Here is a 65,523-nt window from a genome sequence, read left to right on the forward strand (position 1 = left end):
TCTACAAGACCTAGTTCCAGGACAGACTCCAAAACCACAGAGAAACCCTGTCTCGAAAAACCAAAAAAAAAACAAAAACAAAAACAAAAACAAAAAACAAAAGTTGTATGTATTTATTTATTTATTACTGTGTATACCGGGGTGTGTAGGTACACGCGTGTACCACAGTGCAAACGTAGAGGCCAGAGGACAACTCTGTGGTCTCTTCTTCCATCTTTATGTGGGTTCTGGGGACGGAACGCTGGCTTGCTCAGCCAGTGTTTTGCCCACTGAGCCATCTTGCTGTGATTTTAAAGATGTGTGACACCACACTGGACTGTGACTTGTAAAAACTTTTTGAAGACAGGCTCTCTTTATGTAGCCTTGGTCAGCCTGGAACTTGCCATGTAGACCAGAGCATCCTCAGCCCCACAAAACCAGCCTGCTGTGATTAAAGACATATGCCACCATGCTTGCTTGGTTCCTGATTTTTTTTTTGGTTTGGTTTGGGTTTTTGTTATTGTTTTCATTTTTTATTTCCGAGACAGGGTTTCTCTGTGTAGCTCTACTGTCCTGGGACTCACTCTGTAGACCAGGCTGTCCTCAAACTCAGAAATCCGCCTGCCTCTGCCTCCCAAATGCTAGGATTAAGGATGTGTGCCACCACCAACCAGCCTGAATTTTATTTTTAAAGATTTAATGTTTGTTTGGGTTTTTTTTTGTTTTTTTTAATATTTATTTATTTATTATGTATACAATATTCTTTCTACATGTATGCCTGCAGGCCAGAAGAGGGCACCAGACCTCATTACAGATGGTTGTGAGCCACCATGTAGTTGCTGGGAATTGAACTCAGGACCTTTGGAAGAGCAGGCAATGCTCTTAACCGCTGAGCCATCTCTCCAGCCCTGTTTGTTTGTTTTTTAAGACAGGGTTTCTCTGTGCAACAGCCCTGGCTATCCTGGAACTTGCTTAGTAGACCAGACTGGCCTTGAACTCACAGAGATCCACCTGCCTCTACCTCTAGAGTGCTGGGTGTGTGTCACCAGGACGATTTATTTTGTTTTTGAGACAGGATGTACCATGTGGTCTAGGTTGTCTTGGAGCTAGTATTTGGGAAGATCAGGAGTTCAAGGACTACCTCAGATCCACGGGGAGCTTGAGGCCAGCCTAAAGACTGACAGGGAGACTCTGCCTCCAAAAAAGATCAAAACAAGGAGAGCAAAGCAAGTTCCAGTCTAGTCTAGACGGCAGGAAGCCCTGGAGAAGGAAACAGGGAAAGCCAGGGATGACAGTACAACACCCTTAATCCCAGCACTCTGCAGGCAGAGGCGGGCAAATCTCTGAGTTCGAGGCCAGCCTGGTCCATGTAGAGAGCTCTATATAGTGAGACCCTGTCTCAAAAAGAGAAAAAGAGAGACGGGTGGGGAGAGAAAGGAAAGGTAATAAGTTGTCTTGTTGTTGTTGTTGTTGTTTGTTTTGTTCGTTTATTTGTAAAACACTTCTGAGTGCTGGGATTAAAGGTGTCGCCACTGCCTAGCCTGGCAAAGCTTTTAAGAGAAAAAAAGAAAATTAGAAAATTTGTATTAAGAAAACACACACACACACATGGGCACACATTTTTTCCTGAGCATGGAGGAATAGGATCAGCTGGGAGACTCAGGAAGAAGAGGCATGTCTTCAGTACCCAGCAGAGCCCGGGCCTCTGAGGCCAGGTGCTCAGTGGCAGGGCTCTGTATCCATGCAGAGTTGGCAAGGCATGTACCTCAACCACAAAGAGGTAAGGATGTGCAGAGTCTGTACCTGTGGCCCCTTGAGGAAGGAGTCTAGGAAGCAGATGGTCCTTGTTTTTTGTTTTTTTTTTTTATTTTCGAGACAGGGTTTCTCCGTAGCTTTTTTGGTTCTTGTCTTGGAACTAGCTCTTGTAGACCAGGCTGGCCTCGAACTCACAGAGATCCGCCTGCCTCTGCCTCCTGAGTGCTGGGATTAAAGGCGTGCGCCACCACCGCCCGGCCAGATAGTCCTTGTGACTAGGTGAAAGGCAGAGTCCAGGAGCTAGCGTGGGGCAGTGAGTCTGTGGGGACTGCAGGGAGGGAGGGCCCTGGGGTCTGTGCATGGGATGCGATGGGGAAGGAGGGTCCTGGGATATGTGCATGAGATGCGACATGGCACAGGGAGCCCACAGAACATGAGTGGGCAGCTGAGGGTTCCGTCTAGGAGCCCAGGGAAGGAAGGGTGAACTGCTAGGTTATCTAGGGCTGGCTGAGGTGAAGCTGTTTACCTCTCCTGAGACCCTCTCCCTGAGCCGTTTATTAAGATGAAATGGGTAGTGGGTAGTGACAAGGATTTAGCCGGCAGAGGTCAGGAAGTTTGAGGAGTTGAGATGTTGGGAGGAGGGTATATGAACGAGAAAGGCAGACTAATGGCATCTCCCTCATAGCTGCCCCGCTGGGAAAAGCCTTGAGTAGGAGGTAAAGAAGAGCCTTGACTCTATGCGGGAACTGGACTCCACCCTCCAATGAGGTCCTGAGCACAGATTCTGAGACATAATAACATTCCTGAGCCCTGTGTGATGGGGACACTGCCTGGCCTCAAGCCGCCCTGTGTATGAGGGTAGTCTCCTCTGCGGAAATCCTTAGCTCCACTGGCCATACCAGTGCAAATGCACTCTGAGAAGGAAGCTCAGTGAGCGCCTGTCGCCTGCTCACAGTCCAGGGCCGAGCATCTGAGAGAGCACCATGGTCACCTCTGTCAAGTAGCAGAATTTATTATGAGCACTCCAGCCACCTTGTCTGCCCTGCAACCTCACAGTGTCCCTGAGGTGCCCTCATGATCTTCAGCTCTGGCTCTGACAGGTCTAGCCTGGCCAGGCCACTGACCAGAGATTAGACAAGTGGATGGTTAATACCGCTGACGTCAAGGCCTGGCTGGATGACCACTGGGAGTTTGGGCCCTTCCGTGGGCAGCAGCACAGTCCATGTGACCTGGGCTCATTAGGCTGCTTCAGTGGCCAGAGAAGCTAGGGGCCAGATCTAAGGGGAGAGAGGGCAGCCATGCCAGACCTGCAGAAGCAGGCTTGGCTGGGAGGCCACCAGCTCTAGGGGCCCAAGCTGGGGAAAGCTAGATAGGAGGGTTGCCCATGGGTCGCTTCCATATTTCTAGGTTCTATAATGTGACATTGAATTCTGTTTGTGTCCAAAGAGTAGCCTCCTGGGCACCAAACATTGAACCAGTGTCAAATAAGAGTATCCTCTCCTGGAAGCCCTTGGAGTCCCCAACACATCCGCTTAACAAGTATCCCAGCCCTGCCCATAGCCTGGACGTTACTGGCGCAGATCCTGTCATGTACCAGTCTCTCCCTGGAGTTTTCTTTCTCTTCGCGCCCTGGCATGTCCCTTCCCTCCCCTGGGCTGAGTCTGGCCCACAGGCTGCTCCTCCACCAGGCTCTCATTTGTTCGTGCACTGATTCTGGCAGGCACTTCTCATATGGAGAGTATGTGTAGATTCTGAGGCTGGGCCTGGCGGGCGGGAGGGGGCAAGGGGTGAGAGGTGCTGATTGGGTGGCCACTGCAAACTCTGGAACAGCTGCTTCTTTGTCAGTTTGGGCTATCAGAGGTGATCACCTTTGGGTTCTAAAGGACAAACCAAAAGTTGCCAAGGAGATAGGACTGTGAGGATCTCAAGTTCAGGGGAAACGCAAGGGCAGAAGCATGGACACATGAAATCTGACATTTCTAGGAACAGTAGGGCCATGTGTGGTCAGACATGCTATGTGGGGAGGAATGGCTGACCAGAGTAGGTTGATGTGGAGGAGAAAGGGAGGAGCCTGCAAGTATTCAGGCAAACCGTGGACCCAAGGACGAGGTTAGTGATGAAGACAGGGCACGGCTGTTGGAAAGGGTCTCGAGGAACCATGTAGGGTGGGATATGGTGAGAGAGGCTTCCCCACTGGAGGATGGCCAGACAAGGGCTGAGAAGAGCAAGGGGCTAACATGGGCTTGGAAGGAGAGTTTGTAAGATCCTAGGACCCTAAGATCCATCCCATACCTCAGGCAGTCTTTTAGGCCTGTGTTTGAAATGTGGAGGTCAGGTCAGGGAACGGAGGCAAGGGCTAGCCTGATGCCACAGATGAAGCTCTCCCACTCTTGGAAGTTACCCCGATATGGCGGTTACACGGATGGGCATTTCCTCAGACCTCTGGGGGAAGGTGCCTGGCAGTCAACAGCGTGTCCTATCCATCCTATCCTGGCTCTGCAGCTAAGGCAGGCTGGTCTGGGAGATTCCACAGGTGGTGAGAAAGGCCTCAGAGCTCTATTTACCCTGGCAGGGGTCCAGGCCCAGGAATGACAAACAGGCACCCTTCCCCCAGCTTAGCCATGATTGGCCTTACCCAGGGACCCCTCATTTCACTAGCCTCCAATCCTGCCACAGCAGCCCAGCCCAGCCGGTTTCTGCTCCTGTTCAGTTTGGACCCAGGACCCCAGTCCTCATATGCTGAGAACCTAGAGCCTGGCCTGGATCCTCAGGAACTGCTCTGGTGCCATTATCCCTTGACAAATATCTCCCGTGTGAGTATCCAAGGTGGTTCTGGCTCATGCCATTTTGTTCTCCCCCTTCCCTCTGGAGGGCTGGGATTGCCAGCATGTGCCGCCCTCTCTAGCTTCTCCTGCTGTTGGGGAGGGTGGGAGTCTAGTGGCTATTTATGACATGGTAAGGTTGGGTCTGGAAGTTACATCAACATCAGCTAAGGATGAAAAGCTGTCCTTTCTGTCATCTAGCTACCAGAAATGTAGGCTTCACTTTCAGGAAGCTATCACCATCCCAGGGCTGTTTTGCTTAGTCTCCCAGCTCACTGGCCTTCACAGCCAGCGTCTAGTCCTAAATTCATAGCTTACAGCTTTCTCTTCACCCACCTCTCCCTGGCCAGAGGGAAACTGAGGCACGCTTGGGCTTCGCTGTGGTGGTGCTATGAGTCAGCAAGAAGAGAATCCAGGCCTGCTAGATTTGAGGAGTCCTGACTCCCAGCCTGGGGCAGAAAGGGGGTGAGACCTGGTCTCTGAAGGTCTTCACAGCATCAGGAAGGAGAGATGACATCAGGAGGTAGATATGACCGAGAAGTCCAGCTTGGAAAGGAACAAACAGCAGAAGCCATGGCATTAATCGGATCAGAGCCAGTGGCTGAGAAGCAAGGGGCACAGCTGTTCCACCCTCCCCATCCTGAAAGCCAACACCCCTCCCCAGCTCCCTACCACACCACTTTCCTCACCAGAGCTCTAGGTGGGAAGCAGGAAGAGATGGCCCTGATAGCCAGTCAAGAATGAGTGCTCCCTTCCTCAAAGTCCTGCCCCCACTTCTGACGGGCAGGCTGACAACAGTCGCTTAATCTTAGAAACGGAATAGAGGGCATAGACATGCAAGGCCAGAAAAGAAACACCGCAATCCCGCCTTGCCGCCCTCACGTCGCAGCTCTCCCAGCCCACCTCTGCTTCAGCCTCAAGGATACCGACTTTCTGGGGTGAAGAAAAAACTGGTTCAGACAGCCCCTCTCTCCGCTCCATCCACCACTGACAAGCAAAGACGACCGGGCAAGGTAGAAAAGGCGTCAAGTCTGAAAGTCCTCCTTTTAAAGCCCCTCACTGAACTTAAATCTTACGGTGTTCCCACTGCTTTCGGCTGAAGATCCCATGAGGTTTATAAAGTTATAGGCAGAGTCTTTCAGGGGTACAGGGCACCTACAATTCTCACAAAGATCTCTGCTTTGACCTGAACCATCGCCCCGATTCTTCAGGGCTCAAGCGACCCCTCCCCATCCAGGCTCTCCCACCTATAGGCTCCGAGGGCACCGAGGGCACCGACAGCCCCTTTGAGGCAAGCCGGCCAGGCCCCCGCTCCTCCCCGGACCAGCCCCTCCTCCCTCGGGCCGCCGGGGATTGGCGGGCCGGGGGCGGGCCAGGGGCGGGGCCGGCCACCCTTCATTCCCTGCGGCTGCCGTTGCTGCTGCAGCCCAGCGCTCAGCCTGGAGTGGAGCGGACCTCACTCTTCGGGGCGGAGCGCCGAACGTGCCCACCACGAGGCCAGGTACTGCCGGGGTTAAAGAGACACCAGCCCAGGAACGCTGTGCGGGTCGAGCCATTATACCTTCTCCGGTCCCTAGTGGGCTTGGGCAGCTCTCTCGTACCGTGAGACCTGGGCAGGCGTCCCAGTTTTCCAAGAGTTAGAGCCCTGCGCTCTCCAGGGCACAGGTCTGCGAGACTGCCGGTAGGCACCCCAGCTCCAAGCTTGCGCCAGGGTGCTGGGAGGGGCACCTCCTCTACTCCCTTTTCTTGGCAGGGCCAAGCTGGACAGCAAGGGGACAGCAGCCCCGGGTTTAAGTCCACAGGACACCTAGTTTGAGGCTCAGGAGACAGTGGACCGACTTCCTGAGTCAGGACCCACTGGCACCAGCTAGAGAGTGGCGAGGAGCAGACGCTGGAGCACTGCCCCGACGGGCGCTTGAGAGGCAGATCCGCCGGCTGGCACGCGGGCAGTCCGGGTATATTTATTCCGGCCTCGCTGGGCAGAGTCTGAGGGCAAATCGGGCGGGACGCCTGAGGACCCGCGGGATCCATGTTAGCCCCAGAACCAGTGTCATTTGCAGTGGGGCCAGTGTGCACCGCCTGCTCTGGCTTCCTTTGGTTCTTTGGCCTGAGGGCGGGGCACAATGGGCGTTCCTCTCCACCTGTGAACCTGGCTGGCCCGAGTGTGAGAACTAGCCAGGGGCCCAAGACTCAGTTTTCAGGAGCCCGCCCCTGCTGGGTGGGCCCCTTTCATTGGCTACAGTGAATGCATACGGTTTGTTTACACTAGAGAAGGGGGCCAAGGGTGGGGCATGTGAGATTCTGCACCTCCCCATCCCACTCCCCTGACCCCGAAACCTGAATCCAGGTCTGCCTTCTGCACAATGCTAAGGAGACCTACATCAAAGGTTCTTGCTCCCTAAGGAGTACCACGGAGGACACCTCCATGTGCTTTCTTCCTTTAGCCCGCCAGTCCTGTTCTTACCTTTAGTACTTCATCCACTTCCCGCCATTATATCGTCCATAGAAGAAATGCCTGGCACATAGTCTGTGATGGGGACTTATTTTTGGAAGGGAAGCCAGTCCCTTGGTGCACTCATTGCATGTCAGGGGGTGGGGATATAAAACTAGATAAACCCAAGGATTGTTCTGTTTGGAAGTAGGGAACTTCTGCACAGCTGTGGAAAACCCTTCATGGGAAGCCCCAAGGTGGAAGGATCCCGAGTGCATGAGGCCGTGCCTGATATATTTTGGAGAGGCTGGGATGACTGAAACCAGGAATGACAATTTCTGACTTCTTGGGTTTAAGTAGGGGACTGTCTCCAGGAAGGATGAGACCGTGTCTCAGAGCTTTCTCCTGCCTGAATCCATGAAACCTGTCTTCTCACTGCCCTCTCAAGCCATCCTGCTGAGTGCCGATTCTTGTCTCAAGCTTGCTGTCCACCACAGTCCAAGGCTCCAGATAGCCAGCTGAAAGGAGCTGGTTATTCCTGTAGCTGTGTCACTGGCCTGGAGAGTGGCCTTAGAGTCCCACACAAATGGAGAAACAGGCTCAATAAAAGCGGGTAGATCATGAACTCTAGACTGGACCCGGAAAAGATATGAAGTTAATGCAGCAAGCCCTGGAAGTCTGGGCTGGGTGTGGGTCGAGGGCAAAGCATGTCTGCAAGGCAGTGCCTGCTAGGGAGATGCAGTTTTGGCTTCTGTGTGCACAGAAGGCTGGAGTGTGATGTGTAGGCTATGCTATAGCAGGAAGGGGCCCTGAGGGAAGAATTCTATTTTAGACATCACCAGGGACCAGGCGCCCCAGAGTAGGTAAAATGGACTGAGAACCTTCAGAGGGCTTTGAACCCATTCCCTTCGTTCAGTGATGTTGATTAAGCACCTACTATGTGCCTTGCTCACAGTGTGGTGCCTGGAAGGGTACTGAAGAGACAGGCCTTTGACTCTGGATGGGAAGACAGATACAGGACGGTAGGGTGGGAACTCTAAAGGACCAGGCAGCACTTCTGGGGGCCAAAGGGAAGGACCAGCTGCTGGGGCAGGAGGGGCTTTCCTGCCAGCAGCCTAGAGTTGCTTGGTTTTGGATTTCCGCTCTGCGGGCCACGTCCTGTACACAGCCCCTCAGCCAGCACGTCTGCACCTGTGTGCGGCCACTGACAATAGGGGTCACCCCAGCTGGCCATCACTTCTGTTTGTCTTTTCCATTATTCAGGTAAATAAGTCTCAGGAACCAGCCTTGAGGTCTCCAAGTTTTCTAGTAGAACCTGGCCTTATGACCCTCCTGGGCTTGGCTCCACTGAATAACATTGCATCCCATTGGGATAGAGTCTGAATTCACGGAGAGCTGAAGATGCAGTGGAGGCCTTGTGGAGTCCCTCTTAAGTTCCACCTGGACACCCTAGGGTATCTGATGTGCTGAGACACCTGCCTCCTCCTCCACTCACAGCCATTTGGGCTCCTTCCAGGGCTCTCTGTCTTTATTTTTTTAATATTTATTTATTATATATACAATATTCTGTCTGTGTGTATGCCTAAAGGCCAGAACAGGGCACCAGACCTCATTACAGATGGTTGTGAGCCACCATGTGGTTGCTGGGAATTGAACTCAGGACCTTTGGAAGAGCAGGCAATGCTCTTAACCACTGAGCCATCTCTCCAGCCCTGTCTTTATGTTTTTTAAGACAGAGTTGTAGCCAGGCAGTGGTGGCGCGTGCCTTTAATCTCAACATTTGGGAGGCAGAGGCAGGCAGGTCTCTGAGTTTTTCAAAGCCAGCCTAGTCTACAAGAACTAGTTCCAGCTAGTTCCACGACAGGCTCCAAAACCACAGAGAAACCCTGTCTCGAAAAACCAAAAAAAAAAAAAAAAAAAGAGCTAGTTCCAGGATAGACAGGCTCTAAAGCTACGGAGAAAACCTATCTTGAAAAACAACAACAACAACAAAAAAGACAGAGTCGTACTACATAGCTGTGCCTGGTCTGGAACTCTGGAACTTACTGTATAGACCAGGCTGGCCTCTAATTCATAGAGATCCTTCTATCTCTGCCTCCCAAGTGCTGGGCCTTAAGATTTTTGCCACCACACGTGGGGCTCTGGCTATCTCCTGCCACCATCTTTCTCTACCTCTACCTTCGAATGGTCATCTTTGTTTTTGACCTCCCTCATTGTCTTTTTCTCCTTGCCTGAATATCAAATCATCTACTTTGTATGGTATTTGTTTCTCTCTGTTTTCTTTTGTCTGTGCCCCTGAATATCCAACCAAGCTTCTCTATCTCCCTGGGCCCCTGTCTGTCTGTCTGGTTGTCTGTCTAGATCAGTATGCATGGGTGCGTGTTTGAAATGTGAAATGTGTGTGTTTTCCCTTACACTCTCTCCCCTCTCTCCCTCCCTCTACCTCAATCCTCCTGACCTAATGTCTCCCCTCCTCCAAGCTGACCTTGCTTTAGCCCCCCATCAGGGTCTACAATGAGTCCCAAACTGCCCCAGGCCTGTGTTCCAGTTTTCCTTGGGGCCAGGAGTCCGGCTGTCCAAATATTTGGCCACCTCCAGGGGATTCCGGGTCGGCAGGGAGGAAGATGGGCTGGCTGGCGCAGGGTCTCCCCTGCCTCTGGGGGGCCACAGTCACGTGATGTCCTGTCCTCTGCCTCAGCAGGACCTCTGGCCGCACGTCCCTCTGAACAAGCTGGCAATGGAGCTGGAGGAGGGACTGCTGCTGGCTCTGGCCAGCTTGGGCCAGGAGGTTCTGGCCGCAGTTTCTCTTAGAATCAGCCTGAGCAGACAGGGTCCAAGTCGAGGTGGGAGATGAGGTCAAGGTGGCTCGTAAGCATCTGCTGGTTGTCTAGGAAACGTACCCTGTCACAGGAAAGTCTACCTTCCGGCCCCAGCTGGGCTTCTCAGATCTTCCTAGGTACTTCCGGATAGCCAGAATACCAAGACACAGGCTACAGATCCCTGGGCCAAGGGGCAGAGCCTGAGTCTTTGAGGTGGCTAGCTTATCAATGCGCCAGGCCACCAAAGAGTGGCTTTGCCCAGTCCTGCACATGCACCTCGTCAGGTCATCTCTGCCAGCCACACACTGGCCACAGGCTGCCCTCTCCTGTTCTGCTGTGTGGTGATGATGGGATAGTGGGAGGTACAGGACTGGAGTCTTCTACCACCAATGTGAAGCTGTGGCCTGGGGGAGGGGCCAGGGGTGACTGACAGTTTTGATAGGCTCCTACTGGCCCTGTACCTCAGTCTCTTAGGGCAGCAGCTTCTCCCAGCAGTCTCTGGGGTTGTGTGTTAGGGACTTAAAGTTCAAACATGCCGGCTGTGCACTGATTCCCCAGTCATGTACGCTTTGTCCCAGGATGGAGTCCTTTTCTCTGAAATCAGGAGAAGCAGGCCAGCAGAGAGGTCGCTATGTAGAGGTACTCTGTCATAATGGCTAAACTAGGAAAAGCTTTCCCCACCTGGGTCCCCCCCCCCCATGATAGGCACAAGGTCACTAGGCTACCCAGGTCCAAGAAACCTGGGCTATAAAAATAAACTTCACATGACACCCACCCCGCATCGAAACATATGGCTACAGGACTGGGAAAGGGCTGTCCACCGTGCAGCCAGCCTACCCTGCAAGCCCACGTATGTTCCTGAGAATGGAGGTTAGCAGGACCTAGGGACTGTGCTGTAGGATAGAAAGCTGTGGTTCCCGTAGTGGCTGATGCAAGCAGCCAACCCATCCTGGCCTGGATTCCTAGGCCTACAAGTCTTTAATTAGCCAAAGTCAACACCTGCCGAGGTGTGCCTGATGAATTCTCGCTCTGTGAAGCCCGCGTGGGCAGGCGTTACTTGATGCACCATCCTGATGATGCTGTAGCCCCTCCCCATCTCCCCATGGAACAAACAAGCCTCAGAGCAATGGCCTGGGACAGCCATCAGTTCACCGTCCAGGCCCATATGGCACTCATGACCAAGGCCGTCCTGATGACCTGCCCAAGGACTCGGTGCTCTCTCTACCCTAAGACTTGACCATTCTTTGGACACCCATGGCCTGCTCGTGAAGGCGAAGCCTCCTAGAGCTCCCTCATTCTATGGCCAGCTTTGGCCTCGCCTCACAGGACCCCTAGGTATCAGAGGACCGTGAGGTCCCGGGCGAGAGTGCTCTGTTCATGTCGCACTGTGAGGCTGATCCAGTCTAGGGCACCGTCTGGGCCTTCGCCTCTGTGGGACTGGCTCCAATGCCAGCTCTTCTTAATCAGGCTCCTCTCCTGAGTACCCTGACTTCCTGACACATAGGAGGGCAGGAGAGAGCGAAGTAGGGTACGGGCTGGAGGAGGTGAGCTGGCAGCCTTGGGAGATGTCTGAGGTCTCCTTCATAGCGTCAAAACTAGTCTCCACTCTGGGGCTCTAGTCCTGAAACTGCCTTCACTGAGTAAAGATGCTCACTTAGACTCTAAGGCTCTGGAAGGTTTGTCAGTAGCCATGAAATTTTCATTCTACCCTCACCTCCTGCTGCTACTACACCTCAGAGCCTGTGTCCACGCTGTGCCCTCTGCCCAAGGCTCTCTTCCTTCCTTCATGCCTTGGAGCTTCTGTTGGAAATTTAGACCTGGCTACACCACCTCCTCCAGGAAACCTCTCTTGATAACTCCCTCCCCCTAACTTTTTTAGACCCAGAAGAATGTGTTTCACATTCAGTTGTAGTAGGAAATTTAGAGCGGTGGCTGGGAGAAGGGGTAATGGGACATAGAAGAGTATCGTCACCTCTACTAGACTGGAGATCACTTAAGGACAAAGATTCTACATCCTTCCTGGGATCTCGGGGCAGCCTGAGACCTAGTAATGACTTGTTATGAATAATAGCCACCAGGCCCCAAAGACTTTAGCCCCACTGAAAGGGGACAGGGAGCCTAGAGCTGGCACCTTAGGCACCTCCCATAGCCATTCCATGGACTTAGTCTCCCTGGAGGCCGTGCCAGGCTGCTTGGTACCGTGATGCCATAACAGAACGAAGCCCTGCACACACCAGCCCAGGCAAGCCTGGGGGCCTCTGTCATTACAGCAGAGAGGTTGCTTGGCCTAGACTGCTGACACAGCATACTCCAAGGGCTTGTCCCAGCTTGCCTAGGGTGGGGACCAAGCAAGGGCAACCTACTGAGTGCCAGGGGGTACTCTGGAGGGATTTCGGAGACCTGGCAGTGCAACCTTCCACCTAGGTGAGATTCTGGGAGGGGTGTTGATGGCAGGGCTCATCAGAGGGGCAGTGTGAGGGCAGCCTATGGAGTGATGGGTGACGGAGGGGAAGAGTCCACGAACTGAAGCCCATATTGTCAGGGTCCTCCGTGGGTGAGCTGGGAGGACGAGGAGTTCAAAACTGGCAACCAGGGAGACAGAGGTAGGTAATGGTGCCAGGTGTGGAGTCCCTAGGGCTGAGGTATTCGAGCTCTGAGCTCTGGGCCAGAACAGTGGGTGAGGTACTCCGGTGGGCTTAGTGAGACAGGTGTCTACAGAGTGTGGGGGCCTAAGGCCTGAGCCTAGCTCGCTGGAGCATCAAAATCAATCCTGAGTGTTTTCTTGGGCTTCTTGTAGCTTCCCATCTCAAAGCCGACCTAAGATCCTTAGGGGCTGGAGTAGGGACAGGAGTCAGTGCTGGGTTTGGGATGCCCTATTATGCCTCAGGCCCAGGCTCTGGCTATCCTGCCTGGCACAGACACCCCTTTCTGGTCTCCACTCTGGTTCAGCCCTCCTCCCCCCTGCTGACTACTCTGGCCCTTAGGATGTCCTGAAAAGGCCTGGGTTCACTTTGCCCAGACATCTTCTGGACACAGTAGGTAACCCCTGGCCCCAGAGATGGGAGAGGGGCCAGTGAGTTGTTGTCTGGGCTGTACTCAGTGGGAAGTGAGGAAGCTGGATCTTCTGCAGTCCAGCTGAGCCAGGCCCAGAGAGAGAAGGGGCACCCAGCAATGACCTGGGCTCCTCTTCAGCCAGCCAAGCCCTGAGCTCCTGGCCCAGGGAAACGAGGGTTCTGCTTAGAGGGTGGCTTGAATGGCAGGCCCTGGATCAGGGGCTCCCTGGCAAGCGAGGCAATGCTAGAAGGAAAGTGTGGTCCTGAGGCCAGGGCTGTGAGGAGCATGAAGACCAAGTGGCCCAGAGAACTGTGCCCTAGGACATCCATTTCCTGGAAGGGCCCCTGAGGGCTTTTCACCACAACCAGGCTGGACAGGCCCAGGTGTCCAGCCCCAGCACCGCCTCAGGCCTCCTGGCTCTGGAGGGGGCATCTTCTGCGCCTGCTGTCCACAGCGCCAGCTCTCAGCCCACAGAGGGCCCTTTGTTCTGACTGCCAACAGAGCCCGCCGGGCATCTGGGAACAGGGCCCACAGCCCTCACCCTCTCCCAAGGCCTCCAACCATCGGGCAGTGCCATTCTAGGTTGGCCAGGAGGCCCCTGGCACACAGGACCAGTTCAGGAAACTGTGTCCCAGGGCTACTGTGAGGAAGGGGATTCACTCCAAGACGCACATGCAGAGAGGGGTCAGGACCTAGCACTTAGCATTCAGGGTTTCTGGTGCCACTCAGCTACGGACTCAGATCACCCAAATGGTCCAAGCTTCGCAGGTAGAGAAACTGAGGCCCTAACAGCTTGCTTGGACTGGTCTACATAGGGGACTTACACTTAAGAGTTGTCCCATCAGGGTGTCCTAGGAGCTCAGGTGTCCAAGTTCTACTCCATACCCCAAAGGCAGAGCCCAAGGAAGAGATGGGTCCCAGTGATCCTCCATGCGCCTGGCTGTCCTAAGTGACCCTCTCAGAGATGTACTATGGCCACTGACTTCATGTGGGAAACCAGACCATGATCCCAAAGATAACCGGAGGGGCTGACTGTTCCACAGACGTCTGATTGTGTTGGTGTGTGAGCGGAGCTCCCAGGGAGTCTCTGAGCCATGGAGATACCCCGACAAACAGAGATGGTGGAACTGGTGCCCAATGGCAAGCACTTGGAGGGGCTTCTACCGGTGGGCGTGTCTGCAACAGACACACAGAGGTAAATAGAAGAGGGACCTGGTGGTAGCTCAGGGAAGGGAAGCACTGGGCAGAGGCACAGGACACAGGGATGGAGCTGAGTCACTTGTGCTGGTCTCCTGCAGGGCCGAAGACCCCCAACATTGTGCAGAAGGCAAGGGCTTCCTTGAGAAAAGCTCCAGCATGACGCCACACTTCACCGACGTGAGCTGGGCAACCTGAGGGACTTGAGGGACTGGGGGGAAGTTGGGCATGGTGATGAGGTGCTCTGGGGAGGCAATGGGAGACTGAGGGACAACGATGGAGGATGCTACAATGCCCCATTATTCCCCATCCCACTCTGGTACCTGCAGTTCGAGGGGAAGACATCGTTTGGGATGTCCGTGTTCAATCTCAGCAATGCCATCATGGGCAGTGGCATCCTGGGTCTCGCCTACGCCATGGCCAATACTGGCATCATCCTTTTCCTGTGAGTGCCTCTGCAAAAGGCCCTGAACAGCTGCCAACCATGACCTCCCAGGACCTTCCAGTTCGCTATCCAGTGGGTGGGCACTTCTTACTCTGCACCAGTCCACGGCTACAAAAACATCCCCAGCCGGACAAATATACCTCACTGCTCCTCAAACCCACAAGGCCAGCTCGACAGGCCTGAGTCTGTTCTGCTACGTTTACACATGATGGCTGAGCCCTTGTGGCCAGGCCTTGTGTGGTCACACGTGTCCTTGATTTGGTGGCCCTGCCCTGAAGCCTGAATGGAAAACATGTTTGTCCCAACGACTCCAGAAAGGAAGGGGCTCAGAGCACAGGCACAGGGCACTCTTGACCCAGAGGGCCCCCACCTGGGTCATGTTGCACCCTGGGTCAAAGAGAGTAGTGTTCATATCTCTGGAGTCTCCTGATTTGCACCCGCTCCTCAGACATTTATGTCATGGACAGACTCCTCGCAGCCTCCTTGAGCTCATCACTCCCTGCCAGCCAACCTCCAGGGGCCTCTTTCCTTCATGTTCTCCAGGTTCCTTCTGACAGCTGTTGCCCTGCTATCTAGCTACTCCATCCACCTGCTCCTCAAGTCTTCAGGGATTGTGGGTGAGCCTTGAGCAGGCCTGCGGGGGGGTGGGGGGCGAGGCTAAGGTGAACGGGGCAAGCTCTCCTGGCTATCCTGACACAGGTTTCTATAGGCATCCGCGCCTATGAGCAGCTGGGCTACCGTGCCTTTGGGACCCCAGGGAAGCTGGCAGCAGCTCTGGCCATCACGCTACAGAACATTGGAGGTGAGGCTGGTAGTGGGGGCAGTGGGGTGCAGGATGAGCTGGCTGGTTCAGCCGACCTCAGCAGCTGTCCCCTGCCTTTTCCCCCAGCCATGTCCAGCTACCTGTACATCATCAAGTCTGAGTTGCCTCTTGTCATACAGACCTTCCTGAATCTGGAGAAACCAACCTCGTGAGCCTGGGGAAGGAGGGTGGGAAGCAATGGGTGCCCAGCCAGCCTGCTAGACAGGACAGAAGTGTGACTGTGGAGAGCAGAGGACTGCAAATAGAGCCACATTCGTTTCCTGTCTGTGTGCGGAACATCCAGGGAAAGCCCCCAGAGGGGACTTTTAGAACTAGAAAGCTAGGGTCCATGTGACCCAGGACCCTGCTCATGAGCAGAAGGGCCTCAGGCTTAGCTCTAAGCACCTGCTATTCCTGACCATGGGGTCACCCCCACCCCCGCCGCCACTACCAAGAGATTAAGCCCAGGGCATGTGTGGGGGTGCCTACTACTTAGCCAGCACCGGCTGGACATCAGCCTTGCTTTGTGTTTGAGAGGAAGGGAGGAGAGGCTAACCCTGCTCCTGACCACCCAGTGCCTGTAAGCAAAGGGGCCACATGACTGAGAAAATGCTGAGAGAAAGAATTAGGATTCTGCACCTAGGGTCCCAGGGACCTTTCCCAAGGAATCTAGAAGAATGGATGGTCCTGGGCCTTCTACCCTTATCTGTGCCCCACGTTTATTTCCAGGACAGAGGAGGGCCTGAATAATACAAGATGAAGGTGCCCAAGAAAGACCACAAGGGCCACAGTTATTGGCAAGTCCCTGAGTCTCCCAAGAAAAACACAGACCCTTCCTGAGCCTTCCTTTCATCCTGACACCTGCATCAGGATGGGCCCAGGCCTATGTGCACTTAGGAAACACTGCCAGCACCTGCAGTCAGGAGGGGACCCACATGAGCTGTGTCCCCGGCCAGCTCACACTCAGGAGTGTGAGATGAGCCCCACCCCCTTTCCCAGATCAAGCTCAGGGAGACTTGGAGTTATAGTTAAATGTTGGTCAAAGGACACAAGGTGGCATTACTGATGCCCTAACAGGGAGACGCAGGGGACCCCACCCCAGGTTGAGGAGGTTCTGACTGTGGTCCCCACTCTTCTCCCTTCAGGGCATGGTACATGGATGGCAACTACCTTGTGATCCTGGTGTCTGTCACCATCATTCTGCCCCTAGCACTAATGCGGCAGCTGGGTAAGTCACCAGGGTCGGCCTGGAGGGTCGTGAGGGGACACGCAAGGGAGGCCTGAGTCTCACAGTCCTCTCCTCGGCAGGTTACCTGGGCTACTCCAGTGGCTTCTCTCTCAGCTGCATGGTGTTCTTCTTGATCGCAGTGAGCCACCTTCCATGTTGGTCAGGAGAGAGCAGAGGCCCAAGGGAGTCCTCTGACGGCAGGGCGGGGGTGGAGGGTGGGAGGACCTCCTGGGAAGCCAGAGTGAAAAGGCAGCTCTTCTAAGCTTGAACATGGCTTCACGGCGACTTTGCCAGCAGCTTAGCCTGACACTGACTCTCACCCATCCTCATCCCAGGTCATCTACAAGAAGTTCCAAGTTCCCTGCTCATTGGCACATGACTTGGCCAATGCCACAGGCAACTTCAGCCACACGGTGGTACTGGAGGAGAAGGCACAGCAACAGGGAGAGCCCGAGGCTGCAGCCTTCTGCACCCCAAACTACTTCACACTCAACTCACAGGTTCCAACAGGCCAAGCCAGGCCAGGGAAGTGGGGAGAGGGTCTGGGGAGACGGCTGCCTTGACATAGTTCTGTGTGTCTCCAGACAGCATACACCATCCCCATCATGGCCTTCGCCTTCGTCTGCCACCCTGAGGTGCTGCCTATATACACAGAACTCAAGGAGTAGGTGTCTGTGGCTGGGAGGGATGGTGGCTGCCTTGACAGTCTGCAGAGAATGATGTGCTCTTAGATATGTGTCTAGAGGGCGAGGGGATAAGACCTGTGCCACCAGACCAGAGATATTCGTGTTCCATAAGAGTGGGAATTAGGAGCTGGGTAGTGGTGGTGCACACCCTTGATCCCAGCACTCAGGGAGGCAGAGGCAGGTGGATCCCTGTAAGTTCGAGGACAGGCTGGTCTACAATGGGAGTTCCAGGATAGCCAGAGCTATTACACAGAGAAACCCTCTCTCAAAAAAACAAAAACAGAGCCGGGCAGTGGTGGCGCACGCCTTTAATCCCAGCACTTGTCAGGCAAAGGCAGGCAGATCTCTTTAAGTTTGTGGCCAGCCTGGTCTACAAGTGCTAGTTCCAGGACAGGCTCCAAAAGCTACAGAGAAACCCTGTCTCGGAAAAAAAAAAAGACTAGAAATTAGGGGCCAGAAGGAGGCTTTCTCACTGCTGAGTAGAGGAATGTGGTGCCAGAGGGACCCTTGAGTGTCACCAAGCCCCCTCTCTTACTGTCTGCAGCCCCTCCAAGAAGAAGATGCAGCACATTTCCAACCTGTCCATTGCTGTCATGTATGTCATGTACTTCCTGGCTGCCCTCTTCGGCTACCTCACCTTCTATGGTATGGCTGGATCAGCACGGGTGGATCAGAGGCCAGGCTGGGAGGCAAGGGCTGGTCAGTGGCCATAGTGTCCTGATTACTATAGGCACTCACTAGATGTGTGATGCCTGACTGTGTCCTGCAGCTGTGGAGGTGAGTCTGAGTGCCACTCCCCACAGTGTCAGGGTCCACCGCCCCCTGGCCTGCTGACCACCCTCCCTGCCTGCCACAGACGGGGTGGAGTCGGAGCTGCTACACACCTACAGCAAGGTGGACCCATTTGATGCGCTGATCTTATGTGTGCGCGTGGCCGTGCTGATAGCAGTCACACTTACGGTTCCAATCGTTCTGTTCCCGGTGAGCCAGCAGACAGGTTACGGGGCCAGCGGAAGGGAGGGTCTCCTGGGGGCCACTGGACTGACGGCGCTTTCCACCTGCCCAGGTACGACGCGCCATCCAGCAGATGCTGTTTCAGAACCAGGAGTTCAGCTGGTTGCGGCACGTGCTCATCGCCACTGGCCTGCTTACTTGCATCAACCTGCTGGTTATCTTCGCCCCCAACATCCTGGGCATCTTTGGGATCATTGGTGAGTCTGGCCTTGCTGTATGAATGGGATAGTGTCCCAGAGACTCTAGTCTCTATACATCCAGCAGACCCCCTCAGCACATACCCTACATTTAAGTGATAGTTGGCTGCCGTGTACACGATCTAGGCTCCAACTTGAACTCTTGTCCTTAAAACTATTGCAGTCCATTCTTAAGGCTCAAAACCAGTGAGTAAGTCCTCTTGACTAGATGACAGGACAGTCTCTAGGACCAAGTCTTCACGAAGAACCTCCCTGGATTGGGGATGGTAGTTATCTTAGCTGGAAAGGATGAAACACGAGAATGACTTGAGCCCAGGTGTTCAAGACCAGCCCAGGCAGCATAGCGAGATGCTCTAGCAACAGCAAAAGGTCTCAGAAAATTGTACCCCCATTTTACATATTGGGGGACCAAAGTCCAGAGTGACTGAAGGAACAGAAGAGCTGCAGTTGGGGAGCCCAGGGTCTCGATCCAGCTACAGGACTATCAGACTCCAAGCTTGAGTCTCTGTCCTCTGTCCCATCCCAGCTGAGGTTCCAGGCTGGAAAATTAGACAATTCTGAAGCATCTTTGGGATGACCCAAGTCTGACCCCTTGACCCTCCTCTTCAGTCCGCCTCACTGGTCTGGGCGCTGAGACTTGTGACTATCTGAAAACACTCTTGCTTCCAAAGTTTCAAATCTGCATCAAGCTGAAACCAACAGACAGAAATGCGTTGTTGAAGTGATGGAAAAATCTTGAGGACCATTGTGCCTGTCGAGTCAGCTCTGTGCCACTATAACAGAGCCCATGAGGCAGTTATAAACCTATAAAGGCTCACCTATACAGGGCTGGTGAGATGGCTGTGAGTGAGGGCGCCTGCCACCAAGCAATGACAGCTTGAGTTTGGACCCCGGGACTCACACGTGGAAGAAGAGAACCGAGTCCTCTAGGTTGCCCTCTGACCTCCACACGTACAGTGACACACACGCCCTTACACATGTACACACAGAAAAAACAATAAATGGAAAAATTTAGATAAAATAAAAAGAGAGGAAAGGTTCAGGGGCTGAGGACATAGCTTAGCAGCTTAGTGCTTAGTGGAGTGTTTGCCTGGCTATGCGTGCATGGTGCCGTCCCTGCGTCCCTGGGTTAGAGCCCAGCAGCGCATTGTGTGTGGCACAAGCCTGTATTCCCAGCATTGAGAAGGTGGAGGCAGGAAAACCAGGAGCACAAGATCATTCTTTTTTTTTTTCTTTCCTTCTCCCCCACCCCCCTCCGAGAGAAAGAGAGAGAGAGAGAGAGAAAGAGAGAGAGACTTTCTCTGTGTAGTTTTTTTGGTTTTTTTTTTTTTTTGATTTTTCGAGACAGGGTTTCTCTGTGGTTTTGGAGCCTGTCCTGGAACTAGCTCTTGTAGACCAGGCTGGTCTCGAACTCACAGAGATCCGCCTGCCTCTGCCTCCCAAGTGCTGGGATTAAAGGTGTGCGCCACCACCGCCCGGCCTCTGTGTAGTTTTGAAGCCTGTCCTGGAACTTGCGCTGTAGACCAGGCTGCCCTCAAACTCACAGAGATCTACCTGCCTCTGGTTCCTGAGTACTGGCATTAAAGGCAAGCGCCACTACTGCCCGGCCCAGGGTCATTCTTTTTTTTTTTTTTTTTTCGAGACAGGGTTTCTCTGTGGCTTTGGAGCCTGTCCTGGAACTAGCTCTGTAGACCAGGCTGGTCTAGAACTCACAGAGATCCGCCTGCCTCTGCCTCCCAAGTGCTGGGATTAAAGGCCTGCGCCACCATCGCCTGGCCCCCCCAGGGTCATTCTTGACTATACAGATTGAGGCTATCCTGGGATAGCCTTGTGCCCATATAAACAAAAAGGCTTATTGGGCTCATACTTTTACAGGTTCCAGTCGTGATTGACTGGTGCCAGTTGACTTGAGGGCTGTAGTGGGATAATCCATCATGACAGAAGTGTGTGGCAGAACAAAACTACTTACCCCACGGCCAAGAACTAAAAGGGAAAGAGGAGCAGACCAAAGCCTCACAGTCCCCCAAAGGGGCTCATGCCAACACCTAAGGACCTCCCTCAAGGCTTCACCTCCTAAAGGTCTTACGCTTCCAAACAACACCAACCTGACAGCCCCAACTTGAACCTCCTAGAGACCCCACCACCAAACACTCAGGCCTTCTAAGGGCATTCGAGATTCGAATTATAACAAACTGTGTTAGGAACCCAGGATCCTTAAGGCTTTGTTCTGTAATAAGTTTCTCTTCTTCGTTGTTCGCTTCGTTCACTGACGTTTTCCTGACCCACCAACACCATCGGCCTTGCAGCCTGGTGAATGAGAAGGCAGGAGAAGGCTGGTGGACTCTCCTGGAATCAGTCAGGGCTCTCCCCACCACAGAGTGCAGCTGATCTCACGGGGAGTCCACCTCAGACCTGTGAGCCAGCTGTTGCTCAGCTCTGCTCTTTGCAGGGGCCACATCTGCTCCATGCCTCATCTTCATCTTTCCTGCCATCTTCTACTTCCGAATCATGCCCACTGAGAAGGAGCCTGCAAGATCTACCCCTAAAATCCTGGTAGGAGGGGCCTGGAAGCCGGTGGGCTGGGGTGGGGTTGAGGGAATGTCCGTCTCTTGGTTCTTTCATTCATCTCTGACACTCAACAGGCCCTTTGTTTTGCTGCGGTTGGCTTCTTGCTGATGACCATGAGTTTGAGTTTCATCATCACTGACTGGGTCTCTGGGACCAGCCATCATGGAGGAAACCATTAGGAGGACTCCCATCTTGTTCTGTGTATTCACCCTAGTGCCCCTGCCTTCCCTCTCCAGCCCCTGCTCCCAGCCAGGGGCTCAGTAAGGGGAGAAAGACAGGGGAGAGAGACACTGTAAATACTATGGCATTTGGCTCCACCCATATCCTCTCCCGTTGGAAGGTTTTTTGTTGAAGAGCCAGGACCAAGGCCCTTGGACCACCCCCTGCTGGGCTCCAGGGCTGCAGGGGCTTCCTGAGCTCGGAACAGGGTGGGGCTGCTGCCTCAGATCCCACCAAAACCCTCCACCCTCCTCCCCCTTCCACAGCTGTGTACACTGAGACCCAGCAGCCACCTCCTGAGCCACACAGAGCCAGAACCCAGGCCTGAAGGCATCCCCCAGCCCTGCTGGGAAGCTACAGTCTGCACCCAGAGGGCTCATCGCCCCCCTCCCCCGCCCAGCCCGCCCACCTGCTGATCTCCCAGCCCCTTTTCCAACAACTGGGCCCAAAATCTAGGATACTCTTGTTCTCTTCTTGCATCTGCTTCTTAGAGGGAGACCCTATCCTACCCGATATCTGGGGTCTGCAGGTTCTGCTGAGGATGGGGTTTGTATGCACCCTCACCAGTCCTGGGGAGGCTGGGACTCCCACACCTCAAGCCGGGGCCATGACTTACATTCCAGTGCTGGGAGAAGAGAGGCTGGGCCCCAGTATCCTGCCCTTGGGAGTCAAAACCCAGAAGCCAGACTGGCACGGAGCTGGGGAGACTGGCCTTTTATAAATATTATACATAAGACCGATTGTGTTTTATATTCTTGGTCTCCATATCTTCGGGGTTCCGGAAAATAGGGTAGGGGCTAATAAGGTATGGACGGCACTGGGGTTCTCCTGTCTGCTTGCATACATGAGTGGGAACTGAGCAAGACCCCCCATCCCCACCCCACCTCCTGCCTCTCCGACCAACCAGTGGCATGTTCAGACCCAGCTCTGGGCCCAGGCCAAGTTCAGCACAGACCTGCTTTCTCACGGGGTGAGGTGGGGAGGAATTAATGAGGCCCTAGGAAATGGGACAGAGAGAAGCCTGCGGAAGGAGGCAACGTGAGGTGCATCCCCAGCAGCTCCACAGAGGGTCTGAGCTGGGGGCAACTGAGCCTTGCACAAGCCTCAGGAAAGGGCCCTGCCATCCTCCCGCTCCTAGGCTGTTTGTCAACCCCGTGTTAGTGCCTGGAAGCTGGATCCTTCCCTTTGCAGGACTGTTCTTTTTATTGATAATAAGCACCTATATGAATAAAGGTAGGTTAGTGAGTCTCAGGGGAGTCGGGGTAGTCCTGAGTGACTAAGGGAGAGTGAAGTTCAAGGCAAGGCAGGGACTTCAAGGAGCCAGGGCAGCCCCAGGTATCCGGGCCCAAGTGGGACTGGGAAGCTGCCCACTGCAACTTTCAGCTACTGGCCTGAATCAGCTACAGCCCAGAGAGAAGGAAGTGCCCAGGCCTTGGCACTAAACCCTCATTAGGAAAGACCCTGCACCAGGCTAGGCCACCAGCAAAAGGACAGCAAGAAAAGTCCAGTTTGAACTTGAAAAGCAACTGCCAGCTTGGGAAAGACCTGAAGAAAACTTCTTTAAGCTGGTGGCTGCTTGGCCCATAGCTGTGCCAGCTAGCAGAGGGGGCTTCCTGAGTCCCATGGGTCCTGGGTACCTGATTCAGCCAAGAGCCCCATGGCCACAAGAAACATCTGGACACTGACCTCGCGGTAGATGCAACCTAAGGTACAGGAGGGACTGTCCCCCGGGGTTCACCAGTCTCTTCTCTGTTAGGTGGGGCACCAGTCTTGTCTAGAATGCTGGCTCGTGGACAGTGGGGGATAATCAAGGGCAGAGTCTATCCCATGGGCAGATCTTAGAGCCTTTTACATCCTCTATTCAAAGAAGGATGCAGGACAGAACAGAAATGGGACAGCAGCCAAAGCTGCAGGCTTCTCTGTCCAGATGTGACAACAGTAGCCCCCATACAGAGCCAGGGTGCGGAGGGGACCCTCACTGCAGAGCTCTTCTCTGCATGTTCAGCCTGACCATGGGTGGCAGGCTCCAGTAGGAACGGGACAAGTGATGTAGGCACTGTAGATTCAAGAACCATGTACCCATGTGCCTGTGAAGGGAGTATTCCCACGCTGGCTGCCAGTCCAGGGACACGAGGATCCAGCCTTCACAAGGACGGGTCCACAGCTCTTTGAACATGATTGAGGATTAGTATATGTTTTGAATAGCTTCCTAGGTCTTTTCCTTCTTTATACTTTTGAGGAAAACTATGTTCTAGACTTGGAAGCACAGGGTACAGTGCTCGTCTAGGAAGTGTGAGGCCAAGTGCAACTCATGGTAACACACACACGCACATACTCAGAGGCATTGGGGAAAATTTGTTTTATTTGAAATATTGCTGTAGGAGCACCCCAAAAGTCTAGCACACTCTTTCTTTTCCTGGTGAGGGAATGGAAGATAAGACCTCACCATGTAGCTCATGCTAGACTCAAATTTCCAATTGTCCTCAGAGGTGGGATTCCAGGGGTGTGCCACCATACCCAACTCTCATTGCCGTTCATTGCTTTCTAATGACTGCTCATCATAGAAAAATAAGATAATGTACTTAGCACTGGCTAGACCAGGAAGACTCCAAGTCTAAGGCCAGCCCAGGCTACATAGTGAGTCCAAAAAGGAGCTGGAGAAATAGCTCAGTGATTAAGAGCATTGGTGGCCGGGCGGTGGTGGCACATGCCTTTAATCCCAGCACTTGGGAGGCAGAGGCAGGCGGATCTCTGTGAGTTCGAGACCAGCCTGGTCTACAAGAGCTAGTTCCAGGACAGGCTCCAAAACCACAGAGAAACCCTGTCTCGAAAAACCAAAAATTAAAAAAATAAAAAATAAAAAAATAAGAGCACTGGCTGCTCTTCCAGAGGTCCTGAGTTCAATTCCCAGCACCCGCATGGTGGCTCACAACCATCTATAATGAGATCTGGTGTTCTCTTCTGGCCTGCAGACAGAACACTGTATATAGAATAAATAAATGAATCTTTTAAAAAAGAGACAGAGAGCCAGGCAGTGGTGGTACATGCCTTTAATCCCAACACTCGGGAGGCAGAGGCAGGCAGATCTCTGTGAGTTGGAGGCCAGTATGGTCTACAAGAGCTAGTTCCAGGACAGGCCCCCAAATTACAGAGAAACTCTGTCTTGAAAAAACAAAAAGAAAAGAGAGAGAGAAGGAACAAAAAGATAATATGACCAGGAAAATATATTGGTCCCTCACTGCCTAGCAGCTGACCTTGCCCACATCTCTGCACCAAGTGTACAATCTTCTTTCATACAAAAAATAAGTCGTCCATTTTTTGTTTTGTTTTGTTATTTTGGTGTTGGATATTAAACCCAGGGTCCAGTCCTATTTCCAGGTAGGGTGGTGGGGATCAGACCATGGATTCACAGATATTAGGCACAGGCTCATCTCTCAAGATATATCGAAGCCATCTCAAAAATATTTATGGAAACTTTTCACAAACACTTTGTTTTGGTTTGGTTTTTTTGTTTGTTTTTGTTTTGTTTTTTGTTTTTGTTTGTTTGTTTGTTTTTGAGACGGTCCCTCTGCATAGTCCTGACCGGCCTGGAACTCACTTTATAGACCAGGCTGACCTGGTCTACCTGCCTCTGCCTCCTAAGTGCTGGGATTAAAGCATGTGCCGCCACCACCCTGCTGCCAAACACTCCTTAAATGACAATGAACAAGGGGAAGGGACCTTTAGCACACAGGCATTAAACATGACCACTAAGTTATCTTACTCATTAGAAGATACTTTGTACTAGCCAGGCATAGTGGCACACACTTTTAATTCCAGCCCTTGGGAGGCAGAGGCAAGTGGATCTCTGAGTTTGAGGCCAGCCTGGTCTACATAGTGAGTTCCAGGACAGCCAGGGCTACACAGAGAAATTCTTTCTCAAAAAACCAAGTAGATAAAGTAAGAAAAAAAAAGAAAGAGAACAAAAATTTTTAAAAAACAAAGAAAAAAAACCCAAGTAGATAAAGAAAATGCTTAGTACTGGACAGAGCAAAAGCATCAAAAGATGCAATGGAGAGGGGTCATGAGGTGGGCCAGGGTGGACCTCACAGAAGATGGACTTTCCTTCAGAAACTCAGAAGAAACCATACAGGAATGTTCAGGAGGACATGCAGGGGAAACTTGGGAGATTGTTCCAGTCAGCAGGACTGGACAATTGGAAGCCCTGAGGCCCTCGCATGCCCTAACATAGGAGGAACAACCAGGTCACTGAGGCTGGGCCTGGGTGAAACAAAAAGTGTCCAGAAAAGGCCCCGAAATGAAAGAGAGTAAGGTCTGATTCAGATTCAGTGGTAAGTGGCAGGTAACTCAACGATTTTTAGTTTTCTTTGTTTTGTTTTGCTTTGCTTTTTCTTCCTTTGTGTTGCTTTGTGCGCCACCATGCCTAACTGGTTGGTTTTTTAAAGCAGACAATACTTTTTATTTATCTATTTACTTTTGTTTTTGTTTGTTTTTCAAGACAGGGTTTCTCTGTGAGCTTTGGTGCCTATCCTAGAACTAACTCTTGTAGACCAGGCTGGCCTCGAACTCACAGAGATCCACCTGCCTCTGCCTCCAGGGTGCTGGGATTAAAGGCGTGCGCCACCACAACCCTATCTATTTACTTTTAATGTGCACAAGTGTTTTGTCTGCATGTGAAGATGAGTATCACACACATGTCTGACCTGAGGAGGTCAGAAGAGGGCATCAGATTGTGTGGAACTGGAGTTAACAGATGGTTGTGAGCCGCCATGTGGGTGCTGGGAATCAAGTCAGGCCCCTCTACAAGAGCAGCCAGTGCTTTTAGCCACTGAGCCGTCTCTCCAGCCCTCAGGCCTTGTGACAAGATCTGGATATGTCACCTAGATTAGACTGAAATTTCCTCTGTAGACCAGGCTAGCCCTGCACTCACAGATGTCCACCTGCCTCTGCCAATAGAACACTAGGATTAAAGGCACATGCCGCCACACCCCGCTAGCAAGTCTAAGTGTTATACAGATTGCTCTAGTTGCTGAATTGAGAGATGGCTTAGAGGTTTAGATTCTGTACTGTTATTCTAAAAGACCCAAGTTTGAGTCCTAGCATCCACATCAGAGGGCTCACAACTGCCTGTAACTCCAGCTCCAGGGCTTCCAAAGTCTCTGCCCCTCTTGGGCACTTGCATTTATGTGTTCATACACATATTTTTTGAAGATGTATTTATCTGTTTTACACACAGTGCTCTGTCTGCAAGTATGCCTGCATGACAGAAGAGGACACCGTATCTCATTACAGATGGCTGTGAGCCGCCATGCGGGTGCTGGGACCTCTAGAAGAACAGCCAGTCCTCTTAACCTCTGAGCCATTTCTCCAGTCCTGTAGACACATTTTTTTTAAGTTTAAAAAATGAAATGAAATGAAAAAATAGGGAAGAAAGAAATGAAGGCAGACAGACTGGAAATTAATGCTGAAAAGAATGGAAATGGAGGAGCTGGAGAGATGGCTCAGTGGTTAAGAGCACTGACTGCTCTTCCAGAGGTCCTGAGTTCAATTCCCAGCAACCACATGGTGGCTCACAGCCATCTATAATGAGACCTGGCGCCCCCTTCTGGCATGCAGGCACACATGGAAGGAATGCTGTACACATAATAAATAAATAAATAAATATTAAAAAAAAAAGAATGGAAATGGAGCCGGGTGGTGGTGGCGCACGCCTTTAATTCCAGCACTCGGGAGGCAGAGGCAGGCGGATCTCTGTGAGTTCGAGACCAGCCTGGTCTACAAGAGCTGACAGGCTCCAAAACCACAGAGAAATCCTGTCTCGAAAAACCAAAAAAAAAAAAAAAAGAAAGAAAGAAAGAAAGAAAAGAAAAGAGTGGAAATGGAAGAGTTTAGCTGGCTGACGAGCTGGAGCTGGTAAAAAAAAGAATGCTGGAGAAACAGAGCAAGAAGACAGTGATGGAGAGGGCATCTACAGTGATACCTGGAAACCAGAGAGTGCAATGTGGCTAGAAACCTGACCAGTGCGGTAGCCAGCATGCACTGAGTCCCAGATGAGCTGTTACAGTAACAAGCATGTGGGAAGACCTAGGGACATGTGCAGGAGTCTGCCTTGACCCCAGTGTAAAAGCTAAGCAAATGACTTTCCTTCGGACAGCTTGTAGCAGAGACACTTGATGACAAGCGAGTGACTTAGAAAGACTAGCCCGAAAGAAAGTCTGAAAGAACAAAACTGCTCTCAGGGAGTCGGAGAAGGCTCAGCAGTTAAGAGCACTTGCTGCTCTTCCAGAGGACCTGACTTCAGTTCCCAGCACCCACAGTGGGTGACTCACAGCTACTTGAAGCTCTGACTCCAGGCAATTGACACTTTCTTCTGACCTCCATAAGAACCTGCGCAACATGTGCACAAATACACATAAAATAAATCTATATAAAGAAAGACAGGAAGGAAGGAGGGAGGGAGAAGGGAAGAAGGGAGGAAGGAAGGAAGGAAGGAAGGAAGGAAGGAAGGAAGGAAGGAAGGAAGGAAGGAAGGAAGGAAGGAAGAAAAGCCATGTAGTAGTGGTTTACGCCTTTAATCTCAGCACTTGGGAGGCAGTTCCAGAACAACCAAGGCAGTTCCTTGAAAGAAAGGAAGGAAGGGAGGGAGGGAAGGGAGGAAGGGAGGGAGGGAAGGAAGAAAAAAAGAAAAGGAAAGGACAAGAAACCTGCTTTCAAAACTTCACAAGGTCTAGGTGAGGCATGGGAAGCCTACAGTGGATAAGCCACAAATTCAAGGCTAGTTTAGTCTACATAGGGAATTGTAGGCAGACCGGGACTACTAGGAAAGGTTCTGCCCAAGAAAACAAAACTAACAACCCCAAGCAAACAAACAAACAACAACAACGACGACAAAATCTAAGGCCTGAAAGCCTGAGCACAGCCAGCCTAGTGAGCCAGAGCCACCTAAGCCCTGAGCGCCAAGCCCCGAATTGTACAGGTGGCCTCTGCTGCCCTCTGGTGGTCTGAGTTGTGCAGGGACCCTTGATTATACGGAGGTGGCAGAAAAGAGGCAGGAAGAGCGGATTCCAGATCTCCATAGGGGTATTGTGGGCTGGTGAATACCACAGGGATCTAGTCTGGGCCCACTTGCTTCCTTACCTTGGGGAAGACCTCAGAATGGACCCTTTTCTCTTGCCTCCATCTCTCGGATTGCATGCATGCATCATGTCCAATTTAGGTGGGGCCGCATATGGAACCAGGGCTTCTTGCGTGGTAGAGAACTCTACCAACTGAGAGATTCAGCTACATTCCCAACCCATACCCAGATCCCCTCTCTCACCCGCTGGGGACGGAACACAGGGCTGCGCATATGACAGGCAGGCCACAGCCGCTGAGCTATGTTCCCCAGGTCCTAAGGGGTCTCAGAGCCCCTCCCGGTATTACTCAGTTTTTCTCCTTATCCTACCCTTGACTTTCGGGCCAAACTCCACAGTGCATTCCAGTTCCCACAGTGCATATCTCGGGCTGGGCATAGCAACCGACACCGAGCCTAAGCCTTCAGGAAGCAGGCAAGACGTCCACTTTCTAAATCTCCAATCTCAGCTGTGCTGTGAAAGCCGAGAGGGTGGGAGAATCCTGAACAGAAAGGATGAAGCACCAGGAGAGACAGTTGTCGTCACTCGCGACATTCCAAGGACCAGCTGGTAATGGCTAGAAGGGAAGAGGGCTTGGATGGGATTGATTCTGCTGCCGGGCAAGGGAAGAGCAACAGGGGTACCACAGAGGGCACGGGGCAAACAAGATGTTAAACAGGAACTGCTTTGAGGAACTAGGCCTCGATGGCCACGTTCTGACGCTTCGGCGGAAGCGAAACTAAAGCCGAGGGCAGGAAACAAGAAGACCTGGAAGACGGTAGCAACCAGAAGTGTTGGCCCAAGGCCAAGAGAGGACTAGAGAGAGGAAGATGGATGAAGAGCGTGGTCCGCCACAGTTCCTGAGCAGCATGCTCTCTGCCCGCCAGGGGGCGCCGCTCCTCCATGAAGGAGGCCGCTGAAATCGCGCGCTCTGGCCTACAGATCCCGGAAGAGGCGGGGCAACTCTCCAGGAGACCACTTCCGCCTTCTACTCGGCCGGAGGTAGATTTTTGTGGGGAGGCAGTGAGAGCTTTTAGGAGGGGATGTCTATAACTGAGGGGTACTAGAGGACTGGGTGCAGAGTCCGAGACAAGCGGTACCCCACGAGGATGCGCCCTGCGCAGCTCTAAGATTCACGCCTGAGCAGCCCCCAGTTTTTTACCCTGTGAAATAGTCCTCTGTGGACTATGGTCACTGGTCAAGACCCTGGGGCAGGGCCAGGAAGGCTTCCTGAAGATGGAGCGGTGCAGAAAGGTGAAGAAACCATTATGGGAACTTCAGAAGTGTTCTTGGGGCAGCTAGATGGCTCAGCCGGTGTAAGCCTGACAATCTGAGTTAAATCCCGGAAACCTACAACCGACCCCACAGAGTTCTCTTTTGTTCTCCATACATGTGCCCTTCCACACACACACCAACAATAATGTATTTATTTATTTTAAGATCAGATCTCACCATGTAGCCCCAGCTGGCCTGGAACTCGTGCAGACCAGGCTGGCCTCGACCTCACAAAGAGACCTTCCTCTGCCTCTTGAATGCTGGGGCTAAAGGAAAGGGCCACCACACTCGGCCTTAAAAGGTCTTTTTATATAGAAAGAGGCACCTTTATCTGGAGAAAAGGCTAAGCCTTCAGGGAAGGCTAAAAGGAGACCAACCAGTCCCAGGCCTGCTGGAGGAAGTGAAAGACAGCCCCTTACTGTATTTGTATACACACACCTAAGATCTCGTCTCCTAGGAGACAGGACAGTCCTGTGGGACAGGCTTCACTCCACCTCACGTGATGGCTACTCCCTGCCTCCCAGCCTTCCCTCTTTTCCTTAGGCTGTGTTTCTCGTAGGAGCCAGAGGGATCATCAGAATATCAGATCTTGGGGCTAGAGAGCTGGCTCAGCAGTTAAGAGTACTTGCTGCTCTTGGTGAGGACAGAATTCAGTTCCAAGCACCGTGTTGGGCAACTCGGATGTGTGTAACTTCAGCTCCTGGGATCCAACACCCTCTTCTGACACCCTCTCACCTTCGCATGCACGCACCCACACACAAATACACGTAATTTAAAAATGGAAGAATGAGGGGCAGGAGAGACGGTTCAGCAGTTAAGAGCACTGGACGTTCTTCCAGAGGACTGGCATTTGTCCGCCAGCATACATGGTAGCTCACAATTGTCTTCCAGCAACTTCAAATACATGTGTGTAGACAAAAGTCATGTAAGTAAATTCCTTTTTTTTAAGGGTCTCACTATGTCGTGGAACTCACAGTGTCGACTACGGTGGCCTCAAACTCACAGATTAAAGGTTTATGCCACCATGCCTGACTTAAGTCTTTTTTTAAAAACTTAAACTGGGGCAGGGTGGTGATGGCACACGCCTTTAATCCCACCACTTGGGAGGCAGAGGCAGGCAGATCTCTGAGTTCCAAGCCATCCTGGTCAACAAAAAGCGAGTTCCAGGACAGCCAGAGCTGTTCCACAGAGAAATCCTGTCTCCAAAAACAAAGACAAAACAACAAAAATTAAAACTGGGTCTTGAGAGATGGCTCACTAGCTGAGAGTAGTTGTCCTTACAGAGGACCCAGGTTCAGTTAGTTCCCAGCACCCACATGGCAGCTCACAACCATAATTCTAATCTGAGGGGATGTATCATCCTCTTCTGGCCTCCATGGACACCAGGCACACAGATGATGCACATACGTATATACATGCTTACAGAACATAATACACACTTAAAATAATAAAACAAAAATTAAGAACGACTTAGTGTGGTGGGACACACCTTCAATACCGTTCGGGAGGCAGAGACTGAAGGGTCCCTGTGAGTTCAAGGTCAGCCTGGCCAGCCAGAGCTACATAGTGTAGTGAGACACTGTGTAAATAATTGATTAATTAGTTAATTTAAAAAAATCTTTAAAAATGAAACGTCAAATCTTGTCACTCTGCCTAAAAAAAGCAAAAAAAAAAAAGCCCTCAAATGATTTCATCTTAGAATACAGTTTGACTGTTCTTTTTCCTCACATCTGAGAGCCATAGGTTTGACTCTTTCTTGCCCGTGCATGGCCTTTGTGCTCTGCCCTCCTTTCTGGCGCTACGTTACACCTGGCCTGCTGCAATGACACACACTGGTCCTCATCTTAGGGTCTTCTTCCTGGCTGGCAGCTTCCTGGAGGCTGTGGCTTCTCTGGCAGCCTGTGTTACTCCTCACCAGGCGCCCCTCTAAGTGTCTGATCACTTTTGGTTGACGCAGTGACATGCTGTCCCCCCAGAACAAGCGCTCTATTCCGGGCCACCGTCTACAGAGAGCGCTCATTCCCACATGGCAAGGTGCACCCTGCTCAATGGCTGCTGTTACATCACCTTCATTAGAGCTGTTTTTGCCTCTTCATTAAATTAAATTCCAGGAAGCAGTACTAATGACAGCGCTAACGAGTCACGGGAGAGGCTACCAGCCCCAGCCTCTGGACGGCATGAGAAGGAGGACTAGGTAACAACCCGAGCAAAGCGGTGGCTCCTGGGATAAAACTGATTACCATTTCCTACACCCTCCCAGGACCCTGAGTGTCCCCCAGGACGTAGCCTAAGAGAAGGGAGGCTCGGTTCTTGGCCCCAAAGCTCTGAGTGTCCTCTTGTTCTATTGCAAGGTTCCAGGGCCATTCTGCTATCTATAACAGGAGTGTCCCTAAATGCCAGGACAAGTAGAACTTACAAGGATAGGTTTGGGTCCTACCCTCATTTGGAGATGCTAGGTGTCCTTCCTCCTCAGCAGCATCTGTCACATTACCGTCCTAACTCATAGCTCACGTTACTAGCCAGGTTCTCTTCTGGTCCAGGAACAGCAAGCTCCTTCCTGCCCCAAGTCTGCGTTTGCTGTTGGCTGAGCTGTCCCCCTCCTCTGTGCTTGTCACAAAATGGTCCCTTTCCATGAGACAGAGCTCTCTTCCTCAAGCTGGCGTCCCTGCACAAATCTCCCAGTGACTCTGGTGAAACCCTGTAGATCTCCTCTGTCTACTTGGTGAGCAGAGTCCGCCCGCCTTCTCTGCCCTAGTGGTCCCAGCCTTGGCACCCAGCAGTTTCCAGAGCAGGTGAAGTTTCCCACACACTGGGATGCGGTGGTGGTGGGGCAGATCTTGTCTAATCCAGAAACTTCTGGGCAAATAGTTCACGTATTCAGTTCTCTAAACGGAAGTCAATGATTGTGAAGAGATGGTCAGAAAGGGAAAACTTAGGGACTAGGGCTCCAGGTTTGGGCTCTTCCTTTTGGGAAAAAAAGCACCCTGATAGGGCAGAGAGGGGAAGATCGCCCACTCCAATTTCAGAATCACTGCTGGGCCAAGCACAAAGGGGGAAGTACAGGGGACAGAGCAGAAGGTGGAGCTTGGTTCATGGCTGCGGGGGTGGTGGAGGTAACAGCCAGGACAGGAGTTCTGGCCACTGAACCACTGAAAGCTTCAAGCACAAGTTGGCAATGCCTTGTCTCCAAGGTAGTGATTTGTGGTCATGGGTCTTTCTTTGTCTGGGGACTCCAGGCCTCCTAATCTCCATGGAGGTGGGGTACCTAGGGTCTTGGCCCTCCCTCGGGGGGCCCTGACCAGTCCTGGACTCAGGGCCAGGGCAGCAGACACACCCACTCTGAAACTGCCTTTGGGGAAGTGTTGGCAGCTTCCTCTTCCTGGCGCCTGTAGGCTAGGGTGTCACAGCCCACTAAAGGGGTCTCTGTTCCTCACCCTGCTCAGGCCTGTGGCTTGACAGGAACTCAGGACAAGCTGGACACGCTTTGTGGCCTGTGGTGAGCCACAGGGCTGTCCCGGCCCCGTAGTGGGGGACAGCGTTCCCTTCAGCTCTCCAGCTGGTGCCACTCTGGCTCTCATCATCATGTTTCACAGTCAGGCCTTGAGCTCGCCACAATCCGGGTTTCTTCTGGTCTCAGGCTCTTGCTAAACTACCCTTTGCCCCCAAAGTGCCACCCCCAAAGCATTCCTGGGTTCCTAAGAGTGGAGAAACCTGGAACTTTTGCTGTCTTCATGGGGGCTGGACAGAGACAAGTCACCTGGTCATCAGCTGATCGAGTTATAAGCAAGGGGTTCCCCCCTCCCTGAGCCCCACTTTTCAGTCCTACCTTTATCCTTTTCATGTGTGGTCCCTGCCTCCTCCTCATTTTCTAATTTATTTTTTAAGATTTATTTATTTGGGTTTCTTGAGACAGGGTTTTGCTGTGTAGCCCTGACATTTCTGGAGCTCTCTCTGTGGACCAGGCTGGCCTGGAACTCTGAGATCTGCCTGTCTCTGCCTTCCGAGTGCTGGGATTGAAGAAAGACATGTGCCATCACTGCCCGGTTCATTTTATTTAATGGCTATGAGTGTTTTGCCTGCATATATATTTGGGCACCACATCTGTGCAGTGCCTGAAGAGGTCAAGAGAGGACATCAGATCTCCTGGAACTGAAGTTAAGGATGGTTGTGAGCCACTATGTGGGTGCTGAGAACCAAATCCCTGTCCCCTGCTAGAGCTTCAAGGTTCCTAACTGCTGAGCCGCTACAGCTCGCCAGGCCTCTTACTGGAATGTTCTCTCTCACTGTTCTGCTCAGAATATCTCTTCCACCCAGAAAGTTCCCTGGACTTCCCAGGCACTAGTTTCCCTTCTCCGCGTGCACCATTGTGGCGGTTCTTTTCTTGCTCATGGCTGGGGGAAGGTCGGGGACAGGGTCCGACCCACTGGACAGCCCAGACCAGTTTCAGATTTGTTACAGAACGGAAGGTGACCTTCAACTTCGGCTCTTCCAGCCTCCACCTCTGCCTTGCTGCGGTTACAGGTGGTCTCTATTCATCTCTAAGATGAGGAGACCACACATAGGGTAAAGCAGATTTGGGGTAACTTATTAGTGCCATTTGACAAACACTTACTTGCTGCCCTATCGACCTGGAACCAGAACCTGGGTTGGGGAAACCCCCCCGCCATGAGACTCTCTTCAGTGACACGGTTCTCAGCCTCCCCAGTGCTGTGACCCTTTAATACAGTGCCTCATGCTGTGGTGACCCCCAGCCATAAAATTATTTTCTTTGCTACTCTTATGAATTATAATGTAAATACACAACCTCTGTAAAAAGGTTGTTTTACCCCCACAGGTTGAAAACCACTGCTCCCGCTCCAGTGGGATAGAGCTGAAGACAACAAGACAGTGGATGCCGGAGAGACCTATTCCACAGCCTGGAGATAAAACAAATGGCTGGGGGGCTAGAGAGGTGGCTCAGAGGTTAAGAGCGTTGACTGCTCTTCCAGAGGCCCTGAGTTCAATTCCCAGCCACCACATGGTGGCTCACAACCATCTGTAATGAGATTTGGTGCCCTCTTCTGGCCTGTAGGCATGCATGTAGGCAGAATACTGTATACACAATAAATAAATAAATCTTAAAAGAAAAAACCAAATGGCTTTAATAGCAGTGATTAATGGGATAGAGGATTCTATAATCCCAGCTCTCCGGAAGCAGGATAGTCACAGCTTCAGTCCCATTCCCATAATCCCAGCTCTCCGGAAGCAGGACAGTCACAGCTTCAGGTCAGCCTGATTTATATGGGAAGTCCTTCTGAGTGCGTCAGCTGCTATAAGGTCTAGAAAAGTCACTATTGTAGAGCTGGGTGGTGGTGGCACATACTTTAGTCCTAGCTCTTGGGAAGCAGAGATAAGTGGATCTCAGTGAGTTTGAGGCCAGTTTGGTCTAAATAGTGAGTTCAAGGACAGCCAGGACTGTTACACAGAGAAATCCTGTCTCAAAAATAAATAAATAAATAAATAAATCACTATTTTGACAATTTACCTGCACTGAAGCATTCTGTTTGCCACAGACATTTTGAACATTTTACCTGTTTCCTCCCTTGGTCCTGTGCTTTGGGTATAAACAGATCCCTTTACTGGTAAGCAAACAAGGACATAGAAGGCATCTGATCCTCGTCCAAGTAAGTCACAGCCAGCAACTTTCCCAGAGTCCTTTCATGTAATAACTTTTACCTCTAGCAAAATTTATTTATTTATTTGAGACAGAGTCTCCCCTGCCTGTCCTAGACGATTTTTGTAGACCAGGCTGGCCTTGAACTCACAGTGATCCACCTCTCTCTACCTCCCGAGTGTTGGGGTTGAAGGTGTGCCCTACTACTCCAGACTTCTAGCAAAGTTTAAACCAGTGTTTGCAAGGTTTATCCCCATGGTACTAGGGCGCTAGAGATTTGTACAAAGAGAGCGATGTGATTTCCTTCAGCTGTCCTGCTGGTCACCGTGGAAGATACACTGGAGCAGCAGCAGAGCTGGAGAGGACAGTGTCTTCCTAGAATGGGCTCTAGTGGGGGCAGAGAACAGACAGGAGAAGCTAACAGCATGTGTATTTGGTGGAAGTGAAGGGTCCTGGCTCTGGCTAGTGGGAGGGACATGAAGTGACTGTCCAGGAACATGTACAGGTAGGGTGGGATGGATATACCCAGTTCTGGGCAAAACAGGTTTGTGGAAGTCAGAGCTATCTGGCAGAGGCTCAAACACGGGACTGACAATCAGGACGAAATCAGATGAGATAACCACGTGAGTTCTGAATTGATGGGAACGGAGGGAAGTAACTGGAGTGGCAAGCCAAAGCCTGGTCATAGCTGCACATGGAAATGAGGAAAGAGCAGCCAGAGCATTGGAAGTAGGAGCTGCCAGACTCTCAAGGAAGAACATGGAGCTGGAGAGGAATGGCTGGCTGCCGGGAAGGGTGCAAGAGCTGTGGGATCTGGCCCAGGCCTGGAGAAGGCCATGTCTTCTTGCTCCACCTCCATAGACTGGGGTCTGTGTGCTGCCCACCTCCCTAGAGTGGGGCCTCCAAGGGGCTGACAGGTTCGTTTGTTGCCTGGCAACTGAGAGAGCTGTTGGCTGTTGCTAGGAGCAAGCTAGGGAGGCCAGAGGAGCACAGCTCTGAAGCACAGGGCGGGGCAGGCAGCGGGGGAAGGGGTTGGCTTGGAGAGGGATTCGTCTGTCATCTGTGTGGAGTAGACCATGCTCATATTCATGATGTGTTCTGTGGCTCTGTCATGCTAGAGGTAAATCCTACAGATGGACATATGGAACATACCTCTCTCGATGGTTAGTATTTTGTGTTTTCATGCTATTTAATGCATGCCTGGAGCAGGGCCTGCTTGAGCTTGGGCTTCAGGCAGAAAGATCCCTGAGGGGACCGCTGGATGATTGCAGGCTACTGACTCCTTTGACAGGGAAGACGTTCAGATGGTTGGGACACATGGACACTCAGGAGAGAAAGAGCAGGCTTCTGTCTGGGGCCATATAGAACACCTTAGCTGTATAATGTTTGGAAAATGCTTCAAATGTCCAATCCAAGTTGGGGGACACAGGCTCCTCTTAAAAAGCAGACCAAATGCTGCGCCTGGCATATGACTTTAATCCCAGCACTTGGGAGGCAGAGGCAGGCAGATCTCTGTGAGTTTGAGGCCAGCCTGTTCTACAAGAGCTCCAAAAGCCACAGAGAAACCCTGTCTCAAAAAACCAAAAAAAAAAAAAAAAGCAGACCAAAAATATTTGAAACATCTCCACTTCCACCTTTGCTCTGCCATAGGGTTGCAGGCACTACCCAAAAGAGACATGAAACTGAGGAAACCCCTCGAGGCTGGCAGAGTATGAAAGGGACAAATTATGAGATCACGACATTTGTTCCAGTAGCAAGTTGTCGTTGTCTTCCTTCTAGCTCTCCTGTTAGAGTCCAGTTTGGCTGGTCCCTCGCTGAGGCCCGGAATTACCGCCTGCAGGAGAATGCTTCCCAACACATTAGGCAAAAGGACTAAGGTGTAGATGACAGGAGAAGATAGTCCAGGCAAAGGTGTAAAGACAACAATCAACTGTTTTTGCTTTTTATTGCCTTGGTGCAACTTAGAGGAAAGCTGCCTTAAAGAAAACCAAAATCCAGAAAGACATCATTTGCTCTCCGCGGGCCGAGTTTAATAGATCCCCAGAACAAGTTTATGAGTTACTTCTAGCAAGTGAAGACACACTTCCTCCATCTTACTCTTAATTCAAAAAAGCTCAGAGAGTCCTGGTTTCTTTTCAGAGTCCTGCCCTGTAGCGAAGGCAGCCAGTCCCGACCCTTGGGCTACCAGATGAACGGGTCCTACAGTCTTGAAACAGAGCCTCAGGCTCTCAGCACCCAATCGGAGCCGAGCTCCGCCTGCAGCCCGCCCAGAGGCCTGAGCCTGCATTAGCTCTACCCCTAGTGCCTTCCCTCGTAGCGGCCCGCTTTCAGCCTTCACCCAGGCTTGGACTGCGCCTAACTTCTCCCTTTGCTCCGCCCTCTAACCAATCACCATCCCCAAATTTCCTTTAGTCCCACCTCCAGGCCCGCCCCAGCCCAGTCTCGGGCTTGGTTCGCCCGGGCCCCACCCATGGCCCGCCCCGCCGTCGGTGCGCGGCGGCCGGGAAGGCGCCTCCCGCAGTCGCTCGGAACTGCGGACCTGAGAGCTTCCCGCAGAGGGCCGTCGGAGGGAGTGGAGTGGGTCGGGCGGGGCCGAGCCGGGCCGTGGGCCGTGTGGGGGCCAGGCCGGGCCGGCGGACGGCAGGATGGGCTGCACCGTGAGCGCCGAGGACAAGGCGGCAGCCGAGCGCTCTAAGATGATCGACAAGAACCTGCGGGAGGACGGCGAGAAGGCAGCGCGGGAGGTGAAGTTGCTTCTGTTAGGTGAGGCAGCGCCCGGTTCTGGGACCCTTGGCTCTCAGAGCTAATCCCCAAACAAGGACCTGAAACTACCTGGCGTGGCTAGTGCCTCCACCTGAGCTTGAAACCCCTTGGACCACCCTTTAAGATTGGAAACTCTGGATTGGTCTAGACTTTTAATCCTCGTCCAGACTCTAGTTCAGACCCTCAACTCATTCCAGATCCCAAACCCCCAAACCCTGCTTGACTATCCACCCCCCCCTTACTATCCAGTCTCAGAGAACTCAGTCCCTGCCATGTATTCCCACACTTTCTTAAACCCTTAGAACCTCCAAGCTCCACCTGTTCTGTTTCTATTGGCATTCCTTGGCACCCTTGTCAAGCCCCAACCCACTCCCTCTTTCCCTAGCCTTACTCTGGAACCTGTATCCTCTGCCTGTGCACTCTAACCCCTTAAGACCCTCCTAAGAGGGAGACTGACTCTCGAGTCCTCTCCAGCTTGAATCCCCGTGGAGCCTCTGGGCCAGGTCACCAGATCTCTCTCCGCAGGCATCAACCCCCAAGTCATCTGCCCCTCTTTTAAGTCGTCTCTCACACAGCAGCCTTCGCTTGATTCTGCACCCTCCTGTCCCAGGTGGGCTGTGATGGGAGGAAGGGAACCAGAGGCTGGGTTGGGCAGACCCCTCCTCCCTCAGGAGGCTGGACTGAGTCACATTGGAGGAAGAGGGACCAGGCCTCAAGCATCTGTGGGAAGTTCCATTCCCTGGGAATGTGTTTCCTAGTTTCCAAGGCTTGTCTGGGCCAGGGCCAGGGGAGTCTGGGCAAATAGGAGGGAACATGGAGGAGTTTAGGGTTGTTGCCACTTCCAAGGCCAAGGAAGATGGTGGCTGCTGGGATGGGGGGGAAGTGGAAGTTGTGAGACAACAGACATATTGCTGCCCCTGCGCTTCTGAAGAGATCTGCTAACGGGCGCTGGGGTTTTCACACCCAGGGCTGAAAGGCCTGGGAGATGGCCTAGGATACTGCTGGTTCCCAATGGAATCCTGTGATGGAGAGGAGTGGGCAAGCCGAATGAGGGGTTCGGGGAGTCAGCTACCGGTAGCCCCGTGTGCTCAGAAGCATCCAAGCTAGGCTTTGGCAAAGGCAGTGGGCCTGGTGGTTGTGTCCAGTCTCCCACTGGGAGTCAGAGTGGTTCCTTGTGGAAGCCTCACTTGGAAAGATGGGGTCCCCTGGATTGTGGGGAGGAAGGCCCTAGCAGCAGCAGCAGCGTCGTAGCAGCGTAATCGGCTGGGTAGTATGGGGGGGGGTGTGGCCCCTCAGTCCCAGGGCCGCCTTGGGGCCTGCAGGCTATGAAAAGCCTGGCATTTTTTGCCAGGCCTGTGGCCGAGAAACAACATGTCTGTCTTTATGGATCCATCTGTTGACTGTCCCGGCGGACCCGGCCTGGGGGCACAGCCCCGGAGGTTTCAAAATGGCATCCGCTCCACTGCTGCCGCGGGGAGGAAGAGAAGGGGCGGGAAGGGGCGGCGGCCCAGCCTCCTGGGCTGCTTTGCGTTGGGCGCTTGCCTCTTCCTGTCTCTGCTGCGAGTGCGGCAAGCCGTGAGTGGGTGTCGACGCGGCGGCGGCGGAATGTCCGTTGCTGCTGGGCCTACGGAGGGCACTTCCGGGAAAGCTGCCTCCCAGTGCCCAGCCTGGAGCCCCTTACCAGCCCCTCCCAGGTTTATTGCAGTTATTGTGGTAGCTAAGGAGATGTGAGTCTGGACCAGAGAGCCGGGGACAGGGGTTGCACAGGACTTCTGGCCTGTTCTGTACCGCACAAGGCTTCCTCTATCCTGACAGGCTTGCCTCTTAGAGCCCATCTGAGCATTCCGGACAGGCTAGGTGGGACCCAGGATCTCCTCCTACGACTAGGCTGGCACCAGCCAGTGGTATAGGAACTGGTTTAGCACTTTATCACGGAACAGCCTATCCCAGGATCCTACCCCTCTGACTGTTCCTTCCTTCAACGTGGAATTCCTGGCTTGTGTTAGAGGGGTACCCACTGTGAGAATAAGATCCTCCAAAGGGTGTGCATCCAGGGACAGAGAGCTCTGCCTGAAGTGGACAACCCGGTCTGCATGACCACTCTGTCTGCTACCTGGGAAGGGGTCCCGGCTTGAGTTACTCATTTCCTCAGGAAGGAATAAGGTGACAATGGGATCCTAGCTGTAGCAGGTTCAGAATTCTGGGCACCAGTTATGCGTAGCCAGAGACTCTGTCCAGGCAACGGGGACTTAGGCTGGGCAAGTGCCAATCTTCTCTCCCAGGCAGAACCACGCCTGCTGCCTCCCGCACACTGTCTCCCTCCATACCCAGAAGGCGGGCACAGTCACTGTCACCAGGGCAGAGCAGATGTGGTACATACGAGCAAGATAGTTTCCCTTGCCAGTTTGGTGGGGCAAGTAGAGAAGCTGATACTGGTCTCACTGTAGGGGAACCCTCGACCCCCCCCCCCCAGTTCAACCTGACTGACCAGCTAGGCCCAGGTGGACTTTGCTGCTCTGGTGACAACCTGAGCTGGACACACTGGGAGAAGCCGTGTCCACTGTGGGCTCCATAGATGCTGTGTGCTCTGTCTTGTCACGGGAATTTGTATCTTCCCTACTTGATTGCTCTTTAATATTCCATAGATCTCCTAGAATCCTCCCTGAAGTCCCACCAAGGCTGTTGCAGGATCTCTGCTCCCTGAGTTTCTGCTTTTCCCTACTAGAACATGGTACTGGCCCTTGAGGCAAGCAGGCAGAGTTGTGTCCTTTTCACTTGTATGTTGAATAAAGGACGTATTTAGTGCACTTGGTTTGGGGATGGGTGGGTGGAGGCCACTGAGTCACAATTTGGTACACTGTGAGCAGGTGACAAGTGCGCATTGGGAGATCAAGGGCCAAGAGTGGCGGGATGCTGAAAGCAAAGTTCTTAGGTTCTTCGTGGCCCCATCACAGATGGCACAGGTGCTTCAGAGACAGGTGTACCCTGCCTATCACAGATCTCCTGCAGCCTCTCTCAGGGCACACACACAGTAGGGACTCTGAGAGAGTGGCTGACCTTGCAGTCTCACCTCACCTGTGTTGGGACCAGCGACAGCTCAGCAGCTCCAGCGCTGTAGTGGTGTTGCCAGAGCTCCAGGCTTGTTAGCGCAGGTACTGCCCGAAGCCAGGCTTCAGTAGATTTACAGGTCCATGGAGGCAGTTTTGTAGCCTGTGTCCTGTCTGTGTGTCTAGCAAAACACAGGCATACTGCATTGGTGCATATTAAGTATGTGTGTGAACCATGAGGCTCTTAAACACATCCTGGAAGAGGCCACAGCCCTTGAGGGTGAGGGACAATGTATGGGAATGAGAGAATGAAAATAGAATCCAGGGGCTGCCGACTAGGAGATGGATGGCGGGCTGGCCTAGGACCCTGACTAGCTAGGCACTGAGACCTGTAAGGGAGGCCTTCTGGAGGAGTTCCTAGGTAGCTTACAAAATGAACATCATTAGCCCATGAGATGATTGCCAATGGTGATTGGCCAGTGCCAGACACCAGGACAGAGAGAACCAGTTCAACAAAGGCACTGAGACAGGACATGTGGCCAAGAGTCCCAAGACTTTGGTGGATGTCTCCTGGCCTGAGGCTAGAGGCTTGCCCTGGCTGGACCACTCTGGGAGTCATGTAGATGTGAGTTAGGATCCTGGGACTAGAGAGGTGGCTCAGCGGTTAAAAGCACTGGCTGAGGACCTGAGTTCAATTCCCAGCACCCACTTGGCAGCTCACAACTGTCTATAGCTCCAGTTCCAGGGGATCTGATACCTTCATGCAGACATACATGTAGGCAAAACACTAATACACATAAAATAAAAATTTAAAAGCAGAGTCCTGGTTCCACCTTCTGCATTGCTTCAGGTGGAAAAGTTCTTCCGAGAGAGCTGCCCGTCTATCAGGTACCACTCGGGCTGTGCACACAGTGCTCCAGAGCCTGGAGGCTGAAAAACAAAAACAGATGAGGGATTCTCTGCTATCTCTAACAGAGCTGGCCGGGTACAGTATGGGGACCCTGGGGAACTCCCTTCCCTGCCCCCAGGAAGTTCACAGCAAGTGGGAGGCCAGGGTTTGCTAGGAATTGATGTCGGAGGGAGTGACTGCCTGTTCCAGGGATTTAAGGCCTAATCTCTGGGGGCCTAGCTTTGGGGGTGTGGCAGAGCTCTGCTAGCCAGGTGGGCTGGTACTCAGGCCGGCTCCCTCCCCTAACCCACTTCTCCCCTGCTGGAGCTCATTAGCACTTGAATGGGGGGCTGGTCTGCTTGGGCCTCAAAATCTCTTCCCACCCCTCCCCCAGGCTGGGCAAGGCTTTGTCTACCCAGGCGAGCTGGCTGAGCTCCCACGCTAGGGAGGGAGTGGGGGGTCCGAGACATTTCTAACCTCCTCTGTCTGCGTCTTGCCTAGCCCTGCTATGCTCAGCCCAGCCCATCACTTCGGTACTGGTACAGCCAACATTAAAAGCTGCACAGTGCTCTGGGCAGGATAGGAGTCCATGGAGACTACGTATTTTAAGGGATATTCCTGAACTGGTGAATCAGGACAGCTCAGCCAGGGCCATCCCTGGTGAGGTCAGGGGGATCTTTGAACAGAGTCAAACAGGTGGTCATTACTGGGAATGACCTGCTGTGACTGAAGGTGGCAGGCCAGCCAGCTGAGGGGCACAGGTTTCCACACAAGAAGCTCTTAGGTGAGCATCAACACCAGCCGCCTACTGTTGTCAAGTCAGAGTCTAGGCTGCCAGATCTGGAGTGGGCACAGTCAGGGCTCATTTGGGTCTGTGGGACTTGGAGGGTTGGCCCTGGGCTGATCTGAGAAGTTAGGCGAACATTGATTTGTCCTCTAAGTGGCGGGTGGGGATGGGGGTGGGGCTGCGACTGCAGTGATCAATCCCAGTGATGTCTCCAGGCCTCCTCAGCACTGGTGGCTGGGGCTGGTACCTGGGACACTGGAAAGCACTCTGGTCTTGTGTATCCTGCCCTCAGTCTGCACCCTCCATTGCTTCTCTCTCAAATTGTTTCCAAAAGTCACTGGTTCACTTGGCAGGAAGATGGTACAAACAACTTTGTTTACCCAGAAATCTTTTAGCTACTGAGGGACCAGGGCACCCCACCCCTACCACCAGCCGAGGATGAGAGGTGTCACCTGGACCCTGAGCGCTATAGCCTCCACTCACCTTGGTCCTGGGACAGGTAGGAGTGGGCCAGTGGAAGAGGGCATAGGCTTGGCAGCCCTCAGCTCCGTGGGTGCAAGCTGGGATTTCATTGAGAAGAAAGAGAGTCAGTAGGTTGTTGTCAGGCCACAGCTCATGGGTCCTCTGTTCTGCAGTGTGCCCTGGGGTGAGCAAAGGATTGGACCCCTTTAGTGTGCCCTGGTACCTGGTGCTCTCAGGAAGCCCCTGCCTCGGCTACAGGTGCAGGGTGGGGCCTCTTCTGTCTAGCCACACCCTGTCTTTTGCCTAGAGCTCTTGTTCTTACTAAACCCAACCCCACCCTCACCCTGTTGGTGTTTCACGGGTCTGAAGCGACTCTTGGTGGTTTGGGGAGGATCATCTTCCAGGACCAAGCAATGATTGCTGGGCCACCCTTCAGGGTTGGCCTTCAGAATTTGCATGCAAGGTTCTGAGGGAGTGTTAGGCTAGTTTGAGTAAAAGTGGGGTCTTCAAAGGCTTGGTAGGGAGAAGCTGGCTTTAAGCCATGGAGGATGCTGTTCCCACCCCAGCTGCTTCAGAGTGTAGATAGGACATTGATAACCATCCCTAGTGTGCCTAGGCAGGAACGGGGGCAAGAAGTCATGTAGCTGGGCCTCTCAGGGAAATGGTGTCCACATCAGAGAAAAAGGAAGCAGCTGTTGGGGAGGAGCCCAAAAGAGGAAGAGGCCAGAGGGCCGCCTGGATGCTGGTGCAGAAGTGTGGGTCCTGAGTCACCTAAGACTTTGCCAGCCAGAAGGCCTAGAAAGTTCGCACCTGCCCAGGCTCACCTGTGGGTTCCTGCAGGTCTCCTGCACTCCATCACTAGGTTAGAGCCTTGTCCTTGTCCTATCCTAGCCACTGCTGGGGCCATGATGTCAGAGGCCGTGCTTCTGAGAAGGATTCTAAGCCCCTCCTTTAGCCACAGGAAGTGGTGGCTGGGAGAGGGACACCAGTGGGAGGTCCAGCAGGAAGACCAAAAGCTGCTCTTAGATTCCTGAGTGGCCATTGCCCTCCAAGCAGGAAGGCCAGCTACGGGCAGAGATGAATGCCTGGAAGTGGAGCAGCAGCCCCCTGTTATCTCACTCTGGGTTTTCCCTGCCTTGGGGCTGATGAGGGGCCTTCAACCCAGCCTAAGGCTCTCCCATCACTACTTGCTGAAGCTGGGCACCTTCACCGTACCTTGGTTTCCTTTCTGTTCATAACAGCAGCTGCCTCTGATTGAACCCCGGCTATGTGACCCCACGCTCTGCGCGGTCTATTTGATCTTGGGAGGCCTAGATAGGTGTTGCACCGGTACCTTTCTCACCAGTGGAGAAACTGAGAACAAACAAGCAGAGACAGATGCTAGGAGGTGACTCAAGCGGTCCTTGTGCGCTTGTTTAACCACTGCAGCCCTTGGTGTCTGCGCCCTGCCAGGATTGGTGTTAAGATGACAGGCGGGTGCTCAGCACCTGTTACAGGTGCACACACAATCTGTGGGTATTGGGGATCCTGCCTTGAGGAGTCTTAAGTCCTTACAGGTGCACACACGATCTGTGGGTATTGGGGATCCTGCCTTGAGGAGTCTTAAGTCCTCTTTTGCCCTCAAAGGTGAAACACATGATTCCTTGAGCCTTCCTGCTGTCCACACAGAAATCTGCCCGTGGCTATGGCTTCATTCTACAGGTGGCTCCTCCTGTCTCTGGGAGCCTTTCCTCTCAGCCCCTGTTCCTCACAGCGCTCACGTCGTGCTCATTAACTTAGCTTTGTGCTTCCCCTGTTCCCCCTTCTCCCCTAACCTCCAGTCTGAGACAAACAGACTGGGCTAGAGGAATGTTGAAAGACTCTGAAGTCTCTGCTGGTTGCCTAGGGTGGGAATTAGACAGATGGGGAACGGCAGAATGTTCCTTCAAGGCTTCTATCGTGAATATTAGCTCAATGGTGGCCTCGGTGTGTGCACTGTGTGGTAACTGAAGGTGGCTGCTGTGGGCCGGTCGCAATTACTCCAGGTGCCCTGCTTCTTGACCTCCAGGTCTCAGGTGAGGGTAATCCTCATCATGGAGGTTCCAAGGGATTCTGTCATGCTGCCAGAACAGGCCCTCTTGCCTAGGAGGCTGTGCTAGCTAGGAAGCTTAGCTAGATCACATTCCCCCTTGTCACCGAGGCCTGGGGACAAAGGGACCCAATCCAGCCACATTCCTCATTGTGTGATCTCAGGCTGTGCTCAGTACTGGGATTTTGCGTGAACCGCTGCTGGCTTGAGTTGGGCCCGAAGGCAGTTTGGAGTGACTGAAGATCGTAAGAAAGCTGCTCAGGGCGGGCCTTGGGCTTGGCACATTCCCACGAGGGGCTACATTTCACAGACGGGAACACTGAGGCCCTGGCTGTAGGCCTCTCACCTAGGGCCTGCAGCAGTTACTCAGAAGAGGTCGCTGAAGAATAGGTAAAGGAGTCCAGAGAAAAGCTGCTGGGAAGAGAGACTACCAATGACCTGGGTCCCGTACGGTGTCTCCAGGCTCTTACAGGTGGTGAGACTTACAGCCTGGGGGTGATTGATTTGTTGGGGCTTCTGGTGGAGGGCTGGTCCACAGACTCCGGTGGAAGTGTTGCAGGTTCCTTCCAAAACCCCACCCCCCTTTCCCCCCAGTGTGAGACTATGCTGAGCCTCCTTGGAGGGTTTAAGGGGGTCAAAGAACAGCACCTGGAGGAAGGAAGAGAGGCCTGGGGTGGGGTTGGAGCCTTTGTCTGGCTGGGCACCCCTCCTCTCTTCCCTCCTGTTTCCATTGTCTCTGTGTATTCAGACTGGAGCTGGCTGGGGGCTTCCCAGGGAGGAGGTTGTCGCTGAGGGTCTTGGCACCTCCCCCAGCCACCCCTAGCCGGGGAGGCTGCTTGGCTGAAACAAAACACTCCCTGCGCTGCCCAGCCCCCACCGCCTCTTGCTTTGTCTCTGGCTGCTGGGCTCCCCCTGGTGGCCGCTGAGCCCGAGACCCAGGGCTCTGGGGCAGGGAGGCAATGGGACCGAGAATGGTCGAGGCGGCACAGCACCCAAGACTCAGCACCTTTCTGCTATCTGGGTTACCTTTAGGGTGGCCATCCCAGGGCTCAGACCCATGTCTTCTGTGACCCACTGCGATTGTGGCGGAATGGGTGTGCCTGGCGCTGTGGCTTTGAGCTGGGCTGCTGTCCAAGCCTACCCTGTGGTCCCAGCTACATACGAGAATCTCTGCCCTCGGGCTGCCACGTCAGCTGCCTGTTCTCCTTAGCCCATGAATTCCAGGGGAGCCCACCAGCTCAGGAGCTGCCTCCAGGGAGGCCCTTTTCCAGCCTCTTTCCAGTGTGTGGAGAGGGTGAAGAGAGTCAGCTAGAAAGCCTCTGGGCAAGAGGAAGGCGCTGTGTCCAAGTCCCTGGAGTGTGGAAGAGAAGTGAGTGAGTCTCACTCCATCCCAGGCTGTCCCAGCAGGCCACCCTCCCCGCTCTATATTAGTCTGTCAGCTGATGCTCTTTCTCCTAGAGTCTTTAGAAGTTCTACTTCAAATGAGAAAAACCGTAGTACTCCACTCTGCCTGTGTTACTGTGACCAGAGCCGCCGGCCATTGTGTGAGCTATAGGAAGTGGTGTTTGGGGAAACCTGTACTCTTCCATCAAGTAGGAAATAGTGACAACTGACCTTCTTCCTTTTGGTAAGGCTCTCACTGTGGAACCGAGTCTTACTTTGAACTCAACATCCCCTTTCTCAGCCTTTTAGACACTGGGATTGCAGACATGTGCCACCGTGCCCAGACACTAGTAACAGCTTTTTTTTTTTTAAAGATTTATTTATTTATTATGTATACAACATTCTGCCTCGATGTATGCCCGCATGCCAGAGGAGGGCGCCAGATCTCAGTACAGATGGTTGTGAGCCACCATGTGGTTGCTGGGAATTGAACTCAGGACCTCTGGAAGAGCAGTCAGTGCTCTTAACCTCTGAGCCATCTCTCCAGCCCCTAGTAACAGCTTTTTTAAAAAGTATGTTTATATATAAAATTACCGGGTGTAGTGGTGCATATTGTTCCCGGCGCTTGGGAGGCAGAGGCAAGTGGATCTCTGTAAGTTCAAGGCCAGTCTGGTCTACAAAGCAAATTCTGGGGAACAGCTAGTTCCCCGGTTCTGTTATACAAAGGAACCCTGTCTCAAAAAAACCCATATCTACATACGTATTTTATTTACTCATTAAATTCTCCAAGACTTCAATTTTGATTATTTTGCTATTAAATAATTAAATGACTGCCTACATGTATGTCTGTGTGCTACATGCTTGCCATGGTACCTGGACAGGCTCTCAGAAGAAGGTGTCACATTTCCTGGAATTGTGGTTACTGAGGGTTGTGAGCTGCCATTTGGATGCAGGGAGTCAAACTAGGGTCATGCTCTTAGCCTTCGAGCCGCCTCTCCAACCCCAGCAGTAACTTGTGTCTCCACACCAACCTCAGGTGAGGTGCTTGAGAGCAGCTTTGCGTTTCTTTCTCATCGCTCTTCTGTTAGAAGATAATGCACACCGGGCGGTGGTGGCGCGTGCCTTTAGTCCCAGCTCTTGGGAGGCAGAGGCGGGTGGATCTCTGAGTTCGAGGCCAGCCTGGTCTACAATGGGAGTTCCATGATAGCCAGAGCTATTACACAGAGAAAAGAAAATGCGTTGTTTTGTTTCACAGATGAGGTACCAGAGACCTGGAAGAGTTGAACAGAATGCAAACCTCAGGAAGGAGCAGTATGGGCAGTAGGGCAGAGCAGATCTCTGTTCCCCTCCCCTCTGCTCCTGGGGCGGGAGAAGATCCAAAAGTTAAAGGAACTGAGGCCAGAAAGGACAGCAGTAGGTCCCAGAGTCCCAGCAGCTCTAACCGTAACGTAGGAGGCGGCGGAGGGTCCAAGATGGATGTGTAGCAGAGTCCTAGATGCTGGGGCCTAGATGAACATCGAGTGTTTGAACTTACAGGCCTGTCTGTGGCGAGGCTTTGCGGGTCTTGCCAGGCAGATGGAGTGGTACTGTCTTCCTCCGGTCTGTTCTCACCATAGGAGCTCAGGGCTCCATGTAGAAGCAGGTGCTCTCTGCAGAGTAGCCTCTGAGATCACTGCCCTCCTGCAGTGGGCCCAGCAGCTGGATTTAGGACAAAAGCAGCAGCACAGCGATGTTTTCCTTTGTGGGAAGAGGTGTAGCCTAGTGGGAATATCATGGCCACCCTAGGGGAGCTCTGCAGGTCCCTTCTGACCTCATCCAGCTGGGGATGGAGCACCTGGTGGGGGTGGGAGAGGCTGGCACCTGCTGCTGGGGAAGCTCTCCCCAGAGTAGGCACAGGGCTGGCAGGGAAGCTGAGTGAGTACAGCCACACAGGCCAGATGGTAGGAGTGGTGTGTCAGGCTGTGATGGAGAAAAGGCGTCAGGACAGTAGCTCCTGAAGCACCAAGTCTGTGTAAGAACCAAGGTTTTACCACACACCTTTCACTGGATGACCTGCTTCCAGCGCCTTGCCTTCCCCGACTCAGTCCTGATGTCTCCCTACTTTCTTCTTGGTTGCCAGTACCGCACCCTTGTCCTGCCTCTCACTACTTCCTGCCTGAGTCACAGTTGCTACAATGACAAAAGGACCTCCCTGAGTCCCAGGGATGGAAGCTCCATAGCCTTGTTTTATCCACCTGTCAAAGGGGGCTGTGCTTGCAGTGACCCCTGCTAGATACAGAGACTGCCCTAACTCAGAATTTGAGAGGCCTGAAAAAGAGAAACTGAGGCATTAGGGCAGTGTGGAAGGAGGCCTTCAGCTGGCAGTGGTAGGAAGTATATGAACCTGGTTCCTGGCCTGGCTTGCTCAGGTGTGGCCCTTTTGGTGTCTGCCAGGTTTGCTAGGGAAATCAAATGCAAAGCAAGTACCATCATTCCTGGCACTGGGCAGGGTCACGGGTAGCCCGAAATTCCTCTGGAGAGAGTGGTCGGAGGATTAGATGCCCTCTTTACCTACAGTGGCCAGTAGAGAAACCAGTGCCTCACATGGCCAGGCGTTCCGAAGTCATGTAAGAGGGGACAACTTGAGGTTTCCAGGGGCCTGGACATCTGCCACCATTACCCTTCCCATGTGTCCTGGACTCTGCTCAGTGATCCTTCCTGGACTCTGGACAGCATGACCCATCTGACCCACATTTTCACATCTTTAACCTCTGCTCTCTGAACGAGGCCTCAATCCTGGCTGAAACTGGTTCTTCTTCCTATGCTCCAGATGGCTCCCCTTTCCTCTCCTGTGTGGAAACAAGTGGGAAGTCTAGCTAGGTGGCCACTGTGCCCTTTCTTCTCTTGGCGGATACTGAGGCGCTGTGGGCCTAGCACTCAGTGGTTGGAGAGTCTTCTGAACATCCCTCTGGCCTTGTAGAATGTGAAGGAACCTCATTCCACTTCCGTGTACCCATATGATCATAGCTCATACCCAGGCAGTATGCAAACCTGGTACCCCTAGTGCCCAGGGCTAAAAGCCAGAGAGAACACTATCTGAGGCAGGAAGGTCTGTGCCCTAATAGTTCCCACACCATTCTCAGAAGCAGGCTTTGGACAATCGGATACTCAGTGATTATAAGCACCTTGGCCACATTTGTAAGACCGCAAACCTTCCCTTCAGAGTAACTGCTGGATTGGGAATGTACCCAGATCTACTCTTGTGAGGGGCACAGCTGTGCCTCAGTTTCCCCACTGAGATATGGGTTTGGGTAAGCTAAACTGATACTTACTGAGTCCTGGTAAGGTCTGTTAGCCTATCCTGCTACTGCTTGTTTGGTCCCTGTTGCTTCTTAAGCACCTCAGAGTCTGGGCCAGAGAGAACACAGTGACAAGGACAGCTGGGCCCAGAGACATTGGATCTCCAGGAGGAACTGCGCAGAGCAAGGTGGACTGCCAATGTGTGCCTCGGTTTCCTTAGAGATGGAGGTGGGACTAGAACCTCCCTCAGGTTGCTGTGAAGGTGAAAGTTCCCAGTAAATACAGTAGGTGACGTGCTTACCAAGTGTGCATGAAGCCCTGGGCTCAGCCGAATCCAGCACCACATAAAAACTGGGCATGGCCTAGCTAAAAAGATGGCTCAGCAGTGAAGGGTGCTTCTTTTTTTTTTTTTTTTTAAAGATTTTATTTATTATGTATACAACATTCTGCCTCGATGTATGCCCGCATGCCAGAGGAGGGCGCCAGATCTCAGTACAGATGGTTGTGAGCCACCATGTGGTTGCTGGGAATTGAACTCAGGACCTCTGGAAGAGCAGCCAGTGCTCTTAACCTCTGAGCCATCTCTCCAGCCCCATGAAGGGTGCTTCTTGTTCTTGCAGAGGACCCGAGTTCAATGCCAGCACACACATCAGGCGGTTCACAGTCTGTAACTCCATCTCTAAGGGACCTAGCACCTTCTTTTGGCCTTTGTGGGTACCTGCATGCACGTGCACCTACCAACCCCCAACATACAAGTAGATACACGTAACTGGAAATATAAAAATAAAATTTAAAGTTAAAAACAACAACTGGGCAACGGGGTAGTGGGATGGCTCAGCCAGTGAAGGCACTTGCCACCCAGCTGGGCACTTGGGGTTTCATCCCTGAGATCCATATGGTGGGAGGGAAGAGCTGATTGCTGCAAGGCGAATTCTGTGTGCACACACATTTTTTAAATGTTGTTGGCTGAAGAGATGGCTCGGTAGTTAAGAGTCTTTGCTCTTCTTGTAGAGGACCCAAATTTGGTTCCCAGCACCCATGTTGGATTGCTCATAACCATTTTTTAGCTCTAACTTCAGAAGATTTGGAAGCCTCTGTGAGCGCCCACGCTGACTTCCACATACCCATACATAATTTAAAATGAAGTAATTGGAGGCTGGAACAATGACTCAGCAGTTGAGAGCACTGGCTGCTCTTCCCGAGGACCCAGGTTCAGTCCCAGTGCCCACATGATAGCTCATAACCATCTATAACTGTAGTTCCAAGAAGTTCAGCAGCCTTGTCTGTCTCTGGGCACCAGGCACTCATGTGACATAGAAATACATGCAAGCGAAACAACCATACACATAAAGAGATCTATTTAAATTTTTGTGTGTATGAGTGTTTGCCTGTTAATGTCTAAATCCACCATGTGTAGGGTACCCACAGAGGCCAGAAGAAGGCATCGAAGCCCCTGGAACCATGTTACATGCTGTCGTGAGGCACCACGTGGGTGCTGGGAACCAAACCGAGGTCCTCTGAAGGAGCACTTGTGCTCTTAGCTACTGATTCATCTCTCTGGCCCAAAATAAAATACTTTAAAAGCTGTAAAAAGGGCTGGGGATGGCGGTGCATGCCTCCAAACCTAGCACTTGGGAGCCCATAGAGGGAGGTGTATTTGTGAGTTTGAGGCCAGCCAGGGCTACATAGTGAGACCCTGCCTTAAAATAATAATAATGGGGGAACCAAACAACAAACTGGCCATGTTGATACACAATTGTAATTCCAGGCAGGAAGCTCAGAAATTTGAGGTCATCTCTGGCTTCATGGCAAATTTGAAGCCAGCCTGGTCTACATGAAATCCTGTCTCTTCAAAAACAAAACAATCAGTATAAAACATCCCCTGGCACACAGTGGGTGCTCACCACAGCTTTGCCATCATTATTACCGATGATGTTATTGTTAGTGTGTTAGCCCATTATAAGTTGACTATCCCTAAGGGATCCTAATAGAAAGGATAGAGTTGCTGGGCGGTGGTGGCGTACGCATTTAATCCCAGCGCTTGGGAAGCAGATGCAGGTGGATCTCTGAGTTCTAGGCCAGCCTGGTCTACAGAGCGAGTTCCAGGACAGGCTCCAAAGCTACAAAGAGAAACCCTGTCTCAGGAATGAATGAATAAATGAATGAAGTAGAGTTTCCAAGTTTGACCTCTTTATAGACGCTGCTGCCAACCCTGTGAACTGCTTGGAGACATAGACATGGGATACCGTGAACAGAACACAGGCAGCTTTACCCAGTAAAAGGAGCAGTGTGAACAGGGGCCTGAAGGAAGCAAGAGGCAGGCAGTACCTGGCAGGACAGGAGTGACAGCTGGTGAAGGGGCAGGAGCAGAAGGAACCTGGGCCAAGGCTCGGAAGGAGGAGGGGGCCTTAGCTTGGCATTGTGGTGCCATCTGGAATGTTGTTTGCATGATCCTACATCAAGAATGTAACCTTTGAACTTCAGTGTCCTCTGTAAAAAGAGACCAGAAAAGATGCTTGCTTGATGGAGTTGCTGTGGCGAACATGGGATGGCCTAGCAAACCTCAGAGCCTATCCCGGAGAAATGAGGACAGAGGCTCTGCCAGGCTGAGACGCTTGAGTCAGAACTTTGTGTGAGAGAGAGGAGAGAAATTCTATTTTCCATCTGTTTAGGACAGAGCTGGTCCAGAAAGCAGAGGGCTGGGCCTTGGGCCACATCCAGAGGACAGGAATGTGACTTTGTGGCCCTTGTAAGTTGCTTAGCAGCTAAATCTCAGGGTTTGTGGGGGGTGGTTCTGCTCTTCTTGCAATATGCAGGGTACCTTCTAGCCAGCTTTGCCTGAAGTGCGCAGGGTGGCAAGCCTGCATATGTGAGAACAGAGAATGCAGCCTTGAGTCTTTAGCCAAATCCCTGAACTCATGCAGGGCAGGGGTGCCGAGCCCTGGTAGACAGGAGCTTAGGGAAGCAGAGGCCTGCAGGAGCCTATCACAGGACGGATATTATAGGTTTCCTTAGCCACTGTGGCCACTACTGGCGACACCTATGTCTCACTGTGCCACTGATTTGTGGAAGGTAAGAAGTACCATCAGGGATAAGGGCGACCAGGCCATTAGTCTACTCCCAGAGCCCGCTGGACCTATTTCTGACATCTGTACCCTCTATTGCAGGTGCTGGGGAGTCAGGGAAGAGCACCATCGTCAAGCAGATGAAGTAAGTGGTCTGCAGTGGTCTCCACTTGTCTCTCGGTGCCTCGTAGCTATTTATATCAATTAGGCTTCACAGGCCAGGGGTCCCCATCTTTGGAGCAGGTCCCTGCAGTCCCCAGTAGTTCCGGCAGCCATGTGTTTTCTCGTGGTTTGTGGACCATAACTCTTGACCTCTCTGCTAGGATCATCCATGAAGATGGCTATTCAGAGGAAGAATGTCGGCAGTATCGTGCGGTTGTTTACAGCAACACCATCCAGTCCATCATGGCCATTGTCAAGGCCATGGGCAACCTGCAGATTGACTTTGCCGACCCCCAGCGTGCGGTATGTGCACTCCTCCGCTCTTCCCCCCTCCACCTGTCTCCCAGAAGCCTTTGGGGCAAGTCTCGTCCTGGGGAACCTGAGAGTACCCCAAACCTGGGCCCCATTCTGGGGGGGAGTTCCTTCCCTCTACTAGTCGGGTAGAGGTACATTCCTTTGCCCGGCTGACTGCCCTCCACTTCTGTGCCAGGACGATGCCAGGCAGCTGTTTGCACTGTCCTGTGCTGCTGAGGAGCAAGGTATGCTTCCTGAAGATCTGTCCGGCGTCATCCGGAGGCTCTGGGCTGACCATGGTGTGCAAGCCTGCTTTGGTCGCTCACGGGAATACCAGCTCAATGATTCAGCCGCTTAGTAAGTACTGCAAGGGACCAGACATGGTAAGGGGTCGCGGGGTGCTGAGCTGATGACTGTCCACAGAGGCTTTGGTGGTGGGTTGGGTGGGAGCACTTGGATAGAATGGTATCGAAAGGCCCGGAGGGTTGACAGCCACTGTGGCTTTCAGGCTACTTTAGCTTATCTGTCTTTACACACAATTGTTCTGAAGAACATTTGCGCCACCTGCTCTGTGCAGAGCGTCAGGGACATAGTGATGAGTGGAAAAGACAGGTCCTTAAGCAATGACAGCTGAAGGTGTCAGTACCATTGGGGGGAAAGCCCAGAGGGAGGACGGCCTCGGCAGAACTGTGAGCCAGAGGTAGGAAAGGGAGGAGTGAGCGGGGATTTGAGGCAGGGGCATAGCACATGCAAACTCCAGACTGTCACTGAGGACACAGGAGTTCAGGCCTGCTTCCCAAAAGCTCACAGAGGAAAAAGAGACTGTCTTTGAAGTGACAGATGTATACAAGCTAAAGTCTGGACCTTGCTTCTGACCTTTTCTGGATCCAAGCCAAGGCCAAGATTTAGCTGGAGAATCAGTGTCCCAGGAATCCCAGAGTCCCAGAAGGCTTGGATCCTTTAGGCCTGTACGTAGTTCTGAATTCCCCTGCGCGTGTGTTCAGCCGTGTGTCAGAACTGAGGCAGGCTGCTGAGATATCCTGGTAGGTGGTAGGAGACGTCCATAGGTACTGGACAGTGTCACCAGATAAATGTTAGCTAAGGTCTCCTCCTCCTGCTTCAGCTAGGCAGCCAGCACCACCCCCACCCGGTCCCTACTGCCCATCCAGTCCTGAGCCCACTCAACAGGGCTAGACCTCACAAGGGTAGGCAGGAGATCTCCCTGGTTAGAGTTCCCAAGTCCTGTTCAGTCACATTAACAGGCTTCCTCTGCCATCCTTGCATGACCTAGCTGCCCTAGGGTCATCCCCCCACCCCCTAGTAGTTTTGGGATCATAGCCAAATCTCCAGGCTTCAGCACTGCCCAGCACTGAAATCACAGGCTTAGCCACCAGCTCAACTTGTGGGCTATATAGGCAGGGAGGGGTAAACCCCATCAACTTAATGATTGACAATCAAAACTACTTCAGTGTCCCCAATACTCGAGGGTAGGCTGAGGAGCCGTCTCTGGGCCACTTCCCACTTCCTGTGTTTTCTTGTGTCTTTATTCCCCAGATATTACTGCATGTTGTTGTAAAGAAGTTGGGGTTCGGTAGTCACCACAGGCCCTGCTCTACCAGGGTACTTTTTGCCTTGTCAGGGATCATTTAAAGGAGGGGTATGGGATGGAGCATCATGGGGAATGGTACACCAAACTTTACCACAGTCTGGTAAAACCACAGTACAGCAAAGGGCCCCTAGGGTGAACCTGCCTGTTCAGATGAGCGACTACTATGAAGCCCCTGTACCCTATCCCCCCACCCCCAGGCTTCTAGGCTAGGGACTCCATCTGCAGGGGATGGAACGTGGTACGCAGGTCACAGCAAGTGCGTCATGGTCCCCCGTGGCCCTTCCTGTTATTCTGTTCTATCCCTGCTTCTCTGAGATCATTTCCCTTTGGCCTGGTTTGGCTAGCTGTTGGCCCCAGCACCCCTGCCCCAAGAACAAAAGACCAGTAGAGGGCAGCCGCTTCAAGGCCTGACCCAGCCTGACACACAGCTTGAATATATCTAGGCAGACAGATAGCTGGGCCCTGGACCCTGTACAAGAGGCATGGATACTAATTAAAGGAGCTTATGATGAGGAGCCCCAGGGGCCTCTGCCAAGCAGGTGTCTGTGTTCCCACCTCGGCTCAAATTTTATTGGGTGTTAGGCAAAAGACCCATTGGGCCTGGCAGGCCCTAACATGTTTAGTCCCCTATGAAAGGACCACACCAGGTTGCTCTGCAGTGGGTATTTTAATTATACCGATTAGCATCGTGAATCTCTCCCCGGAGGACTAATTTGCCCCTTCCACCTTTTGCTTGTAGGTCCAATATTCTGAGTCCTTTTGAATGCAGGTCAAGTTGAAACCCTGACTGCTAGGGTCACAGAGCCATAACCCTTCTCCCAGTCCCATTCTGTAGGTGGTAAACAAGGGGGTCGAGCCCATGTTTGCTTGTTTTATTAACAGTTGTGAAGCAGGAACGGCTGGCACAGTGGGGCACACCTGTAACCGCAGCACTTGGGGCTTGAGGGAAGGAGGACTGTGGGCTACATAAACCAGACCCTTCCTGGATAGAAGGCCAAGGAGGAAGGGAGAAAAGAAGAAAGAAGCAGAGTTTTGTCTGAGGTCCGCCTGACCCTCTCCTTCCTCCCTGCAGTTACCTGAACGACCTGGAGCGCATTGCACAGAGTGACTACATCCCTACGCAGCAGGATGTACTGCGGACCCGTGTGAAAACTACGGGCATTGTGGAAACACACTTCACCTTCAAGGACTTACACTTCAAGTGAGTCGGTGTCTGGACAGGGCTAGGGGTAATACGTGCTAGCCGCTGAGGTAGCCATTGGGCGTAATCCCGCAGTCCCTCTGGGGGTCCTCAGACCTGTACTGGGAAAATGCATCCTTACGTTTCACCACCTAGCTTATCAGTAGACACTCCTGCTAATAGCCTCTCCTGTCCCGCCTGGCTCCAGCCTGTCTGACCAGACTCAAAATCCTGGTTGCCGTGAGTGGATGCGGATGATCCCACTTTGGCCAGGTCTCTGTCCTCTTCTTGCTAGCCGGGGAAATGCAATGGCAAGGGTGTCTCTCCTGGGGCTGTGCTCCCTGGAGCTAAGTTGACCCGATGTCTGCAGGATGTTCGATGTGGGTGGTCAGCGATCTGAGCGGAAGAAGTGGATCCACTGCTTTGAGGGTGTCACGGCCATCATCTTCTGTGTCGCCTTGAGCGCCTATGACTTGGTGCTGGCTGAGGATGAGGAGATGGTAAGAACCCAAGAGAGCCCTGGTGGTGGGGACAAAGATGGGGGGAGTTTGGGGGGGAGGCAAATACCAACTTCATTGTCCTTCCCTTAGAATCGCATGCATGAGAGTATGAAGCTGTTTGACAGCATCTGCAACAACAAGTGGTTCACAGACACCTCCATCATCCTCTTCCTCAACAAGAAGGACCTGTTTGAAGAGAAGATCACACAGAGCCCTCTGACCATCTGTTTCCCCGAGTACACAGGTGAGGCTCTGTGAAGCCTGTCTCACAGATGAGGTGTTGACCATCCCAGGAGGTACCAGGGGACCTGGGGACCCATGGATGCCTCTGTCTAGACAGAAGGAAAACCACTGGGTGGTACCGCACTCAGGAATACGTACTGTACACACAGAAGGCTTGTTACCACATGCGGGCCTCTATGCCTGAGCATGTGCGTGTGTGAAACATCTTCCTACAGCACGCACACTGACAAATGAACATGCTGTGCACACACTCTATGCTTGTCTGTCATGTGCACAGATCCTTCCTATACATGCAGGAAGGAGCCCACCTGCCTTCAATTACAAAAGTCTTCACTGTCAGTAACAGCACAGCGGGTCAGTTAGTCTAGGGTTGTAACCCGCCTGGCAGGTCAGTTATTCCAGGGTCCCGAAAGGAAATGGCTCCTGACAACTGCCTTCCTTAGGGGCCAACAAGTATGACGAGGCTGCCAGCTACATCCAGAGCAAGTTTGAGGACCTGAATAAGCGCAAAGACACCAAGGAGATATACACGCACTTCACGTGCGCCACCGACACCAAGAACGTGCAGTTTGTGTTTGATGCCGTCACCGACGTCATCATCAAGAATAACCTGAAGGACTGTGGCCTCTTCTGAGGGGCAGCAGGCCTGGCAGGATGGTAAGTCAGAAGGCATCAAGACAAGGTATTGGGAAACAACGTAGTGAGACCCTTGAGTTCAGAGAACTGGTGGGGCTGGGGGCTTAGGGGAGGTCCCTTCGGAGTAGTCAGCCTGAAGGAGCAAGGGTGGGCAGGGCAGTCGGGGACCAGAGACAAGGGAGGGAAGCAGAAGGACTTGACTTTGCCTTGGACAGAGCTAGAGGACTATTTGGCATTCCTCGGAAGAAACTGCCTCCTTACCAGCATGTTATACTAGTCTAGTTAGATGCCGAGGAGACCTGGCCACCCCGCTGCGCACTGACCAGCTTTACGCTGTTCTTAGCCATCTGTCTCTCAGATGACAGTCCTGGCCCAGGCCAGCCCCACTGGCCCTGGTGTACATGCAGTGACCGCCAGCATTACTGATACATACACCCCGTAACCCAGCAACAGAAGCTGGCCCCTGGGCACAGCTGTGTCCCTGGTAACAAGTAGGTGGGGGGCAAAGAAGGTCATTGTCTAGAGAGGCAAGAAGAGCCACATGTAACTCAGGCTGTGTCTGTCCTCCACCTCCAGGGCCACTGCCGACTCTGCTCCCTGCTACCCCTGAGGAAGATGGGGGCAAGAAGACCATGCTCCCTGCCTGTTCCCCTGCCCCACCCCCAGCTGCTTCTCCCATCTTTTCTCTCTGTTCTCAGCTCCCCTGTCCCCTCCCTTGGCTCTAGACTTGGGGGAGGGGTTGCCACAGGCCTCTCTGTTTGAAGCCCACCCTTGTCTGAGGGGCTGGGAGTGGCCATGGTACACCCTTCTTGGGCATCTGTTCTGGTTTTCCGACCGTTGTCTTGTTCTGGGGTGAGGGGAGCGCATGCGGAATTTCCCAAGGCCTGTGTCTGGAGGGGTACCCACTTCTCCAGCCTAGACCCCTGGCTTTGTCCAACACCAGCCCTGACCCAAGTCCAAATGTTTACAGGGAGCCTCCTGCCTACCCTACCCTTTGCCGCTCGGAGGCCCCAAAGGAAAAAGCACAAGAAGCAAGAGAGACCACCATTCCTGGAGACACAGTCCACCTGCTCATTCTCGTAGCTTTAAAAAAAAAAAAGAAAGAAAGAAAGAAAAAAAGAAAAAGGAAAGGAAAAAAAAAGGAAAACTGCAAACCTAGAAGACTTTTTAGAGAAACCTATTTAAAACTGTCAGGTCCTGACCAGCACCCCTCCTCCCCAACTCCCTTTCCAGTGATTCCGTGCCTTGAGTGTGTCTGCGTGTTTACACCCATCCCTCTTCGGGCGGCCCCCTGCCCTGCCCTCTACGGAATTGGATTCCAAGGGCTGTTCCAGGCAACTGCCAATGTCCCTGAGGGCCCTGCCCTGAAGCCCTGGGCCCAGGCTCCATTAACCTAAATGTAGCTCCTTAGCGCTAATCTAGGAACCGCCGCTGCCTGCTGAGGGGCCAGGCCCCTCATGCCCTTGCCCCAGGCCCGGGTCCTTCAGCGTTGAACACTTCCTTGCTTTTTTCACATGTTTTATGGAATTGTTCACATGATTTGAAATAATAAAATGTAGAAACAAAACACCAAGACTTGCTGGTTCTTTTCTCCCAGGTATTGAACTGCACAAGAGGGTGGATCACAGCTCAGTGACTCACCTGGGCTGGGACCCTGGACATTCTGCTTTCTAGGCAGAACTCAGTCATAATGCTCTGAGCTTCAGTTTGCCCTCTGGACTGGACAACCTGCATGACAGAGACTAACTTCTCAACTCTGCAGTTTGGGGTCAGGGTCATCCTTCAGTCCTGCAGAATTGAGCAGACTTGAGAGCTCTTCTAGAGAGTTGATGCAAGTTGGAAGCAGCAGGGTGTCTAGCAGCGTTGAATGCAAGTGATAAATGACCTGCTGCCCCGGAAGCCCAAAGGCAGTTTAAGGGGCTGAAGTCACACAGATGAGTGGGCTGCACCTCTTGACTTGACAAACTCAGAAGAAGCCAAGAGTGGTGGCACATGCTTGTAATTCTAGCACACGGGATGCTGAAGCCGAGACTGACCAAGAGTTTCAGACCAGCTTGGGCTACATACTGAGTGGGACTCAAGAAACTGAATCAACTCCAAGGCTCAGGGAACATTGTAAAAGTGGGACAGAGAATATAAGAATTGCAAGAAGAAGCCGAGCCGGGTGGTGGTGGTGCATGCCTTTAATCCCAGCACTGGGGAGACAGGCAGGTGAATCCCTGTGAGTTCGAGGCCAGCCTGGTATACAAGAGCTAGTTTCAGGACAGCTAGGACTGTTATACTGTTACACAGTTCCCTGTGTAACCTCTTGAAAAACTGAACATCCTGGGAGGTGGCTAACCAGGCAGTGACTCGCCCCCTAGTGTTTGCAGATGCTAACTGGTTGATGGAAGAAGGGAGAGACATTTTCTTCCGTGTTGTAGCATAACTCCTGGAAGTAATCCTGCTGAAACTCTTGTGTCACTTAAAAAAAAAAAATTGAGGGAGGCTGGAGAGATGGCTCAGGGGTTAAGAGCACTGACTATTCTTCCAAAGGACCCAGGGTTCAATTCCCAGCATCCACATGGCAGCTCAGAACAGTCTGTAACTCCTGCTCCAGAGGACCTGAGGACACCTTCACACAGACACACATGCAGGCAATACACCAATGTATATAAAAATAAATGAAATTTTTTTTTTGAGACAGGGTTTCTCTGTGGCTTTGGAGCCTGTCCTGGAACTAGCTCTGTAGACCAGGCTGGTCTCGAACTCACAGAGATCCGCCTGCCTCTGCCTCCCGAGTGCTGGGATTAAAGGCGTGCGTCACCACCGCCCAGCAATAAATGAATTTTTTAAAAAAAAATTGAAAAGGGACTAGTTGGGAAAAGAAGGGGATCGGATAGTGGAAGAGCAAGAGGAAGGCGAGAGTAATGGGGGTTAGTAGGGTAAAAATGCATGTTATACATGTTGAAACGTCATCATGAAACTCATTATTATGTTAATTAACATATATTTATAAACACTAAGTAAGGGTTGGAATACCACCTCGCCAAATCAGAAGGATAGGGACAGGCTGTTGTGGCAGGGTTCATGGAGGAAATCTGTCATTGGCTTCATTGAAAGGCTGAATGTGGAATACGGTGCTGGGTGCCCGTGGAATGGTTGTGGGCACAGTTCCGTGCTAGATGCCTGGGTTTTCTTCCAGGAACAGCAAAGGCAGTGGCGGGCTGAACTTGCTACAGGGAGCAGTAGGCGAAAGGCCGGCCCCAACTGGGCGAACCTCCGAGACCTCTGCCACGGCCGCCAGGGGGCGCCACAGCCCGTACTCTGCTGCTGAGCTGGTCACGAAGGCTGACGTCACCGGGTCCCGTGGAGGACGCTGGACACAAAAGCAGCTTTGTGTGGCATTGGAGGCTCCGCGCCCGCGGCCTGACAAAGCGGCTGGGTTCTGGGGCGAGCGAGGGTCGGCGCCGCGGAGGCGGGGGAGGGAGGGATTGGACCCGGGACCTGGGACTTCGCCTCCTTACACCTGTCAGTGGCCACAGGCCACCGGGTTTCTGATGCTGGCAGGAGATGAAAGGCTGTGGTGGCGGGTCGGAAGGAACGCCCGTTTCCTAGGCCTCTCCTCCGACCCAGTTCCTCAGGCCATTCCGGCTGTCTCTGCCATGGGGTACAACAGACAAGAACAGGATCCTGCGCCATCCCCAAATCCCTGTCTTTCTTCTGAGGCTCAGGCCTGAACCCCAACGTGCGCAGGCGGGCTGGAGCTATTCCAGGGCCACCATGCCCGCCCAGCAGGAAGCAAGCACCGGAGATGGTTCCTTCCTTCTATCCTGAGGGGAACCCTGCACAGAGGGCCTTTGAGGGACTGGCATTGTCTGTCTGATGCACCCGGTGCCTCCCTGCCTGGGTGGGCCATCTATGGCTTTGACCAGGATCCCCTGGGATCTCACTTAGCACTGGGTCTGGGTGTGGTTCTGGCGAACAGAGCTTGCCCTGGTACAGACAGTTAAGCCCCCACCTGCCCTTGGCCCTTCCTTCTATTCCAGCTCTGATTTGGAGGGCATAAGGCTTCATTGTCCCAGGACTGGTGGGGGCGGCTTCTCAATCCAGCCTTTCTTTAGCTGGTGGGAAATTCCCAGCCATGCGTAGGGGGTAATGGAGAGGCACGAAGGACCGCTCAGGTATCCTGAACCCTATCTGGAGGTACTCAGTGAGGTAGGCACCCCTACCATTTGGAGCTGTTGTCTTGGCTGGGCCTCAGCAGTTCCTCCTTTCTTGGGAAACAGCTGAGTGAGGAAAGAGAAATTGAGTTCTTTCTCTAGAACTCTCCCAATGTCCACACCCATGGACAGCTGCAGTCTGAGGTCCAAGACTCTTAGCAGGATGTCCAAAGGCAAGTAGAGACCCAAGCTCCTGTTTTCAGTGTAGGGTGGGCAGTCCCCAGACTTTGAAGACTGCCACGTGGCTGGTTTGCTTCCAAAAGAGCCTGGCTCACTTGAAATAGTTGCTGGATGTGGTTGGTGGTGGCCTCGGTATTTTTAACCTATTTGTAGGGCAGCGGAACAGCTGGGAAGAGAGGAGGAAGGAAGGAACAACCCCTAAGAGTCAGAGGCCCAGAGAAGGGAGCTTATGGGACACTTTGTGGGGAAGAGGCAGGCCCAGCAGGCAGGTGGAGACAGATGTCCTGTGCAGAATGGGAAAGGGGCCCTTCCTGGGATTGCAGCCAGGACTTCTGTGACTGCAAGAACTGCCTAGTCCTGATGGAATCTCTTACCATGTTTCAAAGCAGGCCTAGCCAGGGGAGTGCTCTACCACTTGAGCTAGATCCCCAACCCTGTCCCAAGACTTTTTTATATTAACATTTAATGTAAATCCCCCCACATGTGTGCCATAGCATGCTTGTGGAGGTCAGAGGACAGCTTGTGGGATTCAGTTCTCTCCTTTCATGATGTATGTTTTTGGGCATTGAACTCAGAGTATCAGGTTTGGTGGCAATTGCCTTTACCTGCTGAGCCATCTCAACAGCCCCAGAGCCTTAACTTCTGATGTCCCTCAAAAATCATTACAGGGGCTGGAGAGATGGCTCAGAGGTTAAGAGCATTGCCTGCTCTTCCAAAGGTCCTGAGTTCAATTCCCAGCAACCACATGGTGGCTCACAACCATCTGTACTGAGATCTGGTGCCCTCTTCTGACCTGCAGACATCCATGCAGACAGAATGCTGTATACATAATAAATAAATAAATCTTTTAAAAAAATCATTACATACACATCCTTAGACCAAGATCACCAGGCTAGCTTCAGGCAAAAGCAGAACAGCCCTGACTTCAATGGCATGGCCAGCCAGGTTCTCAGTGGCCTTGGGAGACAGAAAGGGACGACAATAAGACTACAGTGTCTCAGGGAACACTCCTGCATTGCTGGCGGGAATGCAAGCTGGTACAACCCCTTTGGATGTCAGTGTGGCAATTTCTCAGAAAATTAAGAAACAACCTTCCTCAAGACCCAATAATACCACTTTTGGGTATATATCCAAAGGATACTCAATCGTGCCACAAGGACATGTGCTCAACTATGTTCATAGCAGCTTTGTTTGTCATAGCCAGAACCTGGAAATAACCTAAATGCCCCTTGATCAAATAATGGATAAGAAAAATGTGGTACATTTACACAATGGAGTACTACACAGCAGAAAAAAATGACAGCTTGAATTTTGCAGGAAAATGGATGGAGCTAGAAAACATTATTTTGAGTGAGGTAACCCAGACACAACAGACACAGAAAGACGATTATCACATGTACTCACTCAAAGGTGGTTTTTAAACATAAAGCAAAGAAAGCGCCTACAAACCACAATCACAGAGAACTTAGACAACAATGCAGACACTAGAGAGACTTACATAGATCTAATCTACATGGGAAGTAGAAAGTATAAAAAGACAAGATCTCTCTGATAAAAAAAAAAAGACAAGATCTCCTGAGTAAATTGGGAGCATGGGAACCTTGGGGGAGGATTGAAGAGGGGAGGGGAGGAGAGGCATGGAGGGGAGCAGAGAAAAATGTAGAGCTCAATAAATATCAATAAAAAATAAATAAAAATAAAAATAAGAAAGAAAAAAGACTGCAGTGTCTCTTGGCTACTGTGTGTGTAAGCCCATCCCCAGACACCAACCGGATCTTAGGGCTTTCATCACTGCCGTGTGGGTCTGCATCTCCCCAACTCCATTGCAATTGGAATAAAAGGCAACCCCCATTATGTGCTCAGGGCGATGGCCTCCAGCCAGTTGGGGCATGTGTACAGCTGTGTTACAGCAAGTGCCTGCCTGCCTGCCATTCAGCCTTGGTCACACAGTGCTAGGTGTCAGGGTTCAAGGAAGACAGAGGTGAAGGCCATGGTTCCTTCTCTCTTCTTGTCTTGTCTTCTCACATTTTTTATAATTTATTTTCATTTTGTGTGCATTGGTGTTTTGCCTGCATTTATGTCTGTGTGAGGGTGCCAAATCACCTTGAGCTGGATCACAGACAGTTGTGAGCTGCTGTGTGGGTGCTGGGAATTGAACCTGGGTCCTCTGGAAGAGCAGACAGTGTTCTTAACCACTGAGCTATCTCTCCAGTCCCCCTTTGGTATGGGAATCCTTCTGTCTATGTGTTGCTTTTATTGGTTAATGAATAAAGAAGCTGCTTTTGGCCAATGGCTTAACAGAATATAGCCAGGCTAAGATATAAGAGAGAGAGAGAGAGAGAGAGAGAGAGAGAGAGAGAGAGAGAGAGAGAGAGTAGGTAGAGTCAGGGAAAAGCCAGAGACAGATGCTGGATGCCAGACAAAACTTTACCTGGTAAGCCAGAGCCACATGACAATGCACAAATTAATAAAAATGGGTTACCAAAGATATAAAAGCTAGCTAACAATAAACTTGATTGGCCAAACAGTAATTTAAATAATATAGTTTCTAAGTGGTTATTTGGAGTCTGGACAGCCAAAAACAAACAAGTAGCCTCCAACAAAACCCTGCTCCCCCTTTTTTTTGGAGACAGGGTTTCTCTGTGTAGACCTGGCTGTCCTGAAACTTGCTCTGTAGACCAGGCTGGTCTCGAACTCAGAGATCCTCCTGCCTCTGTCTCCTGAGTGCTGGGATTAAAGGCGAATGCCACCCACCACCTCTGTGCTAATTCCTTAATCTTAATGGAGATACAATCTTGCAGGTAATCTTGGTTCGGAGAAAAATCATAGTTGGGCATCATCTCCCATCTCTACCTTCTGATTTCATTAGGGTTGGGGAAAGTCAGTTTTGGGAGGCCTGGAGCAAAGTAAAAGGGGGACCTGACATGTATCGTCTGCATTAATCCCTGAGACTCATGATGACCCGGGAGGCCCAGGAAAGCAGAGAGGTTTCCTACAGGCATGCTCTCTCCTGCATCTCTCTCTGCTGGGCATCTCCAGATTGGAGGGTTCCCAATGATGATGGCCCGCTTCTGCTGCCCCCACAGCAGAGAATCTAGGGCCTGGCCCTGAAGTTTGAAATGGTGCAACAGGAATCTTCCACAGAGGAAGAATAAGAACTGAGGTGGCTAATGAACTGTGAAGGAGGATCCAGCAGGTGACTCTAAAGGGCTCAGGCACAGCCCAGGTAACATTTTGGCAACAAAAACACTATGCATTCCAGCAATGGGGCCACTGGAGCACAAGAAGAATGGCAAGGCTCAGCTAGGGATGTGCTGTGGACTCCAGGCCAGGAGTTGCTGTCTCTACAAGCTCCAAGCTCCTGCAAACCAAGTCGAGATGCAGATGAAGGTTGACCCCAGGGATCCTGTCAGAGGCAGGAGGCAGGTAGGGTGAGTCTTACCCTATCTTCAGCAATATCTTTTTTTTTTTCAAGACAGGGTTTCTCTGTAGCTTTGGTGCTCATCCTGGAACTAGCT

At 52.3% G+C, this 65,523-nt stretch overlaps 2 protein-coding genes across 3 annotated transcripts; both read left to right on the forward strand.

The window, feature by feature from the left end:
* The first annotated feature begins 4,433 nt into the window (after positions 1–4,433).
* Positions 4,434–21,952, forward strand: Slc38a3 (solute carrier family 38 member 3). Of its 2 annotated transcripts, none has more exons than XM_075964688.1 (16): positions 4,434–4,547; positions 13,904–14,055; positions 14,159–14,237; positions 14,387–14,502; positions 15,046–15,119; positions 15,212–15,304; positions 15,392–15,473; positions 16,450–16,532; positions 16,613–16,671; positions 16,868–17,032; positions 17,117–17,196; positions 17,763–17,863; positions 18,075–18,199; positions 18,285–18,429; positions 20,879–20,982; positions 21,072–21,952. In XM_075964688.1, exons 2-16 carry the CDS (start codon positions 13,955–13,957, stop codon positions 21,174–21,176), a joined length of 1,512 nt encoding a protein of 503 aa, XP_075820803.1. In that variant the 5' UTR covers positions 4,434–4,547; positions 13,904–13,954; the 3' UTR covers positions 21,177–21,952. The 2 variants fall into 2 exon arrangements, with proteins under 2 accessions (XP_075820803.1, XP_075820802.1); XM_075964687.1 differs by lacking the exon at positions 4,434–4,547 and adding an exon at positions 5,954–6,057.
* Positions 21,953–37,769: 15,817 nt separating this feature from the next.
* Positions 37,770–59,190, forward strand: Gnai2 (G protein subunit alpha i2). The gene is made up of 9 exons (XM_075964689.1): positions 37,770–38,019; positions 53,102–53,144; positions 53,323–53,464; positions 53,652–53,812; positions 56,137–56,265; positions 56,615–56,744; positions 56,835–56,988; positions 57,431–57,644; positions 58,200–59,190. Exons 1-8 carry the CDS (start codon positions 37,902–37,904, stop codon positions 57,619–57,621), a joined length of 1,068 nt encoding a protein of 355 aa, XP_075820804.1. The 5' UTR covers positions 37,770–37,901; the 3' UTR covers positions 57,622–57,644; positions 58,200–59,190.
* Positions 59,191–65,523: the final 6,333 nt, after the last annotated feature.

Source organism: Microtus pennsylvanicus, chromosome 3 (genome assembly GCF_037038515.1).
Source record: "Microtus pennsylvanicus isolate mMicPen1 chromosome 3, mMicPen1.hap1, whole genome shotgun sequence".
Taxonomy (NCBI): Eukaryota; Metazoa; Chordata; class Mammalia; order Rodentia; family Cricetidae; genus Microtus; species Microtus pennsylvanicus.

Bases quoted from the DNA above. Each gene is read 5' to 3' on its own strand.
- Slc38a3 (XM_075964688.1), top strand. From the start codon at position 13,955: ATGGAGATACCCCGACAAACAGAGATGGTGGAACTGGTGCCCAATGGC. The intron at 17,033-17,116 runs GTTCCAACAGGC...GTGTGTCTCCAG, and splicing joins ACTTCACACTCAACTCACAG to ACAGCATACACCATCCCCAT. The intron at 17,864-18,074 runs GTATGGCTGGAT...TGCCTGCCACAG, and splicing joins CGGCTACCTCACCTTCTATG to ACGGGGTGGAGTCGGAGCTG.
- Gnai2 (XM_075964689.1), top strand. From the start codon at position 37,902: ATGGGCTGCACCGTGAGCGCCGAGGACAAGGCGGCAGCCGAGCGCTCT. The intron at 53,145-53,322 runs GTAAGTGGTCTG...CCTCTCTGCTAG, and splicing joins ACCATCGTCAAGCAGATGAA to GATCATCCATGAAGATGGCT. The intron at 53,813-56,136 runs GTAAGTACTGCA...TCCTCCCTGCAG, and splicing joins CTCAATGATTCAGCCGCTTA to TTACCTGAACGACCTGGAGC.